The sequence below is a fragment of the Buteo buteo genome, chromosome 9 (assembly GCF_964188355.1).
Source record: "Buteo buteo chromosome 9, bButBut1.hap1.1, whole genome shotgun sequence".
Classification (NCBI taxonomy): domain Eukaryota; kingdom Metazoa; phylum Chordata; class Aves; order Accipitriformes; family Accipitridae; genus Buteo; species Buteo buteo.
In genome coordinates, this window is record NC_134179.1 from 93,942 (window position 1) to 164,388 (window position 70,447).

The following is a 70,447-nucleotide window of genomic DNA, read 5'->3' on the forward strand; positions in this document are numbered from 1 at the left end:
TTAGGGTGAGAATAATGTTGACAACACCCCGATGCTGTAGTTGTTGCTAAGCAGTGTTTATACTAAGTCAGGGACCTTCCATCTCCTCATACCGCCCTGCCAGCAGAGGCTGGGGGCGCACAAGAAGAGTCGCTGAGCTAAAGCAGGATTCCAGGTAAACAGGTCAGCTCGAAATACACCACCTCCTTTAAAAGTTAAGAGCGATTTGAACACTTAAAATCAGCATTTAGGCTAATCGATACCATTTTGAACACCTTCTTAGCATACAAGTAAACACTCTTGCCGGTGTTGGAAAACGTCTCCTCCCTTCCTTACAGCACCGCTGCAGGGAGATAACCCTGGGAGGCTGCGGGACGAGGTCGTACGCAATCAGAATCTACGCTTACGGATCCACCACAACAGCTACAGCCCTTGCGCTGCTGCTGCTGCTGCTTTGCATCTTGCTCGTTTGGTGAATAAAGCTGAAAGTGAAGTGGAAAACTCCAAAGAGCAAAAGGAAAAAATAAAGAATAAATCTCAATCATTCACTTTACACTAAAAAGGCGTGCCCATGTTTATATACGTCCAATAAAAATACTTATACTGTAAAAGTATTTCATTTTCCTTTCCCATTACCTTAACTTGCACAGCTCTGAATACATACCATTAAATTATCTCTCTCCAAAGTACACAGTTATAATGGGACTAGGGGTTTTTGTGCGTGTTACAGAACGCGGAGGGACACCTGGCCAGCTGAGCTGCCCAAGAGAGGTGCTACTGAACTGCCAGGGAAACGCACCATTGAAAGCCAGACAGAAAGAAAGTACTTCAGAGCACTCCGTCAAAACATCAGGAAAAAAAACCCATAACATTCAGTTGCCTCTCTTTTTAAACGTTGAGAAAAATACCTAACTGCTTACATACACCTAACAAATCAAATACTACAGCTATTTGGCAGTTAGTTTAAACAATGCAAGTCAATTTGTAAAATCCCCAGGGCTGCAATACCTCAGACTACCAAAAAGGACTGGCGGGTTTCCTAATGCTTTTGGCAGTACTGAAGCAGGCAGAGCAACACGTTTTCATGTTATCTCGACTGTTACAACTGAGAAACCAAAGACCAGTGATGCCACCAACTTTAGGAAGATGGGCTGTGCTTGGGTCTTTGGAAGGAAATTGACTTTTTTTTTTTTTTTCTTTTTTTAAAAGAGAGTGAAAAGTCTCGTTACTGATGACTTCTACTGTCAAGTCGATCACCTCTGAAGATCCACTCTGATGGGAAGTTCCTAAAACAAAATCTCTTTGAGAGAGAAAGACTTCCATTTTGGAAAATCTCTTTCCAACTGAAGTCAAAATTACACACTGTAGGTTCAAGGAAAAAATACATTACTGAAGCAGTAACTCATCAAAAACACCTCAGGACTCACTGTCACTAGTTACAAGGCTGCTAATGCTTCCTGGGAAAGCCTGGAAAACACACAGATGCGACGCCCGTTTTGTCCTGTTTTGTCCACGTCTCTTCTTTGACCTTGATTGCTTTTAGTACAGATGCTAATTATCTCCGTAACGTTTTTGAGTACTACTAGAAGATATTTAAAAAAAAATCATTGACTGTAAAAGCATAAAGCTTTTATCATGAAAACAAAGGCTGTTTCTTCTGAACAGCTGAACTCTTACGAACAGTTCCTTCCCTCTTTTAGGACAAAATTATTTTCACAGTATCATTTACTAGCAAGCACACAGCAACAGAAGATTATGCTTTCAGGAAGAGAAAATAAACTGCGGGAAGTAAACTTTGTATAGGTGTAACATGCTCCGGAACAGAACTTATTTTTAGTATTTCTGTTAAAATATTTCATGTAAAAAAAAGTAGAAGGAGAGTTGGCACACTCTCAACGTTAAAGTCCGTACCGCAAGTACCTTTGGAAAAATGCAGACACACATCGTAGGCGTACCTTGTACTTGCAGGCCACTACGGAATCTTTCCATCCGTCTCGTACCGTCACGGCAGAAGAAAGGGCAACCACGGCGAAACGGTGCCAGCTGACATCCAGCTGAGAGAAGAAAAAAAAACATTAGCACAAAGCTGGGTAGGAACCCAAAGCTGCCCTTTTTTTTTGTGAAGGTTTGCGAAGACAGTACGACTGAGCGGAGGAAAAAGTATTTTTGCGTCATCTACGGTACAGTTGTTGACACAGGCCACTAGAGCTTTTGCATTTTTCAGACAACCGCGCCCTTTTTTTTTTCCTTTCTTTTTTTGACTCATCAGCAACTTTACTTTCACTAGAACTCACTTTCCTAGATACACGCAGGTGACAGACATAGAGACCTACCTACATTTTCTCAAGCCTTAGTATAGCCGAGGCTTCATCACCCTATACGTCCCAAGTTGAGTATTTTTGCTAAAGAGCACAGCAACACATCTGTCCTTGTGAACTGCCTCGTTGCAAAAAAGGAATCATTTTTTCCAGGCCGTTGCTCCAAACGGGCAAGATCTTTTAAAACCGCAGTTGTGCCACCAAACCCGCTCAGGGTCCCTCCTAGCTTTTGACCGCCCTGAGATTTAACAGGCACACGCTCCATTCCATCTTCCAACAGCAAAAATACGCTAACGCTCTCGGACCCAGAGCGCAACCCTACGGATGTCCACGCACACAGCCTGCCGTTTTGATGAGGAGCCACCCAGCATCCCTGCGAGCACAGCTGCACGCGCCAGATCGGTTTCCCCTACGCCGCGAGTTACCGGTTTCGGTGAACGTAGTTTCTGACGCTTTAAACTGAAAACCGTATCTCGACACTTCGCCACAGCAGAAACGACCCATCGCCAGAACGCGACAAAAACGCAGTAACACCAATTGCAAACCCACAGCAGCAACAGCTCCAGAAATATTTAGACCAGGAACAAGGGAGAAAAACAAAACAGCTTCATCTCACGCACAGGGGAGCGGCAGGCAGAGAAAAGGGTCGGCATTCTGAGCCCTTACAGAAAACGGGCATTCTCCTTCCGTTCCTCAGCCCGTCCGTGAAGGTCTAAATACCGCAACACTACTACGGCAACGTCGAGAGTAGGGAACAGCAGCCCTGCCACCGGACTTGCCGCTGACCCATGCTATTTACGTAGCAGGACGCGTAAGCAGAGGGACGCGTTTTGCCACACGCAGCCCTGAACTTCCTGAAAATTTACGTTTACCAAAAAAGCCATTTGGAACATATTGCCAAACAACATTCGGCAAGAAAGCTTTGATGCGTTTGACACACGCAAGTTTTTGGTCACTTGCTATTTGCTTCCTGTTGCTGCTGCTGTTCTTCCTTCAGAAATTCTACTCGTCGCCCAGTTATTCACTCCTGGTTCAAGCATTTGCCTTCCTGGTATTACCAGCACATTCACAGAGGCAAGTAACTTAATTGCTCTTCTACAGTTATCCAAACGACAATTACAGCCATGAAAGAGAAGGAGAGGTCAGGCAGCAGAAGAGCTCTGCAGGCTGGCACCAGTCAATATTGCACTCTCTAAAACCAAACAACAACAAAACAAAACCGTGACCCTGTATCCTTCTTTTTTTTTTTTTTTTTCCTTCTTCTTTCAGAGCTCATCCCTGCCTCAGCATTTTGTCTTGTCAGAGCACGAAGCGCAGGTGATCCGTACCCTGACGACTTCTGCGTGTGATGAATGCCTGTTCAGAAATAGTCCAGATCTGCAAGACTGGTGTCATTTCTATGGTTTTCATCATCATAACTCACATTTTATTTACTCACGCATTTGTGAGGAAACTAATTAACTTTTAGACACTGCCTCTCCTTTTTTGGGGGGGGTGGGGGGGGGTGGAAATGTGTTAGAGACTGAAAAACATTACAATTCAGAGCTCCCAACCACGAGGGAGCGGTGGAGAAATCAATGAAAGCAAAGACCAACAGCAGCAACGTCAACTGGAAGTTGGCTTTCATTCCGATCACGTACTTAAGCGACTCTCCTTGCAAGTCTATGCCTCGGTCCTAGGAATGACTAGTCCCTTTTTGGAAGGACAAACTTTTTCACTTAAAAGTCCTAGACTGAAGACTCCGCTGAACGGAATGGGGATTGTCCCACGGGACAACATGCCGTCAACACTCTTAATGGGGAAGGAAAAAAAAAAAAACCCAAATAAAAATCAAGTTTAAGTACCAGTTCCCATCACGTTTCACTCATTACATTTCTACTGGCATCTAGGTGCTCAAAAATGAACTACAGGGACACCACATATTCCTAAAAATTCAGTTATACATAAAAAAGTAAAAGGCTATTTCCAACTTGCCCATAAAAATCAGTATGAACAGAGAGAAGAGAAACACTCGACCCTGAAGAAGCTAACAGGCAGCTCTGAATTTACCAGACAGGAAATTTCATTCTTTCCCCTGAAACAAAAACACATCAAGGGACCAGTTCAGGAACAGGGCGCGATCTGTTAACAGCAATTTTTCCATCGTCTTTTCTGCACTAGCAGCAAATTTGCCTTCCCTGTGGGTTTAACGTGGAGCACCTGTAGTGCCCTCGAACTCGCAAGTGTTTCTCTCCGCCCCCCCAGCCCGATACGTGCGATTACCTGAGCAGCAAGCGGAATTAACCACGCAGGATTTTCTTCGTGCGACGCGGAAGGTGACACTGGGAGAAGAGGAGACAAAGAAATGAACCTGCTTGTCACACCCAGCCAACGGTGAAAAGGCAGGGGAGGATTCTGCCGGAAGGGCTCTGCACCCCAGGAGCTCCCGCCGGCCGGTTTCTCTCCCCTTTGCCCGGTACCGAGGGGATGACGACACCTCGCGCGCGTCCCCTCGCGGGGGGGGCTGCCCCAGGTGAGCCGGGGGACCCCCACCTCGCTTCTGCCCGCGGGAACGGACCGGGAGAGACACTCCACGCAGAGAGAGGAGCGTGGCGTGGATTGCATGCCCGAGGGAAGAGGCCGGGCTCCCCGCTGGCAGAAGGACAACTCGCCTCCCTGCTGCTCGGAGCTGCTTGCTGCGGACAGCCCTGCCTGCGCCCGGCCGCTCTTCCGCCGTGCTGGGAGCGCGGTCCGGCCGACAGACGCCCCAGCGAAAAGACGCTCCAGCTAATCGCGCCTCCTGCTCGTTACAGCTGCAGGTACTTTTGCCTCTGGCTAATGCACGCTCCAGACAGCGGACACCCCGCCTCGTTCCAGCTCCCGCTTGCTACAGTTCTGGCTCCTTGAAGCCCCAGCTCCGCACTGAAGCTCCGGCTGATTTCAGCTGCTTCTCCTTACAAGCTCCAGCTATGTGCAACGGTCTGGGCTTTCCATAAGGTTATCTATCAACTGCTGTCAAAACTGGAGCGTTAGGATTAAACATCAGAGTTACACGCCAAGTAAATATCCATTAGTTTGGGCGATTAATTACTTGACGACTATTCTGAGCGGCGCAGAAAGAAGAGCTGGACTCAAAGAGGGCACGTGGGGTCTGAAAAGCACCTTTCCCCCCCGCAGACCATCACAGATGTTGAGTTCGGCCTGCTGCGTGCCGGCCTCCCGAACTTCGGCGTCCGACACAACCAGACCCCCATCTCCGGGGAGGGACCACGCACCCTGCCTGCCCCCCGCAGCCCCCAACACCCTCCCACCCGCCTGCAAAACCAGCCAAGCCGGCTCCCGCTTTTGGCCCCCACACCAGCTGACTCGGGGCCCATTTGGGAGCCAAAAAACCCGGCCGCTGAGCCTGTTCTCAAGGCCCAAACACGCAGGGCCGGACCTCTGTTTCTGGGCCCAAAGCTGCGCAGCTCGGTCTGTTTCCGAGCCCCCAAATCAGCCACGCGAGCCTGTTGTCAAGCCCCAGGAACGGAAAACTTGTTCTCCATTTCTGACCCTGCAGTGCCCACGGGCGACGCCGAGCGTAGCCACCCCACAGCCCTGCACCCCCGGGGCCCCACACGTAGTTTCGGGGAGTGCTCGGGACCTGCGGAGGGCCCGGCCCCACGCCTCTGCGGGGCAGCCCCAGCACAGGCAGGGCGTCGCTTCACGATTGCCGTTTCAGGCTTTATTTCCCCGCCACCAGCGGCACGGCCAGGCCCCCACCCCAAACCCCCCAGCCGAAGCACCCCCGCGGGTAGCCGGGCCAAGCCACCCGGAAAACAAGAAAACCAAAGAGGGAACAAGACAGAGACCGTGGGGAAAGGCAAGGAGAAGGACACAGAAACAGAGAGAGCGCGGGAGGGATAGGGAGCAGGACAGAGAGATGGAGCAAGAAAGGAAAAAAGGACGGGAGGCAGAACCAAGGGAAAGAGAGACAAGGATGGGGAGCAGGACAAAGGGACGGAAGAGGAAAAAAAAAATAGCAACGGGCTGCAGGACAGAGATGAAGGGATTCAATAGACACAGGGAGCATGACAGAAGGACAGAGAGGAGACAGACAAAAGGGACAAAGAGCAGGCCAGCATCGGAGGGGAAAAAACCAACTGCGATGGGCAGTGGGAGAGAGATACGGAAAAAGAAAAAAATACTGCGGAACAGAAAAAAGAAAGAAGCGACAGCTAGCTGGACAGGGGGACACAGTTAGAAAGGGCGGGAGAGGGAACGGGGCAGAGAAAGACAGACAGAAAAGGTAGCGAAAGAAAGCAAGGCAGAGGGACAGCAAACAGGGCGGGGGGGGGAAGGGACAGGGGTCTGGACAGAGGTGGAGAAATAAGCAGCAGGGACAGAGAAAAAGAGACAGAAAGAGGGACAGGGAACATGGCAGAGAAGGAAAAATCAGGACAGCGGCAGGACGGAGATCAAAAACTGGGACGGTCCTCAGGACAGAGAGGAATACGAATACGAGCAGGGAGCGGGACAAAGGGATACAGCGAGAAACGACGGGACAGGAAGCAAGACAGCGCGACAGACAAGAACAATGACAACGAGAGAGAGAGAGCGTGCGCGTGAGAAGCACAGGGGGTTGGGAAATTTAGAAAGAGAGGTATCAGGAGCCCTGCAGAGAGAGGGAGGGTGAATAAAAAAAGGGGCAGGAAGCAGCACAAAGGGTCACAGACAGTAAGAGATGAACAGGAAGGAGGACGGGGACAGCGAGATCCAGAATGACAAAAATAAACAGCAATGGCGAGCAAGACAAAGCGATAGAGACAGAAACAGAAAGTAGGAAGAAGAGAGATAGGAAGGCAGGGACACAGAGCGACACGTACAGGTACAGAGAGGAAAAGAACACTAGGGGAACAGGCCAGAGAAATTGGGAGGCGGGGAAAGAGGCGGATGCAGATCAGGACAAGGAGATGGAAAAGGAAAAAACAGCGACTGGCTGCAGGACAAAGACGGGGCGGGGGGGGGGGGGGCAGGGAGAGGGAGAGGGAGCAGGACAAGAACGCAGAGAGAAAAAGAAAGGGGGGCAGTCGAAGGAAAGGGGGGGGGGAAGAGGGAGCAGGACAAGAGAATAGACAGAAGAGGAGAGGTACAGGGAAGCAAAATAAAAATAATAAAAAACAAACAAACAAACAAAAAAGTCACAGCAGCAAGAGAAAGCGAGGGGGTCAGGAGAGGGGGAGGGAGGGAGGGACCGGGAGGCACAAGAGGAGCGACAGGGCCCCGGAGGCCCAGGACTCACCACAGCTCTCGCTCTTGGAGCTGCCAGGAGACCTTGCCAGTGCAGACGCTTCTTTCTCCTTCTCTCCTCCCTTCCTCTTCTGTAACTCCAGTCGCTTGGCTCTCCTCCACATAACGGAACACGCGAGCGTCTCGCGGCTCTTACGAGATGAGGCCTCCTAGACACATAGCCTCGCTCGCTCGCTCACTACGTGGCCGTACCGCGCTGCTGGTCATGCATACAGACCCTGGCAGCCTGACCTGCTGCGGACTACGAGGAGGGATCCTCCCACACCCAGAGAGGCAGGCTCTCTCTTGCCTGCAGCGGGAGGCAGCTGCCAGCCAGATGGCCTTCCGTTTCTTCTTCTTTACTTTTCTGTGGCCTCTCCAGCTTCAGCAGCTCCCGTCCACAGCCAGCAAGCGCTCCGCCTGTCCCTCTGTGCTCCCGCGCCACGAGGAGAGGGAGGCCAGGCAGAGACAGCCCACGCGAGCCTGAGGCTGCTGCAGTCAACGGCATCCCCGGGGACGAACGGACAACCGCACTCACAGCGTGGCCTCTGGGAGAGGGAAAGAGGCAGCAGTGACCGTTATTACTGTAGCTCGACCCTGGCCAGAGCCCCTCCTTCCGCAGGGGCTTCCGCAGACGCCGCTCGTTCCCCGCGCCGCTGCTAACGGCACCCACGTTCAGGGAGACTCGAGAACATGGGAGGGCCAGCTTGCTGCCCTCACGACAGGGCTCGGGGGCTGCCTGCGGCTACAGCACAGGCTTCAGGGGAGGGGCTGGAGCTGGGGGCAACCGCACGGGCCGAGCGGGGCCGGGGGAAGGCGCCGGGGGAGCTCCGGCGACTCGGGGAGGCGCCCGCTGGCCGCGCCTGGGGGGTGCCCGCCTCCGTCCCCTCTTCCCTTCTATCGGCTCTCGGGGAACTGCCTGGCGCTGCCCTGGCCCGGCTCGCCTCCGGCGGACCGGGAGCCTGCCGCGGCGGCCGCTTCGCAGCTTCCCGTCCCGCCAGCGCCCGGCGGCCAGCGGGCAGGAGGCACCCCCCCGCCCCCGCCCCCGCCGGAGGGGATCGCTCGCCTCACCCGCGGTCCCGGCGCTCGCCCGCTGCCGCCCAGACCCGCGCCCTGCGCGCCACCACGCTGCACCCGGACACCGCGCATGCGCCGGAGGGGCCGGAGCCGACGAGCGAACGCCGGGCTGCCCCACGCGCAGGACGGCGCATGCGCCCGGGTCGCGCGTCCGCACGGCTGGTCGGGGAGCGGGTGCAGCGGGAAGCCCGCGGAAAACCACACGAAACCGGCAACGCTCCTGCGTCTGACCTGGTCGGACTCCGGGGGCCGCGGCGGCAGCAAGGACTACGCCGCGCCCGAGAGCCACGCTGCCGCCCGGCCGCCGAGTCCGCGAAAACTACAGCTCCCGGCATGCCCCGGGAGGCAGCCCGCCCTGCTGCCTGACCCCGAGGGGAAGCCGCTTCCGTTTCCGCCCACCCCCACGCCGGCGCAGCCGCAGTTCCCGCCGAGCCCCCAGCGCCGCTCCGGGCAGCTCCGGCGCGCTTTCGCCGCCCGGCTCCGGCACGGCGCGGCGCGGCACCCCCCCGCCCGGCTCCGGGCAGCGGCCGCCGCCGCCGCTCCGTGCGTCCCACACAGACCCCGCCGTCCTCCTCGGGGCTTTCCCCGGAACCCGCCGGCCGGCTGCGCAGCCCCGCCACGGGGCCCGGTGAGCACCCCCCCCCCCCGCGCGCGCACGTGGTCCCAGCCGCCCTGCGCCCCCCCCCCCCCCTCGCGCGCACTTGCTCCCAGCCGCCCTGTGAGCCCACCCCCCCCCCCCCCCCCGCGCGCACGTGGTCCCAGCCCCCTGTGAGCCCCCAGGGCTCCCCCCCGGCCTCTGCACCGGCGGCCCCCACCTCCCCCGGGCCACCCCCGCCTCCGACGTTCGCCGTCCGAGGGGCGCCCGGCCCCGCTCACCTTCTCCCGCGGGGCAGCCGCAGCCCGGCCACCGCTCCGCTCCGCTCCTGCCTCGGCTCCCACCGGCCCCGCCCCGGCCCCTCCCCCGGCAGCCCCCCCTTTCCAGGGAGGGGACGGCCCCAGCAGCCTCACTGCCCGCACCTGCGGCTCCTCCAGCCCCGGCCTGCAGCTGGGGGACCGAAACCCGGAACAAAACTTCTCAACACCCATGGGAAGTTAAGCAGCAGGCACTTCCTCGATTGAATGAAAGGTGGCATTTGGAAGGGGTGTTAACTGGGGTCAAAATACAGATTTGAATACCCATCTTATTTTAGTTCTAAGACTTGGCGATTGCCAGGTATCATCTTTTCCATTTACCCGGGTCCACCAGCGAGGCCACAAGGGAGATTTCTTCCAGAGAGAGGAGAGAGTTATTAAGGCTGAAGTCCACGATTTGCCTTTCTCCTTCATGAAAAGGTGAGTGGATCATATATCATCACTAGTCACCCAAACAGTTAACCCTGAACTTTTCACCTGTCCTTTAATACAGTCAACTCCAAGCTAAATGTTTTCCGTTATTAAGAGGCGACCAAAGATCATGTAAAATATTATTATACTTTCTACAAACACATCCCCATCTGAGAGCTTTAGCTACTAGAGAAAGTCGTTGGAGTTTGGGGTCAGAGGAGCTGCAAGTATAAACCTTCATTCAGCTCTGTTTAGGATGTGTGATTTTTCTCTGGTTGTCTAAACCAGTCTAAATTTCCATAGACGGTCCCGACTCTGGGTGGCTCTAACAAGGATCCTGGAACTCCAGGAAATTCTAAACATCGTTTTATATTTTAAATATGATCCCAAGTTCCTTCCTGCACTTGTCGCTACGGTTTTGGCAACTGACAGCCCCAAGGGCTGCCTGTACAAGTTTCTCCCGAAGGGCGAGTAAATTAATTCTTTTGTCCATGAGGTGGATGGTTTGGTAATGTTATAATTCACAACGCTCTAATTCCTTCTTTCAAATTTAAAAAAAATAATTGCCTTTTAAATCCATCCCATTTAATTTGCTAAAATGATTCTCATTGTTCTGCATCTTTTCTCAAGTTTTGGTTAAATTCAATGTCAGTATTCTCCACGGAACTAGATTTTCATCTGACTTTGGAATCGGAAGGCAGGCTGTTACTGAGGTTCAATTTTGTGTCTTTACAAAACTTTGAATCAGTTACAAAACTAGATTTATTTTTTTTTAAATCCAAATTACAAAAACGGTTAGTATCAAGATTAATAGCTCAAACAATAATAGTTTCATTTTGTTTATCTCATGTTTGGAACCCCTCAAAAAAAATACATACGCCCTCTAAACACACAAAAAGATTATTGCCCTCGACAATATTCCTAATAGCAACCCCAGTATTATAAACTTTACACAGCTGTTTTCCCAAATAGATAATGTGAAACTTACTTATAGATTTTCAGTTTTAAAGGGCCAGTTTCTTTAGACTTCCAATTTCTTGTTGGTGCTTTCTTTATTCTTGAATATTGAAGCCAGGGTTCTTCTCCCAGACCTTTACTGCTATAAGGGCTGTTAAAATGACTCGATACGGTCCTTTCCACTTCTCAGTGATTTTACACACATTCAATCTCCTGGTCGCAAGGGATGCGCTGCTACGTCCAATTCTAAGGGTCCAGCTGTGGAGACATACTGACAAAGTTCTTGAAAAGAATTGCTTAAAGAAATCATAACACCTTTTAAAAACATATCTCCAAAGGCACTCAAGATACTCAGAACATAGGACTCTCGATATGGTCTTTCATAAAACATTTCATAATGACTTAAATTTTCTTTCTCTTCTGGCTATACTCTGATTCTTAATAGAGCCATGGGTAATGCTTTAACCCATGTGAGGAGTGAGGTTTCCTGACAAATTTTACTCGACTGTTGCTTAAGGGTATAGTTCATTCTCTCTCTCTCTCCCCCCCCCCCCCCCCCCCCGCCTTGCTTGTGGTCTATATGGGGTGTGATAGTCTCAATCTATAGATAATACTTTGCTCAACTTGTCTCATAATCTTTGCTATAAAATGAGGGCCATTGTCAGATGACATTTTTACAGGCACCCCATATTTTGGTATTATCTCTTTGAGCAAGACTTTGAGTACTTCCCTTGCTTTTTTGGTGCGACAAGGGAAAGCCTCGGGCCACCCAGTAAAGATATCAACTAAAACTAGGATAGATCCTTCTTTTCAAGGCAATTCTATAAAGTCAATTTGCTAATATTCTCCTAAAAAATTTCCTTATTTCATAATCCCAAAGATGATCTTATTACTGATTCGGGGATATTTTTATATATAAATTTCACATCCGCCTCTAATTGTTTAAACAATCTTTGTCGTATTTCACTTTCTGTTCCCCGATATACTTTGTGATCTTCAGCTCGGGCAATTTCTCTTATTATTGTGGGTGGGACTATTATTTGACCTGTCGGTGTTACAGCCTATCCTGTTTCATTTTGTTAGCCTGCAGTCTAATAATTAATTCTTCATCTTTTTCGTTATAATTTGGAGTTTCTTTAGGCAATTTTATACTTTTCTCTGGAACTAGTGCTAGGATGCCTTTTTCCGCAGCCTCTTTAGCAGCTTTATCGGCCAGTCGGTTACCTGCGTTCGGACCGGTCTTACCTAACTGATGTGCTTTAACAGTGCATTATCGTGACTTCTGTTGGTTTTTGAATGGTTTCTAACAATTCCAGTATTTGTTCTGCGTGCTGAATGGTGGTTCCTTGTGCAGATAACGGTCCTCTTTCTCTCCGTATCGCTCCGTGTGCGCGTACTACTCCAAAAGCATACTTTGAGTCTGTCCAAGTGTTGACTCGCTTTCCTTGACTTAGTTCCAGAGCTCGAATGAGAGCTATCAATTCAGCCTTTTGGGCAGATATCGTCGAAGGCAAAGCTGGCAACGCAATTACCTCCTCAGTAGTTATTGTCTATCTTGATAAACGTTTTCCTTCACAGATGGAACCGCTTCCGTCGGCATACAGTTCCCAATCTGTTTCTTCTAGCGGCACATCTCAGAGATCCAGTCAGCTGGAGTAAACTCTTTCGATTGTCTGCACGCAGTCACGTTCCAGTTCTCCTCCTTTAACTTGATCGGTTGTTGAAAACGCAACAGGGTTAACGGTGGTAGTAGCGTTTAGGTAAACATCATCTTGTTCCAGCCACACCACTTGGTATTTCAGCATCCTGCTAGGGGATACCCAATGCCCCCCTCTCTGTTTTAGCACAACAGTTATCATATGGGAAACGTACAGTAATCCTTTGTCCTCTAATCCTTTGTCCTCAGGTGAACTTACGAGCTTCCTGGATCAGTAGCACAGTTGCAGCGACGGCTCTCGGACGACCAGAGCATCCCAGACTCACATTACCTAATCGCTTCGAGAAGTAGGCCACAGCTCGCCCACTTGGCCCTACGTATTGGGCCAGGATACCCAGAGCTATACCTCTTCTTTCACGAGCAAAAAGTTCAAGTGTCTTCTTTGTGAGATCTGGCAGGCCTAGGGCTGGCACCCCTCTTACAGCCTGTTTCAGTTCTTGGAAAGTAGCTTTCTCGGCATCGGTCCAATCCATCGTTTGAGGTTTTGAGCTGCTCCTATAAAGGTCGGGCCAGCAAGCCACAATTTATAATCTACAGGTGACACCACTCGACCATTCCCGGCAACGCTCGTCATTAATTTTTTTCGTCTTAGGTTCGGGGAGACGACAAATTGCCTCTTTTCTCCCAGTTCCCAATTGTCTCTGTCCTTTTAGGATTTTAAAACTCATTTAAATAAGTTTCTTCTTTCTGGGTTATTTGGGTTTTTTTCTTTTGACGCTCGATATCCACCGATTCCCCAAAAGTTCAAAAAGTTGATAGTTAGCTTTGTGCATTGTTCTTCCGTCTCAGCTACAATTAACAGATCATCCATATATTTCAGCAAGATTTCTTGATTATTTTCTTTCTTCCAAATCTCTAATTCTCGTGCCAATTGATTTCCAAAAATGGTAAGACTATTCTTAAAGCTTTGAGGCAAGACTGTCCGCGTATATTGTGTTTTTCTCCCAGTCTCAGGATTTTCCCATTCCAAAGCAAAAACCTCTTGACTACTGGGATCCAAGGGAATACGGAAAAAGGCATCTTTTCGGTCTAACACTGTGAACCATTCTTGTTTCTCCGTTAGGGTTGCTAACAAAGTATAAGGATTTGCTACTACCGGATGAATATCTTGTACTATTTGATTTATTGCTCTGAGGAGGTCTTGAACTAATCTACCATCTTTTTCATTAGCCTTTTAACAGGCAAGATCGGGGTGTTATATCTGGATTCGCATTCTATTAACAATTTGTATCTTAAAAATGTTTGTATTACCATTGCTAACCCTTTCCGACTTTCCGGTCTTAGGGGGTATTGTTTCATTCTTACCGGATTCCATCCTGGCTTTAAATCAACTCTCACAGGTTCTGCTTTTTGGATTTACCAGGAACTTCCCAGTCCAGACGATTGGAATTACAGCATTAGACTTTGACTGGTATAATCTTCTGCTTTCGGTAACCATCCTGTTAACAACAAAGCCACTGCTTCGATACGTTTAGTTTCTGGAATTGAAGTTTTAATCTCTCCATTTTTTAATTTAACTTCTGCCTCTAAGTTCTCAAATAGATCTCTCCTTAACAGGGTTTTAGGAGAATCTGGCACATACAAAAACTGCTGAGTGACCCATTGCTTTCCTAATTTCATTGTTAAAGATTTAAAGAAGGGTCTAGTTTCTCGTTCACTTGTTGCACCGACACCACCAATTTCTTCAAAACTTAACTCTCCCTCTAAGGTATTTAAAACTGAAAAGGTGACTCTAGTGTCAATTCAAATTCCATTTTCTGTTCTCCCGGTTTAGCTGTAACCAGAGGTTCTGCTGGGAGACTCCCCTCCGGTCCCCGTCAGATACGTTCACTTAAAAAGAACAAATCTACCTATGGCACTTTATTCCATTTACTCTCTCTCTCCTACAAAACAACAGTAATTGCAATATAGTATTGTAACTCAAAGTTCTGTTTGTTTACCATTTTTCCTGCAATTCACCCCAATGTGCCAATAAACGTCCCAACGGTGATGGTTTTGGTAACTTTTCATCAGCGGTTCCATTTCCTGCACTCTTATTCTTAAACAATTTTGCTGATGCCTTTATACTTCTGTACATTCAAATACCAAATACCAAACAAATGCAAATGACAGTTGTCCCAAATAATACACAAAGTCCAACCCAGCAATAGCTTTCGCTTATGACTTACGGGCAGACGCCTAGGCTTCCACTGCAGACGGGTACCCTCCAAGCCCCAACCCTGCGAAGCTTTCGCCGCGCCTCACGGGCAGGCTTTCCAAACAAATTCCAAAGCAGCGGCGCCTTACCTTTTTTTCCAGGGAACGCTGCGAGGAGCTTTGCGAGTCGAGGGTGACGGTTCTCCCCGAGAATACCTCGGTGCCGGCCGGAGTTCGATCGACACTCGATCTCGTCCAGTCTCACTCGCAAGGTCCCATCTGGGTCGCCAAAACCGTTCCCGAAATCCGGAATAAAACTCCTTAACACCAACCTGAAGTTAAGCAGCGGGCACTTTGTTTATCGCAGCGCTGGGGACACGGGGGATCGCTCCTCCAAAGGCGTGTCCCGCTTAGTATCAAAATCCATCAGTTTTTACAGACTTTTCCTGTCAGGTCATTGTTACCTAAGCTCCTTCTGTAAAAATGCATACTATGCTCGTTCTTAAATTTAACCTTTATAATGATCGGTCCTTTGATTATATAACCTTATCAATATTCTTATTTAAAAACAATCATTGGTCAGTTACACTTAGCTCTGCTGACTGGCATCTTCGATCCTCAAATGGAGATGGGAAGGGTAAGGGGGTTTCCAAGCAGCAAACTGGCGTCCCCGACGGTTTCCTTAGTTTCCTGAAACAGAAGGTAGGAGAACCAGTAACTTCCTGGTGAGGTTTCTAGGGTTAGCTCTTTCAAACTTTAACAATATTAAGGTTCCTAGAGTCACGCGTAACACAGCTCCTCCTAAAGTTTCTATGGCTACGTTTCAAACTTAACGATCCTATACGTTATGCTTCACAATTTTACTTCTTAATCAAACCTAACTCTTCTATGTGATTAAATTTTGATTTCTTTACCGGAATATTTGCAACAGCTGGAGCCCAGCAGGAACAGGGGGGACACGGCCCGACCCCCCCAGCGCCTCACCTCCTCCTCCCCTGGGCTCCCTCACGGCCCCTCCACTCGTGCAAAGGGAGCGCAAACGCAGCCCGGAGGGCAAAGGGGACGGGCGGCCAGCGTTTATTCAGTCAGTCGCGTGCCTATCGAGTCCTGCCAGCGAGTCTGCTCTGGGGCTCGGGGCGCCCCCCGGCGCTCCCTCTGCCCCTCGGACACCTCTGATAGCCTATTTCCATACATTCTGTATGGCACGTCTAAATATTGGGATGGTTTTAATATTTTGTACCAGCTGTGGAAACTGGTTTGCTGCTAGGTGACTGCAAAAGTGAGATTTGGTAAATAATTATTAGAAATCTTACACTAACACTACGATTGAAACAATAGACAAAAGTATAGCCAAGCAATCGACTAGCAGAGGTAGGTACTCCTAAGTTTTGCAGTTCTTTGCTCTTATGACTAGATGTTCCTGTACGCTGGATGAGAACAATGCTGAAACTGACCACGTGTGATTGAACCTGCGTTAAGCTTCAAGATCAAAGAACAAGGACAAGAATAAAGACTTCGAGGACAGCCAGCAAGAACTTCAGATGGGTCGGTGGTTGCAAAAGCAGCCCTTCGTCTCAAATGGATCCTTCATTGCACGTGATCGGACGTAGGCAGTACTATGATAATCGGTTGCCGTCGTTTTTATGTATATGTATACTAATCTGATTAACATGCAATTAGTTATTCTGTATAACCTGTTTGTGCTAAAGCTGTGGCATGCACGCTAGGTGGAACTATCCCCCGTGCAGCCAGCGCTGCAATGAAGAATGCCTGCTTTCTAAAACTCCAAAACGAGTCTTAGGGAGTTTCTTCGACTGGCTTTTCAGTATCAGGGGTACAAGGGAGGAAAGGAAAAAAAAAAAAAAAAAAAGGCAGCGGTGTGGGAAAGAGAGGGGACCAGGGGAAGGGGCAGGGAGGGACCAGAACGCGGAAGAGGGGAGACAGGGCCCCGAGGGCCCGGGGCTCACCACAGCTCTTGGCACTGCCAGGAGAATTTGCCAGTTGAGACGCTTCTTTCTGCTCCTCTCCCGCTCCCCTCCTCTTCTGTAACTCCGGCGGCGCGGCCGTCCTCCCCCTAGGAGAACACGCGTCTCATAGGTCTTGCGAGACGAGGCCTCCTAGGCACGGAGCCTCGCTCGCTCGCACACTACGTGGCCGTACCGCACCGTCGGTGCCGCATCCGGACCCTGCGGTGCACCTCGGCGGTCTGACCTGCTGCGGACTACGAAGAGGGATCCTTCCACACGCGGAGAGGCAGGCTCTCTCTTGCCTGCAGCGGGAGGCAGCTGCCGGCCGGCCAGCCTTCCATTTCTTCTTCTCTACCTTTCTCTGGCCTCTCCAGCTTCAGCCGCAGCAGCTCCTGCCCGCAGCCGGTAAGCGGCCCGCCTGTCCCTTTGTGCTCCCGCGCCGCGAGGAGAGGGAGGCCGGGCAGAGACAGCCCGTGCGAGCTTTCCTTGCCGGCGGCGTTTCCTTACCGGGAGGAAGCAACGAGCGCGGCGGCACCTCCCGCCGGGGCCGCATTACCGTTACCGTCGGACGGCACGTGCAGGACCGCGGCAGCCCCGCGCACTCGCAGCCTCCGAGCTGCAGTACCGAACATTGGTCGCGGGGTGGCAGCGGCGAGCGCTTGGCACAACGCGCCAGCGCGCATGGGCGGCACCCCAGCTGCAGTACCGAAGTCTGTTCAACAGGTGGCGGAAGAGAGCGCTGGCGAAACGCGCCGCCACCGCGCGTGCGCGGCTCCGCGCTGCTGTACCGCGTTTCGGTTGCTAGGCAACAGCAGGAGGGCGGCAAAAGGCGCCACCGCGCATGCGCGGCTCCCGACGGCCAGGGCCGCGTTTTGGTTGCCAGGCAACAGCAGGAGCGCCGTCAACCGCGCCGCCGCGCATGCGCGGTTGCCGAGGCGCCATGTCGCGTTTTGGTTGCCAGGCAACAGCGGCGAGCGCCGTAAAAACCGCAGCGCGCATGCGCCCTTGCCGAGCTGCCGTAACGCGTTTCGGCTGCTAGGCAACAGGAGCAGGCCGTAAACCGCGCCGCCGCGCATGCGCGATAGCCGAGGCGTCGTGTCGCGCCTCGGTTGCCAGGCAACAGGGGCCAGCGCCGTAAAAGTCGAACCACGCATGCGCGCTTGCCGAGCAGCCGTAAAGCGCCTCGGCTGCCCGGCAACAGCTGGACCCCACCCCCCCCACCGACGCACTCCACCGCGCATGCGCCCCTCCCCAACGCCACTTCCCACCTTCGGTCACCGGGCAGCAGCAGCCGCATCCCCGTAACGATCCTCTTCGGAGCATCAGCTGCACGAGGGACGACTGACAGCTCAGACCAGTAGAGACCAGACACAGGCGGCAACTACTTACTGGGGGCACAGGGATTACGTTGCCCTGCCCTTTCCCCACTCGCAGCCCGGGCAGTCATCTTCATCGTCTCCGTTCCAAAGAGCACCCGAGTGGCTGGAGCGTTTACAGCAGTCAAGTGCAAAGAACAGACCATTCGGGTGGTCGCTTCTGCCCCTGCCCTCCCCACCCCGTTATCTACAGAGGAGAAGCAGCACAGGGAACCTGCAAATGGGGGGGGGGGTAAGGGGGGGGGGGGTGTCCCCTGGAGCAAGCCCCAAGGACTGCTGTATCCCCTCTGAATGTGGCATCAGGGTTGCGGGAGCGACAGCAGCCAGCCAACAGATGCTGGCGAGAGATTTAAAAAAAAAAAATAACGCCTGGTTCCGGTGACAGCCTGAAGGCAGGCCACAAGACACCCAAAGCTGCTCTGTGCCAGAGGGGCAGCTCTGTCCAGCAGGAAACGCCGCGTCCCAGCGCACCAGATGCCAGCGGCCCACCTGCAAGCCAGCGATACCCTGGCGACCCTGGGGCTCGGTTGGGGTGGGCGCACCTTTCCTCACCTCTGAGCCATCAGAACTCTGCTCTCCCAATCCTACACGCACGCAAGGCTTCTTGTGCGGGGCTCGTCTCTTATCGAAGAGACGCTGCACGGTGTTACTTACCGCCCCGCCCTCTGGCGTGCAAAGGAATCAGCCGTGAAGCAGGGATAGCAAAGAGGCCTGTCGGGATATTAGTAGTCCTCAGCAGACGACCGTAGAGCCCTCGAGGTTCCATCTTTGCTCCCTACAGGAGCGTGGCTCCGCACTCCTTGCCGCTCCCGCCGGCAAGCGACACAATTGCCCTTTGCTGCCTGCAACAGGCAGTACCTGCACGGCCCCAGTAATGCCGCTTACAGAGCGAGAGGCGCTCGCTATAAAGCGGCAATGAAGAACAAGGACGGCCCGTCAAGATGGCAGGACGAACATAGAGAGCCTCCAGCATTAGCCAGGCAGGGCTTGCAACTCACCTCGTGTCGTGGTTTAACGCCAGCCAGCAAGAAAGCCCCACGCGACCGCTCGCTCGCTCCCCCGCCCCCAGTGGGACGGGGAGACAATCGGAAGGGCGAAAGTGAGAAAACTCGTGGCTTGAAACGAAAACAGTCTAATCATTTAAAAGAAACAACAACAACAACAACAACAACTTGTAAGGAAAAGAAGAAAAAAAAATGACAGAGAATGGGGTGCAGGCAGCATGCCAGGGGTCTGGAGCCTGACGGATGATGGGGAGCGGGGGGTGGAATATGGAGGAGGGAAAGGAAGCGGGGGGGACGACGGGGGGGATGGGACAGGAGATAGAAGAGCAGGGGATGCGGGGGGAAACAACTCGCGTGGGTTAAAAACTCGAATGGGTGAAGGGGGCGGGCTGGAGCAGCAGGGGGCATATATGGGGGAGAAACACACGCCGGGGAGAGGGTAGGTGAGGGTACAGAGGTGCATGGGGGGACACGGGGGGGAGATGACCTACCCCAGGGAGCCCACCCAGGATGATCCACAGCAGGTAACTCACCTGGGATAACCCGCAACAGAGCATCCACACCAGATCATCCACACTGGGAGGACCCCCAGCAACGCCCCTCAAACTGCTTGTGCTTCACCCCCAGTCTTCCCCAAACTGGGGAGTTTTTTGCTTTTTCAAAATACTCAGTTTGGGGTGTGTTTCAGTGCTTTTCCACAACATAAAAAGGGGTGATCTTTCGGTTGTGGGTTTGTGCATGAAAATGGGGTGGGTTTTTTGCTTTGCAGCTGCACCAATCCAGGCGGATTTGGCTTTCCCAGGAGTCCCAAAGTCGTTTGTTTTTTCCCCGTTGCAGACCCAGAATCAGGGGGTTTGGGGTTGTCCTGGTTTCAGCTGGAATAAAGTTCATTTTCTTCCGAGTAGCTGGTACAGGGCCATTTTGGATTTAGGGTGAGAATAATGTTGACAACACCCCGATGCTGTAGTTGTTGCTAAGCAGTGTTTATACTAAGTCAGGGACCTTCCATCTCCTCATACCGCCCTGCCAGCAGAGGCTGGGGGCGCACAAGAAGAGTCGCTGAGCTAAAGCAGGATTCCAGGTAAACAGGTCAGCTCGAAATACACCACCTCCTTTAAAAGTTAAGAGCGATTTGAACACTTAAAATCAGCATTTAGGCTAATCGATACCATTTTGAACACCTTCTTAGCATACAAGTAAACACTCTTGCCGGTGTTGGAAAACGTCTCCTCCCTTCCTTACAGCACCGCTGCAGGGAGATAACCCTGGGAGGCTGCGGGACGAGGTCGTACGCAATCAGAATCTACGCTTACAGATCCACCACAACAGCTACAGCCCTTGCGCTGCTGCTGCTGCTGCTTTGCATCTTGCTCGTTTGGTGAATAAAGCTGAAAGTGAAGTGGAAAACTCCAAAGAGCAAAAGGAAAAAATAAAGAATAAATCTCAATCATTCACTTTACACTAAAAAGGCGTGCCCATGTTTATATACGTCCAATAAAAATACTTATACTGTAAAAGTATTTCATTTTCCTTTCCCATTACCTTAACTTGCACAGCTCTGAATACATACCATTAAATTATCTCTCTCCAAAGTACACAGTTATAATGGGACTAGGGGTTTTTGTGCGTGTTACAGAACGCGGAGGGACACCTGGCCAGCTGAGCTGCCCAAGAGAGGTGCTACTGAACTGCCAGGGAAACGCACCATTGAAAGCCAGACAGAAAGAAAGTACTTCAGAGCACTCCGTCAAAACATCAGGAAAAAAAACCCATAACATTCAGTTGCCTCTCTTTTTAAACGTTGAGAAAAATACCTAACTGCTTACATACACCTAACAAATCAAATACTACAGCTATTTGGCAGTTAGTTTAAACAATGCAAGTCAATTTGTAAAATCCCCAGGGCTGCAATACCTCAGACTACCAAAAAGGACTGGCGGGTTTCCTAATGCTTTTGGCAGTACTGAAGCAGGCAGAGCAACACGTTTTCATGTTATCTCGACTGTTACAACTGAGAAACCAAAGACCAGTGATGCCACCAACTTTAGGAAGATGGGCTGTGCTTGGGTCTTTGGAAGGAAATTGACTTTTTTTTTTTTTTTCTTTTTTTAAAAGAGAGTGAAAAGTCTCGTTACTGATGACTTCTACTGTCAAGTCGATCACCTCTGAAGATCCACTCTGATGGGAAGTTCCTAAAACAAAATCTCTTTGAGAGAGAAAGACTTCCATTTTGGAAAATCTCTTTCCAACTGAAGTCAAAATTACACACTGTAGGTTCAAGGAAAAAATACATTACTGAAGCAGTAACTCATCAAAAACACCTCAGGACTCACTGTCACTAGTTACAAGGCTGCTAATGCTTCCTGGGAAAGCCTGGAAAACACACAGATGCGACGCCCGTTTTGTCCTGTTTTGTCCACGTCTCTTCTTTGACCTTGATTGCTTTTAGTACAGATGCTAATTATCTCCGTAACGTTTTTGAGTACTACTAGAAGATATTTAAAAAAAAATCATTGACTGTAAAAGCATAAAGCTTTTATCATGAAAACAAAGGCTGTTTCTTCTGAACAGCTGAACTCTTACGAACAGTTCCTTCCCTCTTTTAGGACAAAATTATTTTCACAGTATCATTTACTAGCAAGCACACAGCAACAGAAGATTATGCTTTCAGGAAGAGAAAATAAACTGCGGGAAGTAAACTTTGTATAGGTGTAACATGCTCCGGAACAGAACTTATTTTTAGTATTTCTGTTAAAATATTTCATGTAAAAAAAAGTAGAAGGAGAGTTGGCACACTCTCAACGTTAAAGTCCGTACCGCAAGTACCTTTGGAAAAATGCAGACACACATCGTAGGCGTACCTTGTACTTGCAGGCCACTACGGAATCTTTCCATCCGTCTCGTACCGTCACGGCAGAAGAAAGGGCAACCACGGCGAAACGGTGCCAGCTGACATCCAGCTGAGAGAAGAAAAAAAAACATTAGCACAAAGCTGGGTAGGAACCCAAAGCTGCCCTTTTTTTTTGTGAAGGTTTGCGAAGACAGTACGACTGAGCGGAGGAAAAAGTATTTTTGCGTCATCTACGGTACAGTTGTTGACACAGGCCACTAGAGCTTTTGCATTTTTCAGACAACCGCGCCCTTTTTTTTTTCCTTTCTTTTTTTGACTCATCGGCAACTTTACTTTCACTAGAACTCACTTTCCTAGATACACGCAGGTGACAGACATAGAGACCTACCTACATTTTCTCAAGCCTTAGTATAGCCGAGGCTTCATCACCCTATACGTCCCAAGTTGAGTATTTTTGCTAAAGAGCACAGCAACACATCTGTCCTTGTGAACTGCCTCGTTGCAAAAAAGGAATCATTTTTTCCAGGCCGTTGCTCCAAACGGGCAAGATCTTTTAAAACCGCAGTTGTGCCACCAAACCCGCTCAGGGTCCCTCCTAGCTTTTGACCGCCCTGAGATTTAACAGGCACACGCTCCATTCCATCTTCCAACAGCAAAAATACGCTAACGCTCTCGGACCCAGAGCGCAACCCTACGGATGTCCACGCACACAGCCTGCCGTTTTGATGAGGAGCCACCCAGCATCCCTGCGAGCACAGCTGCACGCGCCAGATCGGTTTCCCCTACGCCGCGAGTTACCGGTTTCGGTGAACGTAGTTTCTGACGCTTTAAACTGAAAACCGTATCTCGACACTTCGCCACAGCAGAAACGACCCATCGCCAGAACGCGACAAAAACGCAGTAACACCAATTGCAAACCCACAGCAGCAACAGCTCCAGAAATATTTAGACCAGGAACAAGGGAGAAAAACAAAACAGCTTCATCTCACGCACAGGGGAGCGGCAGGCAGAGAAAAGGGTCGGCATTCTGAGCCCTTACAGAAAACGGGCATTCTCCTTCCGTTCCTCAGCCCGTCCGTGAAGGTCTAAATACCGCAACACTACTACGGCAACGTCGAGAGTAGGGAACAGCAGCCCTGCCACCGGACTTGCCGCTGACCCATGCTATTTACGTAGCAGGACGCGTAAGCAGAGGGACGCGTTTTGCCACACGCAGCCCTGAACTTCCTGAAAATTTACGTTTACCAAAAAAGCCATTTGGAACATATTGCCAAACAACATTCGGCAAGAAAGCTTTGATGCGTTTGACACACGCAAGTTTTTGGTCACTTGCTATTTGCTTCCTGTTGCTGCTGCTGTTCTTCCTTCAGAAATTCTACTCGTCGCCCAGTTATTCACTCCTGGTTCAAGCATTTGCCTTCCTGGTATTACCAGCACATTCACAGAGGCAAGTAACTTAATTGCTCTTCTACAGTTATCCAAACGACAATTACAGCCATGAAAGAGAAGGAGAGGTCAGGCAGCAGAAGAGCTCTGCAGGCTGGCACCAGTCAATATTGCACTCTCTAAAACCAAACAACAACAAAACAAAACCGTGACCCTGTATCCTTCTTTTTTTTTTTTTTTTCCTTCTTCTTTCAGAGCTCATCCCTGCCTCAGCATTTTGTCTTGTCAGAGCACGAAGCGCAGGTGATCCGTACCCTGACGACTTCTGCGTGTGATGAATGCCTGTTCAGAAATAGTCCAGATCTGCAAGACTGGTGTCATTTCTATGGTTTTCATCATCATAACTCACATTTTATTTACTCACGCATTTGTGAGGAAACTAATTAACTTTTAGACACTGCCTCTCCTTTTTTGGGGGGGGTGGGGGGGGGTGGAAATGTGTTAGAGACTGAAAAACATTACAATTCAGAGCTCCCAACCACGAGGGAGCGGTGGAGAAATCAATGAAAGCAAAGACCAACAGCAGCAACGTCAACTGGAAGTTGGCTTTCATTCCGATCACGTACTTAAGCAACTCTCCTTGCAAGTCTATGCCTCGGTCCTAGGAATGACTAGTCCCTTTTTGGAAGGACAAACTTTTTCACTTAAAAGTCCTAGACTGAAGACTCCGCTGAACGGAATGGGGATTGTCCCACGGGACAACATGCCGTCAACACTCTTAATGGGGAAGGAAAAAAAAAAAAACCCAAATAAAAATCAAGTTTAAGTACCAGTTCCCATCACGTTTCACTCATTACATTTCTACTGGCATCTAGGTGCTCAAAAATGAACTACAGGGACACCACATATTCCTAAAAATTCAGTTATACATAAAAAAGTAAAAGGCTATTTCCAACTTGCCCATAAAAATCAGTATGAACAGAGAGAAGAGAAACACTCGACCCTGAAGAAGCTAACAGGCAGCTCTGAATTTACCAGACAGGAAATTTCATTCTTTCCCCTGAAACAAAAACACATCAAGGGACCAGTTCAGGAACAGGGCGCGATCTGTTAACAGCAATTTTTCCATCGTCTTTTCTGCACTAGCAGCAAATTTGCCTTCCCTGTGGGTTTAACGTGGAGCACCTGTAGTGCCCTCGAACTCGCAAGTGTTTCTCTCCGCCCCCCCAGCCCGATACGTGCGATTACCTGAGCAGCAAGCGGAATTAACCACGCAGGATTTTCTTCGTGCGACGCGGAAGGTGACACTGGGAGAAGAGGAGACAAAGAAATGAACCTGCTTGTCACACCCAGCCAACGGTGAAAAGGCAGGGGAGGATTCTGCCGGAAGGGCTCTGCACCCCAGGAGCTCCCGCCGGCCGGTTTCTCTCCCCTTTGCCCGGTACCGAGGGGATGACGACACCTCGCGCGCGTCCCCTCGCGGGGGGGGCTGCCCCAGGTGAGCCGGGGGACCCCCACCTCGCTTCTGCCCGCGGGAACGGACCGGGAGAGACACTCCACGCAGAGAGAGGAGCGTGGCGTGGATTGCATGCCCGAGGGAAGAGGCCGGGCTCCCCGCTGGCAGAAGGACAACTCGCCTCCCTGCTGCTCGGAGCTGCTTGCTGCGGACAGCCCTGCCTGCGCCCGGCCGCTCTTCCGCCGTGCTGGGAGCGCGGTCCGGCCGACAGACGCCCCAGCGAAAAGACGCTCCAGCTAATCGCGCCTCCTGCTCGTTACAGCTGCAGGTACTTTTGCCTCTGGCTAATGCACGCTCCAGACAGCGGACACCCCGCCTCGTTCCAGCTCCCGCTTGCTACAGTTCTGGCTCCTTGAAGCCCCAGCTCCGCACTGAAGCTCCGGCTGATTTCAGCTGCTTCTCCTTACAAGCTCCAGCTATGTGCAACGGTCTGGGCTTTCCATAAGGTTATCTATCAACTGCTGTCAAAACTGGAGCGTTAGGATTAAACATCAGAGTTACACGCCAAGTAAATATCCATTAGTTTGGGCGATTAATTACTTGACGACTATTCTGAGCGGCGCAGAAAGAAGAGCTGGACTCAAAGAGGGCACGTGGGGTCTGAAAAGCACCTTTCCCCCCCGCAGACCATCACAGATGTTGAGTTCGGCCTGCTGCGTGCCAGCCTCCCGAACTTCGGCGTCCGACACAACCAGACCCCCATCTCCGGGGAGGGACCACGCACCCTGCCTGCCCCCCGCAGCCCCCAACACCCTCCCACCCGCCTGCAAAACCAGCCAAGCCGGCTCCCGCTTTTGGCCCCCACACCAGCTGACTCGGGGCCCATTTGGGAGCCAAAAAACCCGGCCGCTGAGCCTGTTCTCAAGGCCCAAACACGCAGGGCCGGACCTCTGTTTCTGGGCCCAAAGCTGCGCAGCTCGGTCTGTTTCCGAGCCCCCAAATCAGCCACGCGAGCCTGTTGTCAAGCCCCAGGAACGGAAAACTTGTTCTCCATTTCTGACCCTGCAGTGCCCACGGGCGACGCCGAGCGTAGCCACCCCACAGCCCTGCACCCCCGGGGCCCCACACGTAGTTTCGGGGAGTGCTCGGGACCTGCGGAGGGCCCGGCCCCACGCCTCTGCGGGGCAGCCCCAGCACAGGCAGGGCGTCGCTTCACGATTGCCGTTTCAGGCTTTATTTCCCCGCCACCAGCGGCACGGCCAGGCCCCCACCCCAAACCCCCCAGCCGAAGCACCCCCGCGGGTAGCCGGGCCAAGCCACCCGGAAAACAAGAAAACCAAAGAGGGAACAAGACAGAGACCGTGGGGAAAGGCAAGGAGAAGGACACAGAAACAGAGAGAGCGCGGGAGGGATAGGGAGCAGGACAGAGAGATGGAGCAAGAAAGGAAAAAAGGACGGGAGGCAGAACCAAGGGAAAGAGAGACAAGGATGGGGAGCAGGACAAAGGGACGGAAGAGGAAAAAAAAAATAGCAACGGGCTGCAGGACAGAGATGAAGGGATTCAATAGACACAGGGAGCATGACAGAAGGACAGAGAGGAGACAGACAAAAGGGACAAAGAGCAGGCCAGCATCGGAGGGGAAAAAACCAACTGCGATGGGCAGTGGGAGAGAGATACGGAAAAAGAAAAAAATACTGCGGAACAGAAAAAAGAAAGAAGCGACAGCTAGCTGGACAGGGGGACACAGTTAGAAAGGGCGGGAGAGGGAACGGGGCAGAGAAAGACAGACAGAAAAGGTAGCGAAAGAAAGCAAGGCAGAGGGACAGCAAACAGGGCGGGGGGGGGAAGGGACAGGGGTCTGGACAGAGGTGGAGAAATAAGCAGCAGGGACAGAGAAAAAGAGACAGAAAGAGGGACAGGGAACATGGCAGAGAAGGAAAAATCAGGACAGCGGCAGGACGGAGATCAAAAACTGGGACGGTCCTCAGGACAGAGAGGAATACGAATACGAGCAGGGAGCGGGACAAAGGGATACAGCGAGAAACGACGGGACAGGAAGCAAGACAGCGCGACAGACAAGAACAATGACAACGAGAGAGAGAGAGCGTGCGCGTGAGAAGCACAGGGGGTTGGGAAATTTAGAAAGAGAGGTATCAGGAGCCCTGCAGAGAGAGGGAGGGTGAATAAAAAAAGGGGCAGGAAGCAGCACAAAGGGTCACAGAGAGTAAGAGATGAACAGGAAGGAGGACGGGGACAGCGAGATCCAGAATGACAAAAATAAACAGCAACGGCGAGCAAGACAAAGCGATAGAGACAGAAACAGAAAGTAGGAAGAAGAGAGATAGGAAGGCAGGGACACAGAGCGACACGTACAGGTACAGAGAGGAAAAGAACACTAGGGGAACAGGCCAGAGAAATTGGGAGGCGGGGAAAGAGGCGGATGCAGATCAGGACAAGGAGATGGAAAAGGAAAAAACAGCGACTGGCTGCAGGACAAAGACGGGGCGGGGGGGGGGGGGGCAGGGAGAGGGAGAGGGAGCAGGACAAGAACGCAGAGAGAAAAAGAAAGGGGGGCAGTCGAAGGAAAGGGGGGGGGGAAGAGGGAGCAGGACAAGAGAATAGACAGAAGAGGAGAGGTACAGGGAAGCAAAATAAAAATAATAAAAAACAAACAAACAAACAAAAAAGTCACAGCAGCAAGAGAAAGCGAGGGGGTCAGGAGAGGGGGAGGGAGGGAGGGACCGGGAGGCACAAGAGGAGCGACAGGGCCCCGGAGGCCCAGGACTCACCACAGCTCTCGCTCTTGGAGCTGCCAGGAGACCTTGCCAGTGCAGACGCTTCTTTCTCCTTCTCTCCTCCCTTCCTCTTCTGTAACTCCAGTCGCTTGGCTCTCCTCCACATAACGGAACACGCGAGCGTCTCGCGGCTCTTACGAGATGAGGCCTCCTAGACACATAGCCTCGCTCGCTCGCTCACTACGTGGCCGTACCGCGCTGCTGGTCATGCATACAGACCCTGGCAGCCTGACCTGCTGCGGACTACGAGGAGGGATCCTCCCACACCCAGAGAGGCAGGCTCTCTCTTGCCTGCAGCGGGAGGCAGCTGCCAGCCAGATGGCCTTCCGTTTCTTCTTCTTTACTTTTCTGTGGCCTCTCCAGCTTCAGCAGCTCCCGTCCACAGCCAGCAAGCGCTCCGCCTGTCCCTCTGTGCTCCCGCGCCACGAGGAGAGGGAGGCCAGGCAGAGACAGCCCACGCGAGCCTGAGGCTGCTGCAGTCAACGGCATCCCCGGGGACGAACGGACAACCGCACTCACAGCGTGGCCTCTGGGAGAGGGAAAGAGGCAGCAGTGACCGTTATTACTGTAGCTCGACCCTGGCCAGAGCCCCTCCTTCCGCAGGGGCTTCCGCAGACGCCGCTCGTTCCCCGCGCCGCTGCTAACGGCACCCACGTTCAGGGAGACTCGAGAACATGGGAGGGCCAGCTTGCTGCCCTCACGACAGGGCTCGGGGGCTGCCTGCGGCTACAGCACAGGCTTCAGGGGAGGGGCTGGAGCTGGGGGCAACCGCACGGGCCGAGCGGGGCCGGGGGAAGGCGCCGGGGGAGCTCCGGCGACTCGGGGAGGCGCCCGCTGGCCGCGCCTGGGGGGTGCCCGCCTCCGTCCCCTCTTCCCTTCTATCGGCTCTCGGGGAACTGCCTGGCGCTGCCCTGGCCCGGCTCGCCTCCGGCGGACCGGGAGCCTGCCGCGGCGGCCGCTTCGCAGCTTCCCGTCCCGCCAGCGCCCGGCGGCCAGCGGGCAGGAGGCACCCCCCCGCCCCCGCCCCCGCCCCTGCCCCTGCCCCCGCCGGAGGGGATCGCTCGCCTCACCCGCGGTCCCGGCGCTCGCCCGCTGCCGCCCAGACCCGCGCCCTGCGCGCCACCACGCTGCACCCGGACACCGCGCATGCGCCGGAGGGGCCGGAGCCGACGAGCGAACGCCGGGCTGCCCCACGCGCAGGACGGCGCATGCGCCCGGGTCGCGCGTCCGCACGGCTGGTCGGGGAGCGGGTGCAGCGGGAAGCCCGCGGAAAACCACACGAAACCGGCAACGCTCCTGCGTCTGACCTGGTCGGACTCCGGGGGCCGCGGCGGCAGCAAGGACTACGCCGCGCCCGAGAGCCACGCTGCCGCCCGGCCGCCGAGTCCGCGAAAACTACAGCTCCCGGCATGCCCCGGGAGGCAGCCCGCCCTGCTGCCTGACCCCGAGGGGAAGCCGCTTCCGTTTCCGCCCACCCCCACGCCGGCGCAGCCGCAGTTCCCGCCGAGCCCCCAGCGCCGCTCCGGGCAGCTCCGGCGCGCTTTCGCCGCCCGGCTCCGGCACGGCGCGGCGCGGCACCCCCCCGCCCGGCTCCGGGCAGCGGCCGCCGCCGCCGCTCCGTGCGTCCCACACAGACCCCGCCGTCCTCCTCGGGGCTTTCCCCGGAGCCCGCCGGCCGGCTGCGCAGCCCCGCCACGGGGCCCGGTGAGCACCCCCCCCCGCGCGCGCACGTGGTCCCAGCCGCCCTGCGCCCCCCCCCCCCCTCGCGCGCACTTGCTCCCAGCCCCCCTGTGAGCCCCCCCCCGCGCGCACTTGCTCCCAGCCCCCCTGTGAGCCCTCCCCCCCGCGCGCACTTGCTCCCAGCCGCCCTGTGAGCCCACCCCCCCCCCCCCCCCCCGCGCGCACGTGGTCCCAGCCCCCTGTGAGCCCCCAGGGCTCCCCCCCGGCCTCTGCACCGGCGGCCCCCACCTCCCCCGGGCCACCCCCGCCTCCGACGTTCGCCGTCCGAGGGGCGCCCGGCCCCGCTCACCTTCTCCCGCGGGGCAGCCGCAGCCCGGCCACCGCTCCGCTCCGCTCCTGCCTCGGCTCCCACCGGCCCCGCCCCGGCCCCTCCCCCGGCAGCCCCCCCTTTCCAGGGAGGGGACGGCCCCAGCAGCCTCACTGCCCGCACCTGCGGCTCCTCCAGCCCCGGCCTGCAGCTGGGGGACCGAAACCCGGAACAAAACTTCTCAACACCCATGGGAAGTTAAGCAGCAGGCACTTCCTCGATTGAATGAAAGGTGGCATTTGGAAGGGGTGTTAACTGGGGTCAAAATACAGATTTGAATACCCATCTTATTTTAGTTCTAAGACTTGGCGATTGCCAGGTATCATCTTTTCCATTTACCCGGGTCCACCAGCGAGGCCACAAGGGAGATTTCTTCCAGAGAGAGGAGAGAGTTATTAAGGCTGAAGTCCACGATTTGCCTTTCTCCTTCATGAAAAGGTGAGTGGATCATATATCATCACTAGTCACCCAAACAGTTAACCCTGAACTTTTCACCTGTCCTTTAATACAGTCAACTCCAAGCTAAATGTTTTCCGTTATTAAGAGGCGACCAAAGATCATGTAAAATATTATTATACTTTCTACAAACACATCCCCATCTGAGAGCTTTAGCTACTAGAGAAAGTCGTTGGAGTTTGGGGTCAGAGGAGCTGCAAGTATAAACCTTCATTCAGCTCTGTTTAGGATGTGTGATTTTTCTCTGGTTGTCTAAACCAGTCTAAATTTCCATAGACGGTCCCGACTCTGGGTGGCTCTAACAAGGATCCTGGAACTCCAGGAAATTCTAAACATCGTTTTATATTTTAAATATGATCCCAAGTTCCTTCCTGCACTTGTCGCTACGGTTTTGGCAACTGACAGCCCCAAGGGCTGCCTGTACAAGTTTCTCCCGAAGGGCGAGTAAATTAATTCTTTTGTCCATGAGGTGGATGGTTTGGTAATGTTATAATTCACAACGCTCTAATTCCTTCTTTCAAATTTAAAAAAAATAATTGCCTTTTAAATCCATCCCATTTAATTTGCTAAAATGATTCTCATTGTTCTGCATCTTTTCTCAAGTTTTGGTTAAATTCAATGTCAGTATTCTCCACGGAACTAGATTTTCATCTGACTTTGGAATCGGAAGGCAGGCTGTTACTGAGGTTCAATTTTGTGTCTTTACAAAACTTTGAATCAGTTACAAAACTAGATTTATTTTTTTTTAAATCCAAATTACAAAAACGGTTAGTATCAAGATTAATAGCTCAAACAATAATAGTTTCATTTTGTTTATCTCATGTTTGGAACCCCTCAAAAAAAATACATACGCCCTCTAAACACACAAAAAGATTATTGCCCTCGACAATATTCCTAATAGCAACCCCAGTATTATAAACTTTACACAGCTGTTTTCCCAAATAGATAATGTGAAACTTACTTATAGATTTTCAGTTTTAAAGGGCCAGTTTCTTTAGACTTCCAATTTCTTGTTGGTGCTTTCTTTATTCTTGAATATTGAAGCCAGGGTTCTTCTCCCAGACCTTTACTGCTATAAGGGCTGTTAAAATGACTCGATACGGTCCTTTCCACTTCTCAGTGATTTTACACACATTCAATCTCCTGGTCGCAAGGGATGCGCTGCTACGTCCAATTCTAAGGGTCCAGCTGTGGAGACATACTGACAAAGTTCTTGAAAAGAATTGCTTAAAGAAATCATAACACCTTTTAAAAACATATCTCCAAAGGCACTCAAGATACTCAGAACATAGGACTCTCGATATGGTCTTTCATAAAACATTTCATAATGACTTAAATTTTCTTTCTCTTCTGGCTATACTCTGATTCTTAATAGAGCCATGGGTAATGCTTTAACCCATGTGAGGAGTGAGGTTTCCTGACAAATTTTACTCGACTGTTGCTTAAGGGTATAGTTCATTCTCTCTCTCTCTCCCCCCCCCCCCCCCCCCCCCGCCTTGCTTGTGGTCTATATGGGGTGTGATAGTCTCAATCTATAGATAATACTTTGCTCAACTTGTCTCATAATCTTTGCTATAAAATGAGGGCCATTGTCAGATGACATTTTTACAGGCACCCCATATTTTGGTATTATCTCTTTGAGCAAGACTTTGAGTACTTCCCTTGCTTTTTTGGTGCGACAAGGGAAAGCCTCGGGCCACCCAGTAAAGATATCAACTAAAACTAGGATAGATCCTTCTTTTCAAGGCAATTCTATAAAGTCAATTTGCTAATATTCTCCTAAAAAATTTCCTTATTTCATAATCCCAAAGATGATCTTATTACTGATTCGGGGATATTTTTATATATAAATTTCACATCCGCCTCTAATTGTTTAAACAATCTTTGTCGTATTTCACTTTCTGTTCCCCGATATACTTTGTGATCTTCAGCTCGGGCAATTTCTCTTATTATTGTGGGTGGGACTATTATTTGACCTGTCGGTGTTACAGCCTATCCTGTTTCATTTTGTTAGCCTGCAGTCTAATAATTAATTCTTCATCTTTTTCGTTATAATTTGGAGTTTCTTTAGGCAATTTTATACTTTTCTCTGGAACTAGTGCTAGGATGCCTTTTTCCGCAGCCTCTTTAGCAGCTTTATCGGCCAGTCGGTTACCTGCGTTCGGACCGGTCTTACCTAACTGATGTGCTTTAACAGTGCATTATCGTGACTTCTGTTGGTTTTTGAATGGTTTCTAACAATTCCAGTATTTGTTCTGCGTGCTGAATGGTGGTTCCTTGTGCAGATAACGGTCCTCTTTCTCTCCGTATCGCTCCGTGTGCGCGTACTACTCCAAAAGCATACTTTGAGTCTGTCCAAGTGTTGACTCGCTTTCCTTGACTTAGTTCCAGAGCTCGAATGAGAGCTATCAATTCAGCCTTTTGGGCAGATATCGTCGAAGGCAAAGCTGGCAACGCAATTACCTCCTCAGTAGTTATTGTCTATCTTGATAAACGTTTTCCTTCACAGATGGAACCGCTTCCGTCGGCATACAGTTCCCAATCTGTTTCTTCTAGCGGCACATCTCAGAGATCCAGTCAGCTGGAGTAAACTCTTTCGATTGTCTGCACGCAGTCACGTTCCAGTTCTCCTCCTTTAACTTGATCGGTTGTTGAAAACGCAACAGGGTTAACGGTGGTAGTAGCGTTTAGGTAAACATCATCTTGTTCCAGCCACACCACTTGGTATTTCAGCATCCTGCTAGGGGATACCCAATGCCCCCCTCTCTGTTTTAGCACAACAGTTATCATATGGGAAACGTACAGTAATCCTTTGTCCTCTAATCCTTTGTCCTCAGGTGAACTTACGAGCTTCCTGGATCAGTAGCACAGTTGCAGCGACGGCTCTCGGACGACCAGAGCATCCCAGACTCACATTACCTAATCGCTTCGAGAAGTAGGCCACAGCTCGCCCACTTGGCCCTACGTATTGGGCCAGGATACCCAGAGCTATACCTCTTCTTTCACGAGCAAAAAGTTCAAGTGTCTTCTTTGTGAGATCTGGCAGGCCTAGGGCTGGCACCCCTCTTACAGCCTGTTTCAGTTCTTGGAAAGTAGCTTTCTCGGCATCGGTCCAATCCATCGTTTGAGGTTTTGAGCTGCTCCTATAAAGGTCGGGCCAGCAAGCCACAATTTATAATCTACAGGTGACACCACTCGACCATTCCCGGCAACGCTCGTCATTAATTTTTTTCGTCTTAGGTTCGGGGAGACGACAAATTGCCTCTTTTCTCCCAGTTCCCAATTGTCTCTGTCCTTTTAGGATTTTAAAACTCATTTAAATAAGTTTCTTCTTTCTGGGTTATTTGGGTTTTTTTCTTTTGACGCTCGATATCCACCGATTCCCCAAAAGTTCAAAAAGTTGATAGTTAGCTTTGTGCATTGTTCTTCCGTCTCAGCTACAATTAACAGATCATCCATATATTTCAGCAAGATTTCTTGATTATTTTCTTTCTTCCAAATCTCTAATTCTCGTGCCAATTGATTTCCAAAAATGGTAAGACTATTCTTAAAGCTTTGAGGCAAGACTGTCCGCGTATATTGTGTTTTTCTCCCAGTCTCAGGATTTTCCCATTCCAAAGCAAAAACCTCTTGACTACTGGGATCCAAGGGAATACGGAAAAAGGCATCTTTTCGGTCTAACACTGTGAACCATTCTTGTTTCTCCGTTAGGGTTGCTAACAAAGTATAAGGATTTGCTACTACCGGATGAATATCTTGTACTATTTGATTTATTGCTCTGAGGAGGTCTTGAACTAATCTACCATCTTTTTCATTAGCCTTTTAACAGGCAAGATCGGGGTGTTATATCTGGATTCGCATTCTATTAACAATTTGTATCTTAAAAATGTTTGTATTACCATTGCTAACCCTTTCCGACTTTCCGGTCTTAGGGGGTATTGTTTCATTCTTACCGGATTCCATCCTGGCTTTAAATCAACTCTCACAGGTTCTGCTTTTTGGATTTACCAGGAACTTCCCAGTCCAGACGATTGGAATTACAGCATTAGACTTTGACTGGTATAATCTTCTGCTTTCGGTAACCATCCTGTTAACAACAAAGCCACTGCTTCGATACGTTTAGTTTCTGGAATTGAAGTTTTAATCTCTCCATTTTTTAATTTAACTTCTGCCTCTAAGTTCTCAAATAGATCTCTCCTTAACAGGGTTTTAGGAGAATCTGGCACATACAAAAACTGCTGAGTGACCCATTGCTTTCCTAATTTCATTGTTAAAGATTTAAAGAAGGGTCTAGTTTCTCGTTCACTTGTTGCACCGACACCACCAATTTCTTCAAAACTTAACTCTCCCTCTAAGGTATTTAAAACTGAAAAGGTGACTCTAGTGTCAATTCAAATTCCATTTTCTGTTCTCCCGGTTTAGCTGTAACCAGAGGTTCTGCTGGGAGACTCCCCTCCGGTCCCCGTCAGATACGTTCACTTAAAAAGAACAAATCTACCTATGGCACTTTATTCCATTTACTCTCTCTCTCCTACAAAACAACAGTAATTGCAATATAGTATTGTAACTCAAAGTTCTGTTTGTTTACCATTTTTCCTGCAATTCACCCCAATGTGCCAATAAACGTCCCAACGGTGATGGTTTTGGTAACTTTTCATCAGCGGTTCCATTTCCTGCACTCTTATTCTTAAACAATTTTGCTGATGCCTTTATACTTCTGTACATTCAAATACCAAATACCAAACAAATGCAAATGACAGTTGTCCCAAATAATACACAAAGTCCAACCCAGCAATAGCTTTCGCTTATGACTTACGGGCAGACGCCTAGGCTTCCACTGCAGACGGGTACCCTCCAAGCCCCAACCCTGCGAAGCTTTCGCCGCGCCTCACGGGCAGGCTTTCCAAACAAATTCCAAAGCAGCGGCGCCTTACCTTTTTTTCCAGGGAACGCTGCGAGGAGCTTTGCGAGTCGAGGGTGACGGTTCTCCCCGAGAATACCTCGGTGCCGGCCGGAGTTCGATCGACACTCGATCTCGTCCAGTCTCACTCGCAAGGTCCCATCTGGGTCGCCAAAACCGTTCCCGAAATCCGGAATAAAACTCCTTAACACCAACCTGAAGTTAAGCAGCGGGCACTTTGTTTATCGCAGCGCTGGGGACACGGGGGATCGCTCCTCCAAAGGCGTGTCCCGCTTAGTATCAAAATCCATCAGTTTTTACAGACTTTTCCTGTCAGGTCATTGTTACCTAAGCTCCTTCCGTAAAAATGCATACTATGCTCGTTCTTAAATTTAACCTTTATAATGATCGGTCCTTTGATTATATAACCTTATCAATATTCTTATTTAAAAACAATCATTGGTCAGTTACACTTAGCTCTGCTGACTGGCATCTTCGATCCTCAAATGGAGATGGGAAGGGTAAGGGGGTTTCCAAGCAGCAAACTGGCGTCCCCGACGGTTTCCTTAGTTTCCTGAAACAGAAGGTAGGAGAACCAGTAACTTCCTGGTGAGGTTTCTAGGGTTAGCTCTTTCAAACTTTAACAATATTAAGGTTCCTAGAGTCACGCGTAACACAGCTCCTCCTAAAGTTTCTATGGCTACGTTTCAAACTTAACGATCCTATACGTTATGCTTCACAATTTTACTTCTTAATCAAACCTAACTCTTCTATGTGATTAAATTTTGATTTCTTTACCGGAATATTTGCAACAGCTGGAGCCCAGCAGGAACAGGGGGGACACGGCCCGACCCCCCCCAGCGCCTCACCTCCTCCTCCCCTGGGCTCCCTCACGGCCCCTCCACTCGTGCAAAGGGAGCGCAAACGCAGCCCGGAGGGCAAAGGGGACGGGCGGCCAGCGTTTATTCAGTCAGTCGCGTGCCTATCGAGTCCTGCCAGCGAGTCTGCTCTGGGGCTCGGGGCGCCCCCCGGCGCTCCCTCTGCCCCTCGGACACCTCTGATAGCCTATTTCCATACATTCTGTATGGCACGTCTAAATATTGGGATGGTTTTAATATTTTGTACCAGCTGTGGAAACTGGTTTGCTGCTAGGTGACTGCAAAAGTGAGATTTGGTAAATAATTATTAGAAATCTTACACTAACACTACGATTGAAACAATAGACAAAAGTATAGCCAAGCAATCGACTAGCAGAGGTAGGTACTCCTAAGTTTTGCAGTTCTTTGCTCTTATGACTAGATGTTCCTGTACGCTGGATGAGAACAATGCTGAAACTGACCACGTGTGATTGAACCTGCGTTAAGCTTCAAGATCAAAGAACAAGGACAAGAATAAAGACTTCGAGGACAGCCAGCAAGAACTTCAGATGGGTCGGTGGTTGCAAAAGCAGCCCTTCGTCTCAAATGGATCCTTCATTGCACGTGATCGGACGTAGGCAGTACTATGATAATCGGTTGCCGTCGTTTTTATGTATATGTATACTAATCTGATTAACATGCAATTAGTTATTCTGTATAACCTGTTTGTGCTAAAGCTGTGGCATGCACGCTAGGTGGAACTATCCCCCGTGCAGCCAGCGCTGCAATGAAGAATGCCTGCTTTCTAAAACTCCAAAACGAGTCTTAGGGAGTTTCTTCGACTGGCTTTTCAGTATCAGGGGTACAAGGGAGGAAAGGAAAAAAAAAAAAAAAAAAAGGCAGCGGTGTGGGAAAGAGAGGGGACCAGGGGAAGGGGCAGGGAGGGACCAGAACGCGGAAGAGGGGAGACAGGGCCCCGAGGGCCCGGGGCTCACCACAGCTCTTGGCACTGCCAGGAGAATTTGCCAGTTGAGACGCTTCTTTCTGCTCCTCTCCCGCTCCCCTCCTCTTCTGTAACTCCGGCGGCGCGGCCGTCCTCCCCCTAGGAGAACACGCGTCTCATAGGTCTTGCGAGACGAGGCCTCCTAGGCACGGAGCCTCGCTCGCTCGCACACTACGTGGCCGTACCGCACCGTCGGTGCCGCATCCGGACCCTGCGGTGCACCTCGGCGGTCTGACCTGCTGCGGACTACGAAGAGGGATCCTTCCACACGCGGAGAGGCAGGCTCTCTCTTGCCTGCAGCGGGAGGCAGCTGCCGGCCGGCCAGCCTTCCATTTCTTCTTCTCTACCTTTCTCTGGCCTCTCCAGCTTCAGCCGCAGCAGCTCCTGCCCGCAGCCGGTAAGCGGCCCGCCTGTCCCTTTGTGCTCCCGCGCCGTGAGGAGAGGGAGGCCGGGCAGAGACAGCCCGTGCGAGCTTTCCTTGCCGGCGGCGTTTCCTTACCGGGAGGAAGCAACGAGCGCGGCGGCACCTCCCGCCGGGGCCGCATTACCGTTACCGTCGGACGGCACGTGCAGGACCGCGGCAGCCCCGCGCACTCGCAGCCTCCGAGCTGCAGTACCGAACATTGGTCGCGGGGTGGCAGCGGCGAGCGCTTGGCACAACGCGCCAGCGCGCATGGGCGGCACCCCAGCTGCAGTACCGAAGTCTGTTCAACAGGTGGCGGAAGAGAGCGCTGGCGAAACGCGCCGCCACCGCGCGTGCGCGGCTCCGCGCTGCTGTACCGCGTTTCGGTTGCTAGGCAACAGCAGGAGGGCGGCAAAAGGCGCCACCGCGCATGCGCGGCTCCCGACGGCCAGGGCCGCGTTTTGGTTGCCAGGCAACAGCAGGAGCGCCGTCAACCGCGCCGCCGCGCATGCGCGGTTGCCGAGGCGCCATGTCGCGTTTTGGTTGCCAGGCAACAGCGGCGAGCGCCGTAAAAACCGCAGCGCGCATGCGCCCTTGCCGAGCTGCCGTAACGCGTTTCGGCTGCTAGGCAACAGGAGCAGGCCGTAAACCGCGCCGCCGCGCATGCGCGATAGCCGAGGCGTCGTGTCGCGCCTCGGTTGCCAGGCAACAGGGGCCAGCGCCGTAAAAGTCGAACCACGCATGCGCGCTTGCCGAGCAGCCGTAAAGCGCCTCGGCTGCCCGGCAACAGCTGGACCCCACCCCCCCCACCGACGCACTCCACCGCGCATGCGCCCCTCCCCAACGCCACTTCCCACCTTCGGTCACCGGGCAGCAGCAGCCGCATCCCCGTAACGATCCTCTTCGGAGCATCAGCTGCACGAGGGACGACTGACAGCTCAGACCAGTAGAGACCAGACACAGGCGGCAACTACTTACTGGGGGCACAGGGATTACGTTGCCCTGCCCTTTCCCCACTCGCAGCCCGGGCAGTCATCTTCATCGTCTCCGTTCCAAAGAGCACCCGAGTGGCTGGAGCGTTTACAGCAGTCAAGTGCAAAGAACAGACCATTCGGGTGGTCGCTTCTGCCCCTGCCCTCCCCACCCCGTTATCTACAGAGGAGAAGCAGCACAGGGAACCTGCAAATGGGGGGGGGGGTAAGGGGGGGGGGGGTGTCCCCTGGAGCAAGCCCCAAGGACTGCTGTATCCCCTCTGAATGTGGCATCAGGGTTGCGGGAGCGACAGCAGCCAGCCAACAGATGCTGGCGAGAGATTTAAAAAAAAAAAATAACGCCTGGTTCCGGTGACAGCCTGAAGGCAGGCCACAAGACACCCAAAGCTGCTCTGTGCCAGAGGGGCAGCTCTGTCCAGCAGGAAACGCCGCGTCCCAGCGCACCAGATGCCAGCGGCCCACCTGCAAGCCAGCGATACCCTGGCGACCCTGGGGCTCGGTTGGGGTGGGCGCACCTTTCCTCACCTCTGAGCCATCAGAACTCTGCTCTCCCAATCCTACACGCACGCAAGGCTTCTTGTGCGGGGCTCGTCTCTTATCGAAGAGACGCTGCACGGTGTTACTTACCGCCCCGCCCTCTGGCGTGCAAAGGAATCAGCCGTGAAGCAGGGATAGCAAAGAGGCCTGTCGGGATATTAGTAGTCCTCAGCAGACGACCGTAGAGCCCTCGAGGTTCCATCTTTGCTCCCTACAGGAGCGTGGCTCCGCACTCCTTGCCGCTCCCGCCGGCAAGCGACACAATTGCCCTTTGCTGCCTGCAACAGGCAGTACCTGCACGGCCCCAGTAATGCCGCTTACAGAGCGAGAGGCGCTCGCTATAAAGCGGCAATGAAGAACAAGGACGGCCCGTCAAGATGGCAGGACGAACATAGAGAGCCTCCAGCATTAGCCAGGCAGGGCTTGCAACTCACCTCGTGTCGTGGTTTAACGCCAGCCAGCAAGAAAGCCCCACGCGACCGCTCGCTCGCTCCCCCGCCCCCAGTGGGACGGGGAGACAATCGGAAGGGCGAAAGTGAGAAAACTCGTGGCTTGAAACGAAAACAGTCTAATCATTTAAAAGAAACAACAACAACAACAACAACAACTTGTAAGGAAAAGAAGAAAAAAAAATGACAGAGAATGGGGTGCAGGCAGCATGCCAGGGGTCTGGAGCCTGACGGATGATGGGGAGCGGGGGGTGGAATATGGAGGAGGGAAAGGAAGCAGGGGGGACGACGGGGGGGATGGGACAGGAGATAGAAGAGCAGGGGATGCGGGGGGAAACAACTCGCGTGGGTTAAAAACTCGAATGGGTGAAGGGGGCGGGCTGGAGCAGCAGGGGGCATATATGGGGGAGAAACACACGCCGGGGAGAGGGTAGGTGAGGGTACAGAGGTGCATGGGGGGACACGGGGGGGAGATGACCTACCCCAGGGAGCCCACCCAGGATGATCCACAGCAGGTAACTCACCTGGGATAACCCGCAACAGAGCATCCACACCAGATCATCCACACTGGGAGGACCCCCAGCAACGCCCCTCAAACTGCTTGTGCTTCACCCCCAGTCTTCCCCAAACTGGGGAGTTTTTTGCTTTTTCAAAATACTCAGTTTGGGGTGTGTTTCAGTGCTTTTCCACAACATAAAAAGGGGTGATCTTTCGGTTGTGGGTTTGTGCATGAAAATGGGGTGGGTTTTTTGCTTTGCAGCTGCACCAATCCAGGCGGATTTGGCTTTCCCAGGAGTCCCAAAGTCGTTTGTTTTTTCCCCGTTGCAGACCCAGAATCAGGGGGTTTGGGGTTGTCCTGGTTTCAGCTGGAATAAAGTTCATTTTCTTCCGAGTAGCTGGTACAGGGCCATTTTGGATTTAGGGTGAGAATAATGTTGACAACACCCCGATGCTGTAGTTGTTGCTAAGCAGTGTTTATACTAAGTCAGGGACCTTCCATCTCCTCATACCGCCCTGCCAGCAGAGGCTGGGGGCGCACAAGAAGAGTCGCTGAGCTAAAGCAGGATTCCAGGTAAACAGGTCAGCTCGAAATACACCACCTCCTTTAAAAGTTAAGAGCGATTTGAACACTTAAAATCAGCATTTAGGCTAATCGATACCATTTTGAACACCTTCTTAGCATACAAGTAAACACTCTTGCCGGTGTTGGAAAACGTCTCCTCCCTTCCTTACAGCACCGCTGCAGGGAGATAACCCTGGGAGGCTGCGGGACGAGGTCGTACGCAATCAGAATCTACGCTTACGGATCCACCACAACAGCTACAGCCCTTGCGCTGCTGCTGCTGCTGCTTTGCATCTTGCTCGTTTGGTGAATAAAGCTGAAAGTGAAGTGGAAAACTCCAAAGAGCAAAAGGAAAAAATAAAGAATAAATCTCAATCATTCACTTTACACTAAAAAGGCGTGCCCATGTTTATATACGTCCAATAAAAATACTTATACTGTAAAAGTATTTCATTTTCCTTTCCCATTACCTTAACTTGCACAGCTCTGAATACATACCATTAAATTATCTCTCTCCAAAGTACACAGTTATAATGGGACTAGGGGTTTTTGTGCGTGTTACAGAACGCGGAGGGACACCTGGCCAGCTGAGCTGCCCAAGAGAGGTGCTACTGAACTGCCAGGGAAACGCACCATTGAAAGCCAGACAGAAAGAAAGTACTTCAGAGCACTCCGTCAAAACATCAGGAAAAAAAACCCATAACATTCAGTTGCCTCTCTTTTTAAACGTTGAGAAAAATACCTAACTGCTTACATACACCTAACAAATCAAATACTACAGCTATTTGGCAGTTAGTTTAAACAATGCAAGTCAATTTGTAAAATCCCCAGGGCTGCAATACCTCAGACTACCAAAAAGGACTGGCGGGTTTCCTAATGCTTTTGGCAGTACTGAAGCAGGCAGAGCAACACGTTTTCATGTTATCTCGACTGTTACAACTGAGAAACCAAAGACCAGTGATGCCACCAACTTTAGGAAGATGGGCTGTGCTTGGGTCTTTGGAAGGAAATTGACTTTTTTTTTTTTTTTCTTTTTTTAAAAGAGAGTGAAAAGTCTCGTTACTGATGACTTCTACTGTCAAGTCGATCACCTCTGAAGATCCACTCTGATGGGAAGTTCCTAAAACAAAATCTCTTTGAGAGAGAAAGACTTCCATTTTGGAAAATCTCTTTCCAACTGAAGTCAAAATTACACACTGTAGGTTCAAGGAAAAAATACATTACTGAAGCAGTAACTCATCAAAAACACCTCAGGACTCACTGTCACTAGTTACAAGGCTGCTAATGCTTCCTGGGAAAGCCTGGAAAACACACAGATGCGACGCCCGTTTTGTCCTGTTTTGTCCACGTCTCTTCTTTGACCTTGATTGCTTTTAGTACAGATGCTAATTATCTCCGTAACGTTTTTGAGTACTACTAGAAGATATTTAAAAAAAAATCATTGACTGTAAAAGCATAAAGCTTTTATCATGAAAACAAAGGCTGTTTCTTCTGAACAGCTGAACTCTTACGAACAGTTCCTTCCCTCTTTTAGGACAAAATTATTTTCACAGTATCATTTACTAGCAAGCACACAGCAACAGAAGATTATGCTTTCAGGAAGAGAAAATAAACTGCGGGAAGTAAACTTTGTATAGGTGTAACATGCTCCGGAACAGAACTTATTTTTAGTATTTCTGTTAAAATATTTCATGTAAAAAAAAGTAGAAGGAGAGTTGGCACACTCTCAACGTTAAAGTCCGTACCGCAAGTACCTTTGGAAAAATGCAGACACACATCGTAGGCGTACCTTGTACTTGCAGGCCACTACGGAATCTTTCCATCCGTCTCGTACCGTCACGGCAGAAGAAAGGGCAACCACGGCGAAACGGTGCCAGCTGACATCCAGCTGAGAGAAGAAAAAAAAACATTAGCACAAAGCTGGGTAGGAACCCAAAGCTGCCCTTTTTTTTTGTGAAGGTTTGCGAAGACAGTACGACTGAGCGGAGGAAAAAGTATTTTTGCGTCATCTACGGTACAGTTGTTGACACAGGCCACTAGAGCTTTTGCATTTTTCAGACAACCGCGCCCTTTTTTTTTTCCTTTCTTTTTTTGACTCATCGGCAACTTTACTTTCACTAGAACTCACTTTCCTAGATACACGCAGGTGACAGACATAGAGACCTACCTACATTTTCTCAAGCCTTAGTATAGCCGAGGCTTCATCACCCTATACGTCCCAAGTTGAGTATTTTTGCTAAAGAGCACAGCAACACATCTGTCCTTGTGAACTGCCTCGTTGCAAAAAAGGAATCATTTTTTCCAGGCCGTTGCTCCAAACGGGCAAGATCTTTTAAAACCGCAGTTGTGCCACCAAACCCGCTCAGGGTCCCTCCTAGCTTTTGACCGCCCTGAGATTTAACAGGCACACGCTCCATTCCATCTTCCAACAGCAAAAATACGCTAACGCTCTCGGACCCAGAGCGCAACCCTACGGATGTCCACGCACACAGCCTGCCGTTTTGATGAGGAGCCACCCAGCATCCCTGCGAGCACAGCTGCACGCGCCAGATCGGTTTCCCCTACGCCGCGAGTTACCGGTTTCGGTGAACGTAGTTTCTGACGCTTTAAACTGAAAACCGTATCTCGACACTTCGCCACAGCAGAAACGACCCATCGCCAGAACGCGACAAAAACGCAGTAACACCAATTGCAAACCCACAGCAGCAACAGCTCCAGAAATATTTAGACCAGGAACAAGGGAGAAAAACAAAACAGCTTCATCTCACGCACAGGGGAGCGGCAGGCAGAGAAAAGGGTCGGCATTCTGAGCCCTTACAGAAAACGGGCATTCTCCTTCCGTTCCTCAGCCCGTCCGTGAAGGTCTAAATACCGCAACACTACTACGGCAACGTCGAGAGTAGGGAACAGCAGCCCTGCCACCGGACTTGCCGCTGACCCATGCTATTTACGTAGCAGGACGCGTAAGCAGAGGGACGCGTTTTGCCACACGCAGCCCTGAACTTCCTGAAAATTTACGTTTACCAAAAAAGCCATTTGGAACATATTGCCAAACAACATTCGGCAAGAAAGCTTTGATGCGTTTGACACACGCAAGTTTTTGGTCACTTGCTATTTGCTTCCTGTTGCTGCTGCTGTTCTTCCTTCAGAAATTCTACTCGTCGCCCAGTTATTCACTCCTGGTTCAAGCATTTGCCTTCCTGGTATTACCAGCACATTCACAGAGGCAAGTAACTTAATTGCTCTTCTACAGTTATCCAAACGACAATTACAGCCATGAAAGAGAAGGAGAGGTCAGGCAGCAGAAGAGCTCTGCAGGCTGGCACCAGTCAATATTGCACTCTCTAAAACCAAACAACAACAAAACAAAACCGTGACCCTGTATCCTTCTTTTTTTTTTTTTTTTTCCTTCTTCTTTCAGAGCTCATCCCTGCCTCAGCATTTTGTCTTGTCAGAGCACGAAGCGCAGGTGATCCGTACCCTGACGACTTCTGCGTGTGATGAATGCCTGTTCAGAAATAGTCCAGATCTGCAAGACTGGTGTCATTTCTATGGTTTTCATCATCATAACTCACATTTTATTTACTCACGCATTTGTGAGGAAACTAATTAACTTTTAGACACTGCCTCTCCTTTTTTGGGGGGGGTGGGGGGGGGTGGAAATGTGTTAGAGACTGAAAAACATTACAATTCAGAGCTCCCAACCACGAGGGAGCGGTGGAGAAATCAATGAAAGCAAAGACCAACAGCAGCAACGTCAACTGGAAGTTGGCTTTCATTCCGATCACGTACTTAAGCGACTCTCCTTGCAAGTCTATGCCTCGGTCCTAGGAATGACTAGTCCCTTTTTGGAAGGACAAACTTTTTCACTTAAAAGTCCTAGACTGAAGACTCCGCTGAACGGAATGGGGATTGTCCCACGGGACAACATGCCATCAACACTCTTAATGGGGAAGGAAAAAAAAAAAAACCCAAATAAAAATCAAGTTTAAGTACCAGTTCCCATCACGTTTCACTCATTACATTTCTACTGGCATCTAGGTGCTCAAAAATGAACTACAGGGACACCACATATTCCTAAAAATTCAGTTATACATAAAAAAGTAAAAGGCTATTTCCAACTTGCCCATAAAAATCAGTATGAACAGAGAGAAGAGAAACACTCGACCCTGAAGAAGCTAACAGGCAGCTCTGAATTTACCAGACAGGAAATTTCATTCTTTCCCCTGAAACAAAAACACATCAAGGGACCAGTTCAGGAACAGGGCGCGATCTGTTAACAGCAATTTTTCCATCGTCTTTTCTGCACTAGCAGCAAATTTGCCTTCCCTGTGGGTTTAACGTGGAGCACCTGTAGTGCCCTCGAACTCGCAAGTGTTTCTCTCCGCCCCCCCAGCCCGATACGTGCGATTACCTGAGCAGCAAGCGGAATTAACCACGCAGGATTTTATTCGTGCGACGCGGAAGGTGACACTGGGAGAAGAGGAGACAAAGAAATGAACCTGCTTGTCACACCCAGCCAACGGTGAAAAGGCAGGGGAGGATTCTGCCGGAAGGGCTCTGCACCCCAGGAGCTCCCGCCGGCCGGTTTCTCTCCCCTTTGCCCGGTACCGAGGGGATGACGACACCTCGCGCGCGTCCCCTCGCGGGGGGGGCTGCCCCAGGTGAGCCGGGGGACCCCCACCTCGCTTCTGCCCGCGGGAACGGACCGGGAGAGACACTCCACGCAGAGAGAGGAGCGTGGCGTGGATTGCATGCCCGAGGGAAGAGGCCGGGCTCCCCGCTGGCAGAAGGACAACTCGCCTCCCTGCTGCTCGGAGCTGCTTGCTGCGGACAGCCCTGCCTGCGCCCGGCCGCTCTTCCGCCGTGCTGGGAGCGCGGTCCGGCCGACAGACGCCCCAGCGAAAAGACGCTCCAGCTAATCGCGCCTCCTGCTCGTTACAGCTGCAGGTACTTTTGCCTCTGGCTAATGCACGCTCCAGACAGCGGACACCCCGCCTCGTTCCAGCTCCCGCTTGCTACAGTTCTGGCTCCTTGAAGCCCCAGCTCCGCACTGAAGCTCCGGCTGATTTCAGCTGCTTCTCCTTACAAGCTCCAGCTATGTGCAACGGTCTGGGCTTTCCATAAGGTTATCTATCAACTGCTGTCAAAACTGGAGCGTTAGGATTAAACATCAGAGTTACACGCCAAGTAAATATCCATTAGTTTGGGCGATTAATTACTTGACGACTATTCTGAGCGGCGCAGAAAGAAGAGCTGGACTCAAAGAGGGCACGTGGGGTCTGAAAAGCACCTTTCCCCCCCGCAGACCATCACAGATGTTGAGTTCGGCCTGCTGCATGCCGGCCTCCCGAACTTCGGCGTCCGACACAACCAGACCCCCATCTCCGGGGAGGGACCACGCACCCTGCCTGCCCCCCGCTTCCCCCCGCAGCCCCCAACACCCTCCCACCCGCCTGCAAAACCAGCCAAGCCGGCTCCCGCTTTTGGCCCCCACACCAGCTGACTCGGGGCCCATTTGGGAGCCAAAAAACCCGGCCGCTGAGCCTGTTCTCAAGGCCCAAACACGCAGGGCCGGACCTCTGTTTCTGGGCCCAAAGCTGCGCAGCTCGGTCTGTTTCCGAGCCCCCAAATCAGCCACGCGAGCCTGTTGTCAAGCCCCAGGAACGGAAAACTTGTTCTCCATTTCTGACCCTGCAGTGCCCACGGGCGACACCGAGCGTAGCCACCCCACAGCCCTGCACCCCCGGGGCCCCACACGTAGTTTCGGGGAGTGCTCGGGACCTGCGGAGGGCCCGGCCCCACGCCTCTGCGGGGCAGCCCCAGCACAGGCAGGGCGTCGCTTCACGATTGCCGTTTCAGGCTTTATTTCCCCGCCACCAGCGGCACGGCCAGGCCCCCACCCCAAACCCCCCAGCCGAAGCACCCCCGCGGGTAGCCGGGCCAAGCCACCCGGAAAACAAGAAAACCAAAGAGGGAACAAGACAGAGACCGTGGGGAAAGGCAAGGAGAAGGACACAGAAACAGAGAGAGCGCGGGAGGGATAGGGAGCAGGACAGAGAGATGGAGCAAGAAAGGAAAAAAGGACGGGAGGCAGAACCAAGGGAAAGAGAGACAAGGATGGGGAGCAGGACAAAGGGACGGAAGAGGAAAAAAAAAATAGCAACGGGCTGCAGGACAGAGATGAAGGGATTCAATAGACACAGGGAGCATGACAGAAGGACAGAGAGGAGACAGACAAAAGGGACAAAGAGCAGGCCAGCATCGGAGGGGAAAAAACCAACTGCGATGGGCAGTGGGAGAGAGATACGGAAAAAGAAAAAAATACTGCGGAACAGAAAAAAGAAAGAAGCGACAGCTAGCTGGACAGGGGGACACAGTTAGAAAGGGCGGGAGAGGGAACGGGGCAGAGAAAGACAGACAGAAAAGGTAGCGAAAGAAAGCAAGGCAGAGGGACAGCAAACAGGGCGGGGGGGGGAAGGGACAGGGGTCTGGACAGAGGTGGAGAAATAAGCAGCAGGGACAGAGAAAAAGAGACAGAAAGAGGGACAGGGAACATGGCAGAGAAGGAAAAATCAGGACAGCGGCAGGACGGAGATCAAAAACTGGGACGGTCCTCAGGACAGAGAGGAATACGAATACGAGCAGGGAGCGGGACAAAGGGATACAGCGAGAAACGACGGGACAGGAAGCAAGACAGCGCGACAGACAAGAACAATGACAACGAGAGAGAGAGAGCGTGCGCGTGAGAAGCACAGGGGGTTGGGAAATTTAGAAAGAGAGGTATCAGGAGCCCTGCAGAGAGAGGGAGGGTGAATAAAAAAAGGGGCAGGAAGCAGCACAAAGGGTCACAGAGAGTAAGAGATGAACAGGAAGGAGGACGGGGACAGCGAGATCCAGAATGACAAAAATAAACAGCAACGGCGAGCAAGACAAAGCGATAGAGACAGAAACAGAAAGTAGGAAGAAGAGAGATAGGAAGGCAGGGACACAGAGCGACACGTACAGGTACAGAGAGGAAAAGAACACTAGGGGAACAGGCCAGAGAAATTGGGAGGCGGGGAAAGAGGCGGATGCAGATCAGGACAAGGAGATGGAAAAGGAAAAAACAGCGACTGGCTGCAGGACAAAGACGGGGCGGGGGGGGGGGGGGGCAGGGAGAGGGAGAGGGAGCAGGACAAGAACGCAGAGAGAAAAAGAAAGGGGGGCAGTCGAAGGAAAGGGGGGGGGGGAAGAGGGAGCAGGACAAGAGAATAGACAGAAGAGGAGAGGTACAGGGAAGCAAAATAAAAATAATAAAAAACAAACAAACAAACAAAAAAGTCACAGCAGCAAGAGAAAGCGAGGGGGTCAGGAGAGGGGGAGGGAGGGAGGGACCGGGAGGCACAAGAGGAGCGACAGGGCCCCGGAGGCCCAGGACTCACCACAGCTCTCGCTCTTGGAGCTGCCAGGAGACCTTGCCAGTGCAGACGCTTCTTTCTCCTTCTCTCCTCCCTTCCTCTTCTGTAACTCCAGTCGCTTGGCTCTCCTCCACATAACGGAACACGCGAGCGTCTCGCGGCTCTTACGAGATGAGGCCTCCTAGACACATAGCCTCGCTCGCTCGCTCACTACGTGGCCGTACCGCGCTGCTGGTCATGCATACAGACCCTGGCAGCCTGACCTGCTGCGGACTACGAGGAGGGATCCTCCCACACCCAGAGAGGCAGGCTCTCTCTTGCCTGCAGCGGGAGGCAGCTGCCAGCCAGATGGCCTTCCGTTTCTTCTTCTTTACTTTTCTGTGGCCTCTCCAGCTTCAGCAGCTCCCGTCCACAGCCAGCAAGCGCTCCGCCTGTCCCTCTGTGCTCCCGCGCCACGAGGAGAGGGAGGCCAGGCAGAGACAGCCCACGCGAGCCTGAGGCTGCTGCAGTCAACGGCATCCCCGGGGACGAACGGACAACCGCACTCACAGCGTGGCCTCTGGGAGAGGGAAAGAGGCAGCAGTGACCGTTATTACTGTAGCTCGACCCTGGCCAGAGCCCCTCCTTCCGCAGGGGCTTCCGCAGACGCCGCTCGTTCCCCGCGCCGCTGCTAACGGCACCCACGTTCAGGGAGACTCGAGAACATGGGAGGGCCAGCTTGCTGCCCTCACGACAGGGCTCGGGGGCTGCCTGCGGCTACAGCACAGGCTTCAGGGGAGGGGCTGGAGCTGGGGGCAGCCGCACGGGCCGAGCGGGGCCGGGGGAAGGCGCCGGGGGAGCTCCGGCGACTCGGGGAGGCGCCCGCTGGCCGCGCCTGGGGGGTGCCCGCCTCCGTCCCCTCTTCCCTTCTATCGGCTCTCGGGGAACTGCCTGGCGCTGCCCTGGCCCGGCTCGCCTCCGGCGGACCGGGAGCCTGCCGCGGCGGCCGCTTCGCAGCTTCCCGTCCCGCCAGCGCCCGGCGGCCAGCGGGCAGGAGGCACCCCCCCGCCCCCGCCCCCGCCCCTGCCCCCGCCGGAGGGGATCGCTCGCCTCACCCGCGGTCCCGGCGCTCGCCCGCTGCCGCCCAGACCCGCGCCCTGCGCGCCACCACGCTGCACCCGGACACCGCGCATGCGCCGGAGGGGCCGGAGCCGACGAGCGAACGCCGGGCTGCCCCACGCGCAGGACGGCGCATGCGCCCGGGTCGCGCGTCCGCACGGCTGGTCGGGGAGCGGGTGCAGCGGGAAGCCCGCGGAAAACCACACGAAACCGGCAACGCTCCTGCGTCTGACCTGGTCGGACTCCGGGGGCCGCGGCGGCAGCAAGGACTACGCCGCGCCCGAGAGCCACGCTGCCGCCCGGCCGCCGAGTCCGCGAAAACTACAGCTCCCGGCATGCCCCGGGAGGCAGCCCGCCCTGCTGCCTGACCCCGAGGGGAAGCCGCTTCCGTTTCCGCCCACCCCCACGCCGGCGCAGCCGCAGTTCCCGCCGAGCCCCCAGCGCCGCTCCGGGCAGCTCCGGCGCGCTTTCGCCGCCCGGCTCCGGCACGGCGCGGCGCGGCACCCCCCCGCCCGGCTCCGGGCAGCGGCCGCCGCCGCCGCTCCGTGCGTCCCACACAGACCCCGCCGTCCTCCTCGGGGCTTTCCCCGGAACCCGCCGGCCGGCTGCGCAGCCCCGCCACGGGGCCCGGTGAGCACCCCCCCCCGCGCGTGCACGTGGTCCCAGCCGCCCTGCGCCCCCCCCCCCCCTCGCGCGCACTTGCTCCCAGCCCCCCTGTGAGCCCCTCCCCCGTGCGCACTTCCTCCCAGCCCCCCTGTGAGCGCACCCCCCCCCCCGCGCGCACTTGCTCCCAGCCCCCCTGTGAGCCCCCCCCCCGCGCGCACTTGCTCCCAGCCGCCCTGCGCCCCCCCCCCCCCCCTCGCGCGCACTTGCTCCCAGCCCCCCTGTGAGCCCCCCCCCGCGCGCACTTGCTCCCAGCCCCCCTGTGAGCCCTCCCCCCCGCGCGCACTTGCTCCCAGCCGCCCTGTGAGCCCACCCCCCCCCCCCCCCCCCCGCGCGCACGTGGTCCCAGCCCCCTGTGAGCCCCCAGGGCTCCCCCCCGGCCTCTGCACCGGCGGCCCCCACCTCCCCCGGGCCACCCCCGCCTCCGACGTTCGCCGTCCGAGGGGCGCCCGGCCCCGCTCACCTTCTCCCGCGGGGCAGCCGCAGCCCGGCCACCGCTCCGCTCCGCTCCTGCCTCGGCTCCCACCGGCCCCGCCCCGGCCCCTCCCCCGGCAGCCCCCCCTTTCCAGGGAGGGGACGGCCCCAGCAGCCTCACTGCCCGCACCTGCGGCTCCTCCAGCCCCGGCCTGCAGCTGGGGGACCGAAACCCGGAACAAAACTTCTCAACACCCATGGGAAGTTAAGCAGCAGGCACTTCCTCGATTGAATGAAAGGTGGCATTTGGAAGGGGTGTTAACTGGGGTCAAAATACAGATTTGAATACCCATCTTATTTTAGTTCTAAGACTTGGCGATTGCCAGGTATCATCTTTTCCATTTACCCGGGTCCACCAGCGAGGCCACAAGGGAGATTTCTTCCAGAGAGAGGAGAGAGTTATTAAGGCTGAAGTCCACGATTTGCCTTTCTCCTTCATGAAAAGGTGAGTGGATCATATATCATCACTAGTCACCCAAACAGTTAACCCTGAACTTTTCACCTGTCCTTTAATACAGTCAACTCCAAGCTAAATGTTTTCCGTTATTAAGAGGCGACCAAAGATCATGTAAAATATTATTATACTTTCTACAAACACATCCCCATCTGAGAGCTTTAGCTACTAGAGAAAGTCGTTGGAGTTTGGGGTCAGAGGAGCTGCAAGTATAAACCTTCATTCAGCTCTGTTTAGGATGTGTGATTTTTCTCTGGTTGTCTAAACCAGTCTAAATTTCCATAGACGGTCCCGACTCTGGGTGGCTCTAACAAGGATCCTGGAACTCCAGGAAATTCTAAACATCGTTTTATATTTTAAATATGATCCCAAGTTCCTTCCTGCACTTGTCGCTACGGTTTTGGCAACTGACAGCCCCAAGGGCTGCCTGTACAAGTTTCTCCCGAAGGGCGAGTAAATTAATTCTTTTGTCCATGAGGTGGATGGTTTGGTAATGTTATAATTCACAACGCTCTAATTCCTTCTTTCAAATTTAAAAAAAATAATTGCCTTTTAAATCCATCCCATTTAATTTGCTAAAATGATTCTCATTGTTCTGCATCTTTTCTCAAGTTTTGGTTAAATTCAATGTCAGTATTCTCCACGGAACTAGATTTTCATCTGACTTTGGAATCGGAAGGCAGGCTGTTACTGAGGTTCAATTTTGTGTCTTTACAAAACTTTGAATCAGTTACAAAACTAGATTTATTTTTTTTTAAATCCAAATTACAAAAACGGTTAGTATCAAGATTAATAGCTCAAACAATAATAGTTTCATTTTGTTTATCTCATGTTTGGAACCCCTCAAAAAAAATACATACGCCCTCTAAACACACAAAAAGATTATTGCCCTCGACAATATTCCTAATAGCAACCCCAGTATTATAAACTTTACACAGCTGTTTTCCCAAATAGATAATGTGAAACTTACTTATAGATTTTCAGTTTTAAAGGGCCAGTTTCTTTAGACTTCCAATTTCTTGTTGGTGCTTTCTTTATTCTTGAATATTGAAGCCAGGGTTCTTCTCCCAGACCTTTACTGCTATAAGGGCTGTTAAAATGACTCGATACGGTCCTTTCCACTTCTCAGTGATTTTACACACATTCAATCTCCTGGTCGCAAGGGATGCGCTGCTACGTCCAATTCTAAGGGTCCAGCTGTGGAGACATACTGACAAAGTTCTTGAAAAGAATTGCTTAAAGAAATCATAACACCTTTTAAAAACCTATCTCCAAAGGCACTCAAGATACTCAGAACATAGGACTCTCGATATGGTCTTTCATAAAACATTTCATAATGACTTAAATTTTCTTTCTCTTCTGGCTATACTCTGATTCTTAATAGAGCCATGGGTAATGCTTTAACCCACGTGAGGAGTGAGGTTTCCTGACAAATTTTACTCGACTGTTGCTTAAGGGTATAGTTCATTCTCTCTCTCTCTCTCTCCCCCCCCCCCCCTCCCCCCCCCCCCTCCCCCCCCCCCCCCCCCGCTTGTGGTCTGTATGGGGTGTGATAGTCTCAATCTATAGATAATACTTTGCTCAGCTTGTCTCATAATCTTTGCTATAAAATGAGGGCCATTGTCAGATGACATTCTTACAGGCACCCCACATTTTGGTATTATCTCTTTGAGCAAGACTTTGAGTACTTCCCTTGCTTTTTTGGTGCGACAAGGGAAAGCCTCGGGCCACCCAGTAAAGATATCAACTAAAACTAGGATAGATCCTTCTTTTCAAGGCAATTCTATAAAGTCAATTTGCTAATATTCTCCTAAAAAATTTCCTTATTTCATAATCCCAAAGATGATCTTATTACTGATTCGGGGATATTTTTATATATAAATTTCACATCCGCCTCTAATTGTTTAAACAATCTTTGTCGTATTTCACTTTCTGTTCCCCGATATACTTTGTGATCTTCAGCTCGGGCAATTTCTCTTATTATTGTGGGTGGGACTATTATTTGACCTGTCGGTGTTACAGCCTATCCTGTTTCATTTTGTTAGCCTGCAGTCTAATAATTAATTCTTCATCTTTTTCGTTATAATTTGGAGTTTCTTTAGGCAATTTTATACTTTTCTCTGGAACTAGTGCTAGGATGCCTTTTTCCGCAGCCTCTTTAGCAGCTTTATCGGCCAGTCGGTTACCTGCGTTCGGACCGGTCTTACCTAACTGATGTGCTTTAACAGTGCATTATCGTGACTTCTGTTGGTTTTTGAATGGTTTCTAACAATTCCAGTATTTGTTCTGCGTGCTGAATGGTGGTTCCTTGTGCAGATAACGGTCCTCTTTCTCTCCGTATCGCTCCGTGTGCGCGTACTACTCCAAAAGCATACTTTGAGTCTGTCCAAGTGTTGACTCGCTTTCCTTGACTTAGTTCCAGAGCTCGAATGAGAGCTATCAATTCAGCCTTTTGGGCAGATATCGTCGAAGGCAAAGCTGGCAACGCAATTACCTCCTCAGTAGTTATTGTCTATCTTGATAAACGTTTTCCTTCACAGATGGAACCGCTTCCGTCGGCATACAGTTCCCAATCTGTTTCTTCTAGCGGCACATCTCAGAGATCCAGTCAGCTGGAGTAAACTCTTTCGATTGTCTGCACGCAGTCACGTTCCAGTTCTCCTCCTTTAACTTGATCGGTTGTTGAAAACGCAACAGGGTTAACGGTGGTAGTAGCGTTTAGGTAAACATCATCTTGTTCCAGCCACACCACTTGGTATTTCAGCATCCTGCTAGGGGATACCCAATGCCCCCCTCTCTGTTTTAGCACAACAGTTATCATATGGGAAACGTACAGTAATCCTTTGTCCTCTAATCCTTTGTCCTCAGGTGAACTTACGAGCTTCCTGGATCAGTAGCACAGTTGCAGCGACGGCTCTCGGACGACCAGAGCATCCCAGACTCACATTACCTAATCGCTTCGAGAAGTAGGCCACAGCTCGCCCACTTGGCCCTACGTATTGGGCCAGGATACCCAGAGCTATACCTCTTCTTTCACGAGCAAAAAGTTCAAGTGTCTTCTTTGTGAGATCTGGCAGGCCTAGGGCTGGCACCCCTCTTACAGCCTGTTTCAGTTCTTGGAAAGTAGCTTTCTCGGCATCGGTCCAATCCATCGTTTGAGGTTTTGAGCTGCTCCTATAAAGGTCGGGCCAGCAAGCCACAATTTATAATCTACAGGTGACACCACTCGACCATTCCCGGCAACGCTCGTCATTAATTTTTTTCGTCTTAGGTTCGGGGAGACGACAAATTGCCTCTTTTCTCCCAGTTCCCAATTGTCTCTGTCCTTTTAGGATTTTAAAACTCATTTAAATAAGTTTCTTCTTTCTGGGTTATTTGGGTTTTTTTCTTTTGACGCTCGATATCCACCGATTCCCCAAAAGTTCAAAAAGTTGATAGTTAGCTTTGTGCATTGTTCTTCCGTCTCAGCTACAATTAACAGATCATCCATATATTTCAGCAAGATTTCTTGATTATTTTCTTTCTTCCAAATCTCTAATTCTCGTGCCAATTGATTTCCAAAAATGGTAAGACTATTCTTAAAGCTTTGAGGCAAGACTGTCCGCGTATATTGTGTTTTTCTCCCAGTCTCAGGATTTTCCCATTCCAAAGCAAAAACCTCTTGACTACTGGGATCCAAGGGAATACGGAAAAAGGCATCTTTTCGGTCTAACACTGTGAACCATTCTTGTTTCTCCGTTAGGGTTGCTAACAAAGTATAAGGATTTGCTACTACCGGATGAATATCTTGTACTATTTGATTTATTGCTCTGAGGAGGTCTTGAACTAATCTACCATCTTTTTCATTAGCCTTTTAACAGGCAAGATCGGGGTGTTATATCTGGATTCGCATTCTATTAACAATTTGTATCTTAAAAATGTTTGTATTACCATTGCTAACCCTTTCCGACTTTCCGGTCTTAGGGGGTATTGTTTCATTCTTACCGGATTCCATCCTGGCTTTAAATCAACTCTCACAGGTTCTGCTTTTTGGATTTACCAGGAACTTCCCAGTCCAGACGATTGGAATTACAGCATTAGACTTTGACTGGTATAATCTTCTGCTTTCGGTAACCATCCTGTTAACAACAAAGCCACTGCTTCGATACGTTTAGTTTCTGGAATTGAAGTTTTAATCTCTCCATTTTTTAATTTAACTTCTGCCTCTAAGTTCTCAAATAGATCTCTCCTTAACAGGGTTTTAGGAGAATCTGGCACATACAAAAACTGCTGAGTGACCCATTGCTTTCCTAATTTCATTGTTAAAGATTTAAAGAAGGGTCTAGTTTCTCGTTCACTTGTTGCACCGACACCACCAATTTCTTCAAAACTTAACTCTCCCTCTAAGGTATTTAAAACTGAAAAGGTGACTCTAGTGTCAATTCAAATTCCATTTTCTGTTCTCCCGGTTTAGCTGTAACCAGAGGTTCTGCTGGGAGACTCCCCTCCGGTCCCCGTCAGATACGTTCACTTAAAAAGAACAAATCTACCTATGGCACTTTATTCCATTTACTCTCTCTCTCCTACAAAACAACAGTAATTGCAATATAGTATTGTAACTCAAAGTTCTGTTTGTTTACCATTTTTCCTGCAATTCACCCCAATGTGCCAATAAACGTCCCAACGGTGATGGTTTTGGTAACTTTTCATCAGCGGTTCCATTTCCTGCACTCTTATTCTTAAACAATTTTGCTGATGCCTTTATACTTCTGTACATTCAAATACCAAATACCAAACAAATGCAAATGACAGTTGTCCCAAATAATACACAAAGTCCAACCCAGCAATAGCTTTCGCTTATGACTTACGGGCAGACGCCTAGGCTTCCACTGCAGACGGGTACCCTCCAAGCCCCAACCCTGCGAAGCTTTCGCCGCGCCTCACGGGCAGGCTTTCCAAACAAATTCCAAAGCAGCGGCGCCTTACCTTTTTTTCCAGGGAACGCTGCGAGGAGCTTTGCGAGTCGAGGGTGACGGTTCTCCCCGAGAATACCTCGGTGCCGGCCGGAGTTCGATCGACACTCGATCTCGTCCAGTCTCACTCGCAAGGTCCCATCTGGGTCGCCAAAACCGTTCCCGAAATCCGGAATAAAACTCCTTAACACCAACCTGAAGTTAAGCAGCGGGCACTTTGTTTATCGCAGCGCTGGGGACACGGGGGATCGCTCCTCCAAAGGCGTGTCCCGCTTAGTATCAAAATCCATCAGTTTTTACAGACTTTTCCTGTCAGGTCATTGTTACCTAAGCTCCTTCCGTAAAAATGCATACTATGCTCGTTCTTAAATTTAACCTTTATAATGATCGGTCCTTTGATTATATAACCTTATCAATATTCTTATTTAAAAACAATCATTGGTCAGTTACACTTAGCTCTGCTGACTGGCATCTTCGATCCTCAAATGGAGATGGGAAGGGTAAGGGGGTTTCCAAGCAGCAAACTGGCGTCCCCGACGGTTTCCTTAGTTTCCTGAAACAGAAGGTAGGAGAACCAGTAACTTCCTGGTGAGGTTTCTAGGGTTAGCTCTTTCAAACTTTAACAATATTAAGGTTCCTAGAGTCACGCGTAACACAGCTCCTCCTAAAGTTTCTATGGCTACGTTTCAAACTTAACGATCCTATACGTTATGCTTCACAATTTTACTTCTTAATCAAACCTAACTCTTCTATGTGATTAAATTTTGATTTCTTTACCGGAATATTTGCAACAGCTGGAGCCCAGCAGGAACAGGGGGGACACGGCCCGACCCCCCCCAGCGCCTCACCTCCTCCTCCCCTGGGCTCCCTCACGGCCCCTCCACTCGTGCAAAGGGAGCGCAAACGCAGCCCGGAGGGCAAAGGGGACGGGCGGCCAGCGTTTATTCAGTCAGTCGCGTGCCTATCGAGTCCTGCCAGCGAGTCTGCTCTGGGGCTCGGGGCGCCCCCCGGCGCTCCCTCTGCCCCTCGGACACCTCTGATAGCCTATTTCCATACATTCTGTATGGCACGTCTAAATATTGGGATGGTTTTAATATTTTGTACCAGCTGTGGAAACTGGTTTGCTGCTAGGTGACTGCAAAAGTGAGATTTGGTAAATAATTATTAGAAATCTTACACTAACACTACGATTGAAACAATAGACAAAAGTATAGCCAAGCAATCGACTAGCAGAGGTAGGTACTCCTAAGTTTTGCAGTTCTTTGCTCTTATGACTAGATGTTCCTGTACGCTGGATGAGAACAATGCTGAAACTGACCACGTGTGATTGAACCTGCGTTAAGCTTCAAGATCAAAGAACAAGGACAAGAATAAAGACTTCGAGGACAGCCAGCAAGAACTTCAGATGGGTCGGTGGTTGCAAAAGCAGCCCTTCGTCTCAAATGGATCCTTCATTGCACGTGATCGGACGTAGGCAGTACTATGATAATCGGTTGCCGTCGTTTTTATGTATATGTATACTAATCTGATTAACATGCAATTAGTTATTCTGTATAACCTGTTTGTGCTAAAGCTGTGGCATGCACGCTAGGTGGAACTATCCCCCGTGCAGCCAGCGCTGCAATGAAGAATGCCTGCTTTCTAAAACTCCAAAACGAGTCTTAGGGAGTTTCTTCGACTGGCTTTTCAGTATCAGGGGTACAAGGGAGGAAAGGAAAAAAAAAAAAAAAAAAGGCAGCGGTGTGGGAAAGAGAGGGGACCAGGGGAAGGGGCAGGGAGGGACCAGAACGCGGAAGAGGGGAGACAGGGCCCCAAGGGCCCGGGGCTCACCACAGCTCTTGGCACTGCCAGGAGAATTTGCCAGTTGAGACGCTTCTTTCTGCTCCTCTCCCGCTCCCCTCCTCTTCTGTAACTCCGGCGGCGCGGCCGTCCTCCCCCTAGGAGAACACGCGTCTCATAGGTCTTGCGAGACGAGGCCTCCTAGGCACGGAGCCTCGCTCGCTCGCACACTACGTGGCCGTACTGCACCGTCGGTGCCGCATCCGGACCCTGCGGTGCACCTCGGCGGTCTGACCTGCTGCGGACTACGAAGAGGGATCCTTCCACACGCGGAGAGGCAGGCTCTCTCTTGCCTGCAGCGGGAGGCAGCTGCCGGCCGGCCAGCCTTCCATTTCTTCTTCTCTACCTTTCTCTGGCCTCTCCAGCTTCAGCCGCAGCAGCTCCTGCCCGCAGCCGGTAAGCGGCCCGCCTGTCCCTTTGTGCTCCCGCGCCGCGAGGAGAGGGAGGCCGGGCAGAGACAGCCCGTGCGAGCTTTCCTTGCCGGCGGCGTTTCCTTACCGGGAGGAAGCAACGAGCGCGGCGGCACCTCCCGCCGGGGCCGCATTACCGTTACCGTCGGACGGCACGTGCAGGACCGCGGCAGCCCCGCGCACTCGCAGCCTCCGAGCTGCAGTACCGAACATTGGTCGCGGGGTGGCAGCGGCGAGCGCTTGGCACAACGCGCCAGCGCGCATGGGCGGCACCCCAGCTGCAGTACCGAAGTCTGTTCAACAGGTGGCGGAAGAGAGCGCTGGCGAAACGCGCCGCCACCGCGCGTGCGCGGCTCCGCGCTGCTGTACCGCGTTTCGGTTGCTAGGCAACAGCAGGAGGGCGGCAAAAGGCGCCACCGCGCATGCGCGGCTCCCGACGGCCAGGGCCGCGTTTTGGTTGCCAGGCAACAGCAGGAGCGCCGTCAACCGCGCCGCCGCGCATGCGCGGTTGCCGAGGCGCCATGTCGCGTTTTGGTTGCCAGGCAACAGCGGCGAGCGCCGTAAAAACCGCAGCGCGCATGCGCCCTTGCCGAGCTGCCGTAACGCGTTTCGGCTGCTAGGCAACAGGAGCAGGCCGTAAACCGCGCCGCCGCGCATGCGCGATAGCCGAGGCGTCGTGTCGCGCCTCGGTTGCCAGGCAACAGGGGCCAGCGCCGTAAAAGTCGAACCACGCATGCGCGCTTGCCGAGCAGCCGTAAAGCGCCTCGGCTGCCCCGCAACAGCTGGACCCCACCCCCCCCCCCCCCCACCGCACTCCACCGCGCATGCGCCCCTCCCCAACGCCACTTCCCACCTTCGGTCACCGGGCAGCAGCAGCCGCATCCCCGTAACGATCCTCTTCGGAGCATCAGCTGCACGAGGGACGACTGACAGCTCAGACCAGTAGAGACCAGACACAGGCGGCAACTACTTACTGGGGGCACAGGGATTACGTTGCCCTGCCCTTTCCCCACTCGCAGCCCGGGCAGTCATCTTCATCGTCTCCGTTCCAAAGAGCACCCGAGTGGCTGGAGCGTTTACAGCAGTCAAGTGCAAAGAACAGACCATTCGGGTGGTCGCTTCTGCCCCTGCCCTCCCCACCCCGTTATCTACAGAGGAGAAGCAGCACAGGGAACCTGCAAATGGGGGGGGGGGGTAAGGGGGGGGGGGTGTCCCCTGGAGCAAGCCCCAAGGACTGCTGTATCCCCTCTGAATGTGGCATCAGGGTTGCGGGAGCGACAGCAGCCAGCCAACAGATGCTGGCGAGAGATTTAAAAAAAAAAAATAACGCCTGGTTCCGGTGACAGCCTGAAGGCAGGCCACAAGACACCCAAAGCTGCTCTGTGCCAGAGGGGCAGCTCTGTCCAGCAGGAAACGCCGCGTCCCAGCGCACCAGATGCCAGCGGCCCACCTGCAAGCCAGCGATACCCTGGCGACCCTGGGGCTCGGTTGGGGTGGGCGCACCTTTCCTCACCTCTGAGCCATCAGAACTCTGCTCTCCCAATCCTACACGCACGCAAGGCTTCTTGTGCGGGGCTCGTCTCTTATCGAAGAGACGCTGCACGGTGTTACTTACCGCCCCGCCCTCTGGCGTGCAAAGGAATCAGCCGTGAAGCAGGGATAGCAAAGAGGCCTGTCGGGATATTAGTAGTCCTCAGCAGACGACTGTAGAGCCCTCGAGGTTCCATCTTTGCTCCCTACAGGAGCGTGGCTCCGCACTCCTTGCCGCTCCCGCCGGCAAGCGACACAATTGCCCTTTGCTGCCTGCAACAGGCAGTACCTGCACGGCCCCAGTAATGCCGCTTACAGAGCGAGAGGCGCTCGCTATAAAGCGGCAATGAAGAACAAGGACGGCCCGTCAAGATGGCAGGACGAACATAGAGAGCCTCCAGCATTAGCCAGGCAGGGCTTGCAACTCACCTCGTGTCGTGGTTTAACGCCAGCCAGCAAGAAAGCCCCACGCGACCGCTCGCTCGCTCCCCCGCCCCCAGTGGGACGGGGAGACAATCGGAAGGGCGAAAGTGAGAAAACTCGTGGCTTGAAACGAAAACAGTCTAATCATTTAAAAGAAACAACAACAACAACAACAACAACTTGTAAGGAAAAGAAGAAAAAAAAATGACAGAGAATGGGGTGCAGGCAGCATGCCAGGGGTCTGGAGCCTGACGGATGATGGGGAGCGGGGGGTGGAATATGGAGGAGGGAAAGGAAGCGGGGGGGACGACGGGGGGGATGGGACAGGAGATAGAAGAGCAGGGGATGCGGGGGGAAACAACTCGCGTGGGTTAAAAACTCGAATGGGTGAAGGGGGCGGGCTGGAGCAGCAGGGGGCATATATGGGGGAGAAACACACGCCGGGGAGAGGGTAGGTGAGGGTACAGAGGTGCATGGGGGGACACGGGGGGGAGATGACCTACCCCAGGGAGCCCACCCAGGATGATCCACAGCAGGTAACTCACCTGGGATAACCCGCAACAGAGCATCCACACCAGATCATCCACACTGGGAGGACCCCCAGCAACGCCCCTCAAACTGCTTGTGCTTCACCCCCAGTCTTCCCCAAACTGGGGAGTTTTTTGCTTTTTCAAAATACTCAGTTTGGGGTGTGTTTCAGTGCTTTTCCACAACATAAAAAGGGGTGATCTTTCGGTTGTGAGTTTGTGCATGAAAATGGGGTGGGTTTTTTGCTTTGCAGCTGCACCAATCCAGGCGGATTTGGCTTTCCCAGGAGTCCCAAAGTCGTTTGTTTTTTCCCCGTTGCAGACCCAGAATCAGGGGGTTTGGGGTTGTCCTGGTTTCAGCTGGAATAAAGTTCATTTTCTTCCGAGTAGCTGGTACAGGGCCATTTTGGATTTAGGGTGAGAATAATGTTGACAACACCCCGATGCTGTAGTTGTTGCTAAGCAGTGTTTATACTAAGTCAGGGACCTTCCATCTCCTCATACCGCCCTGCCAGCAGAGGCTGGGGGCGCACAAGAAGAGTCGCTGAGCTAAAGCAGGATTCCAGGTAAACAGGTCAGCTCGAAATACACCACCTCCTTTAAAAGTTAAGAGCGATTTGAACACTTAAAATCAGCATTTAGGCTAATCGATACCATTTTGAACACCTTCTTAGCATACAAGTAAACACTCTTGCCGGTGTTGGAAAACGTCTCCTCCCTTCCTTACAGCACCGCTGCAGGGAGATAACCCTGGGAGGCTGCGGGACGAGGTCGTACGCAATCAGAATCTACGCTTACGGATCCACCACAACAGCTACAGCCCTTGCGCTGCTGCTGCTGCTGCTTTGCATCTTGCTCGTTTGGTGAATAAAGCTGAAAGTGAAGTGGAAAACTCCAAAGAGCAAAAGGAAAAAATAAAGAATAAATCTCAATCATTCACTTTACACTAAAAAGGCGTGCCCATGTTTATATACGTCCAATAAAAATACTTATACTGTAAAAGTATTTCATTTTCCTTTCCCATTACCTTAACTTGCACAGCTCTGAATACATACCATTAAATTATCTCTCTCCAAAGTACACAGTTATAATGGGACTAGGGGTTTTTGTGCGTGTTACAGAACGCGGAGGGACACCTGGCCAGCTGAGCTGCCCAAGAGAGGTGCTACTGAACTGCCAGGGAAACGCACCATTGAAAGCCAGACAGAAAGAAAGTACTTCAGAGCACTCCGTCAAAACATCAGGAAAAAAACCCCATAACATTCAGTTGCCTCTCTTTTTAAACGTTGAGAAAAATACCTAACTGCTTACATACACCTAACAAATCAAATACTACAGCTATTTGGCAGTTAGTTTAAACAATGCAAGTCAATTTGTAAAATCCCCAGGGCTGCAATACCTCAGACTACCAAAAAGGACTGGCGGGTTTCCTAATGCTTTTGGCAGTACTGAAGCAGGCAGAGCAACACGTTTTCATGTTATCTCGACTGTTACAACTGAGAAACCAAAGACCAGTGATGCCACCAACTTTAGGAAGATGGGCTGTGCTTGGGTCTTTGGAAGGAAATTGACTTTTTTTTTTTTTTTCTTTTTTTAAAAGAGAGTGAAAAGTCTCGTTACTGATGACTTCTACTGTCAAGTCGATCACCTCTGAAGATCCACTCTGATGGGAAGTTCCTAAAACAAAATCTCTTTGAGAGAGGAAGACTTCCATTTTGGAAAATCTCTTTCCAACTGAAGTCAAAATTACACACTGTAGGTTCAAGGAAAAAATACATTACTGAAGCAGTAACTCATCAAAAACACCTCAGGACTCACTGTCACTAGTTACAAGGCTGCTAATGCTTCCTGGGAAAGCCTGGAAAACACACAGATGCGACGCCCGTTTTGTCCTGTTTTGTCCACGTCTCTTCTTTGACCTTGATTGCTTTTAGTACAGATGCTAATTATCTCCGTAACGTTTTTGAGTACTACTAGAAGATATTTAAAAAAAAATCATTGACTGTAAAAGCATAAAGCTTTTATCATGAAAACAAAGGCTGTTTCTTCTGAACAGCTGAACTCTTACGAACAGTTCCTTCCCTCTTTTAGGACAAAATTATTTTCACAGTATCATTTACTAGCAAGCACACAGCAACAGAAGATTATGCTTTCAGGAAGAGAAAATAAACTGCGGGAAGTAAACTTTGTATAGGTGTAACATGCTCCGGAACAGAACTTATTTTTAGTATTTCTGTTAAAATATTTCATGTAAAAAAAAGTAGAAGGAGAGTTGGCACACTCTCAACGTTAAAGTCCGTACCGCAAGTACCTTTGGAAAAATGCAGACACACATCGTAGGCGTACCTTGTACTTGCAGGCCACTACGGAATCTTTCCATCCGTCTCGTACCGTCACGGCAGAAGAAAGGGCAACCACGGCGAAACGGTGCCAGCTGACATCCAGCTGAGAGAAGAAAAAAAAACATTAGCACAAAGCTGGGTAGGAACCCAAAGCTGCCCTTTTTTTTTGTGAAGGTTTGCGAAGACAGTACGACTGAGCGGAGGAAAAAGTATTTTTGCGTCATCTACGGTACAGTTGTTGACACAGGCCACTAGAGCTTTTGCATTTTTCAGACAACCGCGCCCTTTTTTTTTTTCCTTTCTTTTTTTGACTCATCGGCAACTTTACTTTCACTAGAACTCACTTTCCTAGATACACGCAGGTGACAGACATAGAGACCTACCTACATTTTCTCAAGCCTTAGTATAGCCGAGGCTTCATCACCCTATACGTCCCAAGTTGAGTATTTTTGCTAAAGAGCACAGCAACACATCTGTCCTTGTGAACTGCCTCGTTGCAAAAAAGGAATCATTTTTTCCAGGCCGTTGCTCCAAACGGGCAAGATCTTTTAAAACCGCAGTTGTGCCACCAAACCCGCTCAGGGTCCCTCCTAGCTTTTGACCGCCCTGAGATTTAACAGGCACACGCTCCATTCCATCTTCCAACAGCAAAAATACGCTAACGCTCTCGGACCCAGAGCGCAACCCTACGGATGTCCACGCACACAGCCTGCCGTTTTGATGAGGAGCCACCCAGCATCCCTGCGAGCACAGCTGCACGCGCCAGATCGGTTTCCCCTACGCCGCGAGTTACCGGTTTCGGTGAACGTAGTTTCTGACGCTTTAAACTGAAAACCGTATCTCGACACTTCGCCACAGCAGAAACGACCCATCGCCAGAACGCGACAAAAACGCAGTAACACCAATTGCAAACCCACAGCAGCAACAGCTCCAGAAATATTTAGACCAGGAACAAGGGAGAAAAACAAAACAGCTTCATCTCACGCACAGGGGAGCGGCAGGCAGAGAAAAGGGTCGGCATTCTGAGCCCTTACAGAAAACGGGCATTCTCCTTCCGTTCCTCAGCCCGTCCGTGAAGGTCTAAATACCGCAACACTACTACGGCAACGTCGAGAGTAGGGAACAGCAGCCCTGCCACCGGACTTGCCGCTGACCCATGCTATTTACGTAGCAGGACGCGTAAGCAGAGGGACGCGTTTTGCCACACGCAGCCCTGAACTTCCTGAAAATTTACGTTTACCAAAAAAGCCATTTGGAACATATTGCCAAACAACATTCGGCAAGAAAGCTTTGATGCGTTTGACACACGCAAGTTTTTGGTCACTTGCTATTTGCTTCCTGTTGCTGCTGCTGTTCTTCCTTCAGAAATTCTACTCGTCGCCCAGTTATTCACTCCTGGTTCAAGCATTTGCCTTCCTGGTATTACCAGCACATTCACAGAGGCAAGTAACTTAATTGCTCTTCTACAGTTATCCAAACGACAATTACAGCCATGAAAGAGAAGGAGAGGTCAGGCAGCAGAAGAGCTCTGCAGGCTGGCACCAGTCAATATTGCACTCTCTAAAACCAAACAACAACAAAACAAAACCGTGACCCTGTATCCTTCTTTTTTTTTTTTTTTTTTCCTTCTTCTTTCAGAGCTCATCCCTGCCTCAGCATTTTGTCTTGTCAGAGCACGAAGCGCAGGTGATCCGTACCCTGACGACTTCTGCGTGTGATGAATGCCTGTTCAGAAATAGTCCAGATCTGCAAGACTGGTGTCATTTCTATGGTTTTCATCATCATAACTCACATTTTATTTACTCACGCATTTGTGAGGAAACTAATTAACTTTTAGACACTGCCTCTCCTTTTTTGGGGGGGGTGGGGGGGGGTGGAAATGTGTTAGAGACTGAAAAACATTACAATTCAGAGCTCCCAACCACGAGGGAGCGGTGGAGAAATCAATGAAAGCAAAGACCAACAGCAGCAACGTCAACTGGAAGTTGGCTTTCATTCCGATCACGTACTTAAGCGACTCTCCTTGCAAGTCTATGCCTCGGTCCTAGGAATGACTAGTCCCTTTTTGGAAGGACAAACTTTTTCACTTAAAAGTCCTAGACTGAAGACTCCGCTGAACGGAATGGGGATTGTCCCACGGGACAACATGCCGTCAACACTCTTAATGGGGAAGGAAAAAAAAAAAAACCCAAATAAAAATCAAGTTTAAGTACCAGTTCCCATCACGTTTCACTCATTACATTTCTACTGGCATCTAGGTGCTCAAAAATGAACTACAGGGACACCACATATTCCTAAAAATTCAGTTATACATAAAAAAGTAAAAGGCTATTTCCAACTTGCCCATAAAAATCAGTATGAACAGAGAGAAGAGAAACACTCGACCCTGAAGAAGCTAACAGGCAGCTCTGAATTTACCAGACAGGAAATTTCATTCTTTCCCCTGAAACAAAAACACATCAAGGGACCAGTTCAGGAACAGGGCGCGATCTGTTAACAGCAATTTTTCCATCGTCTTTTCTGCACTAGCAGCAAATTTGCCTTCCCTGTGGGTTTAACGTGGAGCACCTGTAGTGCCCTCGAACTCGCAAGTGTTTCTCTCCGCCCCCCCAGCCCGATACGTGCGATTACCTGAGCAGCAAGCGGAATTAACCACGCAGGATTTTCTTCGTGCGACGCGGAAGGTGACACTGGGAGAAGAGGAGACAAAGAAATGAACCTGCTTGTCACACCCAGCCAACGGTGAAAAGGCAGGGGAGGATTCTGCCGGAAGGGCTCTGCACCCCAGGAGCTCCCGCCGGCCGGTTTCTCTCCCCTTTGCCCGGTACCGAGGGGATGACGACACCTCGCGCGCGTCCCCTCGCGGGGGGGGCTGCCCCAGGTGAGCCGGGGGACCCCCACCTCGCTTCTGCCCGCGGGAACGGACCGGGAGAGACACTCCACGCAGAGAGAGGAGCGTGGCGTGGATTGCATGCCCGAGGGAAGAGGCCGGGCTCCCCGCTGGCAGAAGGACAACTCGCCTCCCTGCTGCTCGGAGCTGCTTGCTGCGGACAGCCCTGCCTGCGCCCGGCCGCTCTTCCGCCGTGCTGGGAGCGCGGTCCGGCCGACAGACGCCCCAGCGAAAAGACGCTCCAGCTAATCGCGCCTCCTGCTCGTTACAGCTGCAGGTACTTTTGCCTCTGGCTAATGCACGCTCCAGACAGCGGACACCCCGCCTCGTTCCAGCTCCCGCTTGCTACAGTTCTGGCTCCTTGAAGCCCCAGCTCCGCACTGAAGCTCCGGCTGATTTCAGCTGCTTCTCCTTACAAGCTCCAGCTATGTGCAACGGTCTGGGCTTTCCATAAGGTTATCTATCAACTGCTGTCAAAACTGGAGCGTTAGGATTAAACATCAGAGTTACACGCCAAGTAAATATCCATTAGTTTGGGCGATTAATTACTTGACGACTATTCTGAGCGGCGCAGAAAGAAGAGCTGGACTCAAAGAGGGCACGTGGGGTCTGAAAAGCACCTTTCCCCCCCGCAGACCATCACAGATGTTGAGTTCGGCCTGCTGCGTGCCGGCCTCCCGAACTTCGGCGTCCGACACAACCAGACCCCCATCTCCGGGGAGGGACCACGCACCCTGCCTGCCCCCCGCTTCCCCCCGCAGCCCCCAACACCCTCCCACCCGCCTGCAAAACCAGCCAAGCCGGCTCCCGCTTTTGGCCCCCACACCAGCTGACTCGGGGCCCATTTGGGAGCCAAAAAACCCGGCCGCTGAGCCTGTTCTCAAGGCCCAAACACGCAGGGCCGGACCTCTGTTTCTGGGCCCAAAGCTGCGCAGCTCGGTCTGTTTCCGAGCCCCCAAATCAGCCACGCGAGCCTGTTGTCAAGCCCCAGGAACGGAAAACTTGTTCTCCATTTCTGACCCTGCAGTGCCCACGGGCGACGCCGAGCGTAGCCACCCCACAGCCCTGCACCCCCGGGGCCCCACACGTAGTTTCGGGGAGTGCTCGGGACCTGCGGAGGGCCCGGCCCCACGCCTCTGCGGGGCAGCCCCAGCACAGGCAGGGCGTCGCTTCACGATTGCCGTTTCAGGCTTTATTTCCCCGCCACCAGCGGCACGGCCAGGCCCCCACCCCAAACCCCCCAGCCGAAGCACCCCCGCGGGTAGCCGGGCCAAGCCACCCGGAAAACAAGAAAACCAAAGAGGGAACAAGACAGAGACCGTGGGGAAAGGCAAGGAGAAGGACACAGAAACAGAGAGAGCGCGGGAGGGATAGGGAGCAGGACAGAGAGATGGAGCAAGAAAGGAAAAAAGGACGGGAGGCAGAACCAAGGGAAAGAGAGACAAGGATGGGGAGCAGGACAAAGGGACGGAAGAGGAAAAAAAAAATAGCAACGGGCTGCAGGACAGAGATGAAGGGATTCAATAGACACAGGGAGCATGACAGAAGGACAGAGAGGAGACAGACAAAAGGGACAAAGAGCAGGCCAGCATCGGAGGGGAAAAAACCAACTGCGATGGGCAGTGGGAGAGAGATACGGAAAAAGAAAAAAATACTGCGGAACAGAAAAAAGAAAGAAGCGACAGCTAGCTGGACAGGGGGACACAGTTAGAAAGGGCGGGAGAGGGAACGGGGCAGAGAAAGACAGACAGAAAAGGTAGCGAAAGAAAGCAAGGCAGAGGGACAGCAAACAGGGCGGGGGGGGGGAAGGGACAGGGGTCTGGACAGAGGTGGAGAAATAAGCAGCAGGGACAGAGAAAAAGAGACAGAAAGAGGGACAGGGAACATGGCAGAGAAGGAAAAATCAGGACAGCGGCAGGACGGAGATCAAAAACTGGGACGGTCCTCAGGACAGAGAGGAATACGAATACGAGCAGGGAGCGGGACAAAGGGATACAGCGAGAAACGACGGGACAGGAAGCAAGACAGCGCGACAGACAAGAACAATGACAACGAGAGAGAGAGAGCGTGCGCGTGAGAAGCACAGGGGGTTGGGAAATTTAGAAAGAGAGGTATCAGGAGCCCTGCAGAGAGAGGGAGGGTGAATAAAAAAAGGGGCAGGAAGCAGCACAAAGGGTCACAGAGAGTAAGAGATGAACAGGAAGGAGGACGGGGACAGCGAGATCCAGAATGACAAAAATAAACAGCAACGGCGAGCAAGACAAAGCGATAGAGACAGAAACAGAAAGTAGGAAGAAGAGAGATAGGAAGGCAGGGACACAGAGCGACACGTACAGGTACGGAGAGGAAAAGAACACTAGGGGAACAGGCCAGAGAAATTGGGAGGCGGGGAAAGAGGCGGATGCAGATCAGGACAAGGAGATGGAAAAGGAAAAAACAGCGACTGGCTGCAGGACAAAGACGGGGCGGGGGGGGGGGGGCAGGGAGAGGGAGAGGGAGCAGGACAAGAACGCAGAGAGAAAAAGAAAGGGGGGCAGTCGAAGGAAAGGGGGGGGGGGAAGAGGGAGCAGGACAAGAGAATAGACAGAAGAGGAGAGGTACAGGGAAGCAAAATAAAAATAATAAAAAACAAACAAACAAACAAAAAAGTCACAGCAGCAAGAGAAAGCGAGGGGGTCAGGAGAGGGGGAGGGAGGGAGGGACCGGGAGGCACAAGAGGAGCGACAGGGCCCCGGAGGCCCAGGACTCACCACAGCTCTCGCTCTTGGAGCTGCCAGGAGACCTTGCCAGTGCAGACGCTTCTTTCTCCTTCTCTCCTCCCTTCCTCTTCTGTAACTCCAGTCGCTTGGCTCTCCTCCACATAACGGAACACGCGAGCGTCTCGCGGCTCTTACGAGATGAGGCCTCCTAGACACATAGCCTCGCTCGCTCGCTCACTACGTGGCCGTACCGCGCTGCTGGTCATGCATACAGACCCTGGCAGCCTGACCTGCTGCGGACTACGAGGAGGGATCCTCCCACACCCAGAGAGGCAGGCTCTCTCTTGCCTGCAGCGGGAGGCAGCTGCCAGCCAGATGGCCTTCCGTTTCTTCTTCTTTACTTTTCTGTGGCCTCTCCAGCTTCAGCAGCTCCCGTCCACAGCCAGCAAGCGCTCCGCCTGTCCCTCTGTGCTCCCGCGCCACGAGGAGAGGGAGGCCAGGCAGAGACAGCCCACGCGAGCCTGAGGCTGCTGCAGTCAACGGCATCCCCGGGGACGAACGGACAACCGCACTCACAGCGTGGCCTCTGGGAGAGGGAAAGAGGCAGCAGTGACCGTTATTACTGTAGCTCGACCCTGGCCAGAGCCCCTCCTTCCGCAGGGGCTTCCGCAGACGCCGCTCGTTCCCCGCGCCGCTGCTAACGGCACCCACGTTCAGGGAGACTCGAGAACATGGGAGGGCCAGCTTGCTGCCCTCACGACAGGGCTCGGGGGCTGCCTGCGGCTACAGCACAGGCTTCAGGGGAGGGGCTGGAGCTGGGGGCAGCCGCACGGGCCGAGCGGGGCCGGGGGAAGGCGCCGGGGGAGCTCCGGCGACTCGGGGAGGCGCCCGCTGGCCGCGCCTGGGGGGTGCCCGCCTCCGTCCCCTCTTCCCTTCTATCGGCTCTCGGGGAACTGCCTGGCGCTGCCCTGGCCCGGCTCGCCTCCGGCGGACCGGGAGCCTGCCGCGGCGGCCGCTTCGCAGCTTCCCGTCCCGCCAGCGCCCGGCGGCCAGCGGGCAGGAGGCACCCCCCCGCCCCTGCCCCTGCCCCCGCCGGAGGGGATCGCTCGCCTCACCCGCGGTCCCGGCGCTCGCCCGCTGCCGCCCAGACCCGCGCCCTGCGCGCCACCACGCTGCACCCGGACACCGCGCATGCGCCGGAGGGGCCGGAGCCGACGAGCGAACGCCGGGCTGCCCCACGCGCAGGACGGCGCATGCGCCCGGGTCGCGCGTCCGCACGGCTGGTCGGGGAGCGGGTGCAGCGGGAAGCCCGCGGAAAACCACACGAAACCGGCAACGCTCCTGCGTCTGACCTGGTCGGACTCCGGGGGCCGCGGCGGCAGCAAGGACTACGCCGCGCCCGAGAGCCACGCTGCCGCCCGGCCGCCGAGTCCGCGAAAACTACAGCTCCCGGCATGCCCCGGGAGGCAGCCCGCCCTGCTGCCTGACCCCGAGGGGAAGCCGCTTCCGTTTCCGCCCACCCCCACGCCGGCGCAGCCGCAGTTCCCGCCGAGCCCCCAGCGCCGCTCCGGGCAGCTCCGGCGCGCTTTCGCCGCCCGGCTCCGGCACGGCGCGGCGCGGCACCCCCCCGCCCGGCTCCGGGCAGCGGCCGCCGCCGCCGCTCCGTGCGTCCCACACAGACCCCGCCGTCCTCCTCGGGGCTTTCCCCGGAACCCGCCGGCCGGCTGCGCAGCCCCGCCACGGGGCCCGGTGAGCACCCCCCCCCGCGCGTGCACGTGGTCCCAGCCGCCCTGCGCCCCCCCCCCCCCTCGCGCGCACTTGCTCCCAGCCCCCCTGTGAGCCCCTCCCCCGTGCGCACTTCCTCCCAGCCCCCCCGCGCGCACTTGCTCCCAGCCCCCCTGTGAGCGCACCCCCCCCCCCGCGCGCACTTGCTCCCAGCCCCCCTGTGAGCCCCCCCCCCCCCCCCGCGCGCACTTGCTCCCAGCCGCCCTGTGAGCCCACCCCCCCCCCGCGCGCACTTGCTCCCAGCCCCCCTGTGAGCCCCCCCCCCCCGCGCGCACTTGCTCCCAGCCGCCCTGTGAGCCCACCCCCCCCCCGCGCGCGCACGTGGTCCCAGCCCCCTGTGAGCCCCCAGGGCTCCCCCCCGGCCTCTGCACCGGCGGCCCCCACCTCCCCCGGGCCACCCCCGCCTCCGACGTTCGCCGTCCGAGGGGCGCCCGGCCCCGCTCACCTTCTCCCGCGGGGCAGCCGCAGCCCGGCCACCGCTCCGCTCCGCTCCTGCCTCGGCTCCCACCGGCCCCGCCCCGGCCCCTCCCCCGGCAGCCCCCCCTTTCCAGGGAGGGGACGGCCCCAGCAGCCTCACTGCCCGCACCTGCGGCTCCTCCAGCCCCGGCCCGCAGCTGGGGGACCGAAACCCGGAACAAAACTTCTCAACACCCATGGGAAGTTA

General features: G+C 52.6%; 4 long non-coding RNA genes across 8 annotated transcripts in view; all 4 read left to right on the forward strand.

Annotated features, from left to right (window-relative positions):
* Window positions 1-9,016: 9,016 nt before the first annotated feature.
* Window positions 9,017-16,757, forward strand: LOC142034120 (uncharacterized). Of its 2 annotated transcripts, none has more exons than XR_012651449.1 (3): window positions 9,017-9,249; window positions 9,812-9,953; window positions 14,917-15,077. It is a non-coding gene; the product is annotated as an uncharacterized LOC142034120 (long non-coding RNA). The 2 variants fall into 2 exon arrangements; XR_012651448.1 differs by lacking the exon at window positions 14,917-15,077 and adding an exon at window positions 16,169-16,757 and having other exon boundaries at window positions 9,018-9,249.
* Window positions 16,758-28,974: 12,217 nt separating this feature from the next.
* LOC142034121 (uncharacterized) lies at window positions 28,975-36,881 on the forward strand. Of its 2 annotated transcripts, none has more exons than XR_012651450.1 (3): window positions 28,975-29,294; window positions 29,934-30,075; window positions 35,040-36,881. It is a non-coding gene; the product is annotated as an uncharacterized LOC142034121 (long non-coding RNA). The 2 variants fall into 2 exon arrangements; XR_012651451.1 differs by having other exon boundaries at window positions 28,976-29,294; window positions 36,293-36,881.
* A 12,311-nt stretch (window positions 36,882-49,192) lies between these two features.
* Window positions 49,193-56,860, forward strand: LOC142034123 (uncharacterized). 2 transcript variants are annotated; one of them, XR_012651452.1, is made up of 3 exons: window positions 49,193-49,425; window positions 50,236-50,377; window positions 55,364-56,860. It is a non-coding gene; the product is annotated as an uncharacterized LOC142034123 (long non-coding RNA). The 2 variants fall into 2 exon arrangements; XR_012651453.1 differs by having other exon boundaries at window positions 49,194-49,425; window positions 56,617-56,860.
* Window positions 56,861-69,514: 12,654 nt separating this feature from the next.
* Window positions 69,515-70,447, forward strand: part of LOC142034124 (uncharacterized) — an 8,000-nt gene continuing 7,067 nt past the window's right edge. For both annotated transcript variants that reach the window (XR_012651454.1, XR_012651455.1), the window contains exon 1: window positions 69,515-69,747. This is a non-coding gene — a long non-coding RNA (uncharacterized LOC142034124). The remainder of the gene's footprint in view (window positions 69,748-70,447) is intronic.